This window comes from Bombyx mandarina, chromosome 23 (genome assembly GCF_030267445.1).
Source record: "Bombyx mandarina strain Sakado chromosome 23, ASM3026744v2".
In the NCBI taxonomy this organism is placed as follows: Eukaryota; Metazoa; Arthropoda; class Insecta; order Lepidoptera; family Bombycidae; genus Bombyx; species Bombyx mandarina.
In genome coordinates, this window is record NC_143229.1 from 9,250,157 (window position 1) to 9,322,245 (window position 72,089).

Here is a 72,089-nt window from a genome sequence, read left to right on the forward strand (position 1 = left end):
TTTACAATTTTTGTCTGTCTGTCTGTTTGTTCCGGCTAATCTCTGGAACGGCTGGACCGATTTTGACAAGAGTTTTATTTATAGGTAGCTGGTGATATAAGGAGTAACTTAGGCTACTTTTTTTAGACTAACTTTGCTCAGCGGCGTCACCCACGGTACGATAATAACCGCGGGTAACATCGCGGGACTCAGCTATCAATAATAAAATTTAATGTTTCCGAAACTGAGCGAGGGCGAGTCGCTTGTTTTTGAATAACATTCAACTCAAAACGTTTAAGTAATTTTTGGTCATTAGACAAAACACTTCTCTAATAGTTCATGAATACGTGGTAAGCCGGTAATCAGATATCGAGTTAGTAATTAGTGAACGAAGGTTCCCGAGGTATTTCACTTCTGACCCGCAAGGTTTTAATTAAAACCGTACGGGGTCAATTAAAATTTAAGGATTAAGTACATGGACCTTTGCTATGTCAGAATTGTACGGAAAAAGTTCGCAATTTCATTTTAATAATTTTGGTACATCGTAAGTGTAAAATAAAGTCGATGGCTTTAGAAAAAAGAAACAGTGTGTAACATACAAAAAAACCTTATAGCGTTTGAAATAACGTATAGTCGATGCTGTATTGTTTAGTATTATATTTATTTATTTACATATTTCAAGTCCTTGGGTGTGTAGACCGCGGCTATTAAGTAAAAACGAGACTCCTTTTCTTTGAGTAAAGTCAAAGAATATATCTAATAGGCTTATTACACTTGGCTGAATTCAGACGACTGAATTCAGTCAAGTGTAATAGCATTAAGTAACTTAGTCTACTGAATTCAGTAGCAAGGATGGTTTCTGACTTACTGAATCATTTAGAAGCCTAATTAGAAACGCATTTAGGAAGGTGTAATCGCATTTAGTTACTGAATAGTTTCATTCAGTCGTCCTATAGCTCTCCGTGTGTAAGGACATTTTAGTTTGTTTTTTGCTTCCGAATAAAAAGTATTAATTTCGGTCGCCTTTATTTAATGTGCCAGACATTTATAAATAGCCCGACATGTTTCAGGGATAGTTTTTGTCATCAGGGGTTGGGATATTGAAGAACTAAATTTTTAATCTTGATACGAATTTCCTGTTGCAAGAAATCTTAATATTACAACCAATCTTTCTTTTGGAATTATACTATCGTAGGATTAGATAAGTAATAGTTATTTAATAGATATATAATAGATTATCGTAGGATGGTATCCTGCTTTTGAATAAATGGTGTCACAAGGTTTAATATTAGGTCAAACGAGATCGAATCCATTTATAGGTAAATTTTGAAGTCTGTTGGTTCTAAATCCCTCATATATACATAATGTTCATATTTGCTAGCATTCCGCACAGCAATTTCTTCACAGCAATTTCTTCACCGATATTCTTGTTTTTTTTATTTTTTATTTTGAGAATTTGAGACAAAAAACAAAAACAAAATATGTAAAACAAAACAAAAAAACAATTTTGATGTTGTCTAGACAATACTGGGGCTATCCTCTTACGCACACGACACGTCTTACTTCGTCGCATTTAAACTGACAATTGATTCAGTAACTGAATTTAGAACAGTGTAATCAGAAGCTTCTAAATTTGCTTCTGAATTCAGTCGACTAAATTTAGCCAAATGTAATAAGCCTTTAACACGACACGCATTCAACTGGTTCATAGCAATAAGGCTTACAAATTACATAAACATTACGGAGCGTTACATGATAATTAACTTTAAAGTGACTAATTACCTCAAGGTAGCAGGTGCATTTGAAACCTTGATGCAATGAGTCATATAGGAACACAATATATTATAGACAGGAAGAAGAACAAGATTAATGATGGCAGGTAATCAAATTCACGGACGTGACCTTTGTGAGAACGATGTCTGTAATGTTTAATATTTATGTTATTATTGCTTAATTTTTTTTTATTGCTTATATGGGTGGACGATCTCACAGCCCACCTGTTGCTGCGTGGTTACTGGAGCCCATAGACATCTACCACGTAAATGCGCCACCCACCTTGAGATATAAGTTCGACGGTCTCAGTATAGTTACAACGGCTGCCCCACCCTTCAAACCGAAACGCATTACTGCTTCACGGCAGAAATAGGCGGGGTAGTGGTACCTACCCGTGCGGACCCACAAGAGGTCCTACTACCAGTAATAAAATTTAAAAATTAATATTTACCTAAAGTAAGCTACGTGAACACAACGTTCCTCTGACATTTTATCGTTTTTCGGTTCAGTTAATCTAATTAATGAAGCAGTGGTAAAAGGGGTCAGAACATAACAATATAACTTAGGGACACATTACCGTCCAAAGTGAATTATGTATGAAAAGTATAATTTATCATAACCGTAGCTAGCTCCTAACGGAAGTTTGGTAGCAAGTATGTTAGTTAAAATCTGTTTAAAATCATTTTATTCTTCAGTGGATTATGAATTAAAAAAAAGCAGCTCAAAAATATCTGTTTATTATAATGTACAAAATTAAATAGATTCTACTTATAAATATTTTATTCGGGCATTAATTCGTCAAACGATACTTGTTCGAGTAAAATTCCTAAGTTTTCTACAACAGCCTTCATGAGTGATCCGCAGATTGTTGGTCCAACTTCGTCTACGATTTGTTGTGATAAACCGTTGAGTATTTTGTTTATTTGTTCACCTGTAGAGGAAAAACTGCAGTTTTATCAGTTAATCGGAAATAAAATTACTTACTAAGCCTTTTCTTACATTTAGAGATCTTTGGCTGGGCTTAAACTATTATAAAAATTAAAGATATCATAACTTGAGTGCTAACTTCTACTCTGAAACATTAAGTCGATGACTCTGTTTTCATAATCGGGATATCTGAACTTTGGCATAACGCTATATATATTTACTCGCGACTTCATTTACGTAAAAAGTGAAAATATTATTGAATAATAGAATGCTAAGGAGCTATTTATGGTACCAAACCGCGCTTTTTAATCGACTTCAAAAGAGGAGGCTATCAATTATTCCACCACATGTTTTTATCTATGTATGTTCACCGATTTCTCGAGAATGCTTAAACCGATTCTGATAATTCACTTTTCTATTTTTTGTTCAAAGGGGTAGACTTCCCGAATCGTCCTGTAATCATCAAGACCTGATGATGGGATCCTGGAGAAATCCACAAAAATCTATAATTTTCAAAGCCTATCTTGAAGTGATTTGGGTGTTTCTTGTTATTGTTCGTAATCTGTTCCGCCGCGCACCGGCCGGCCGGCGCCTTGTACATCAATATTACGCGCTTAATCATTATTTGGCTGCATTATTTTAAAACTGCGATATCTTCTCATACTCGTTAAAATACTCATAGCGAAATACTCATTAAAATCAAGTGTGGGTAAATTTATTTAAAATTAAATACTTGTAATGAATAATGTATTTATTTGGATAGGGATTAATATCATCTTTATAAAAACAGCTTCACAAATATGCTTTATTTTAGGACAAATTTGGTTAGCATAAAAAACGTTATAGTGAGCCAAACTTTAAATATAGACATATGCAGTCGCGGTTTTTTTTTTAACTTTTAAAGGGGAGCAATACATTATTTTAGCGAAACCTTAACTGTTTCTGCAGCGCACGCAGTGGAATCTTTCACAAGGGAAAAAAACCCCGATTTTGAAACATTCATTACTGGTGCTCTTATCGTGATGTTATATAACCTATAGTCTTCCTCAATAAATGGGCTATCTAACACTGACAAATTTTTTCAAATCGACCAGTAGTTCCTAGATTAGCGCATTCAAACAAACTCTTCAGCTTTATAATATTAGTATAGATTTCGTTATACCCTGTGGTACTTACTAATATTATTATAGTCATAGTCAAAGTCACGAATGAGACGAACAATGAAGTTATATATAAATCCTTGACTAATTCTCAATTGTAAAATAGTATTCGGTAGTATTATAACGATTAATTTTTAATTTCCTTGAACTTTGGATTTATTATAATAGTTATACTTACTAGTTTGGTGACATAAGACAAAGATTTATCATATCCGCACATTCACAGCTTACTTTCCAAAATGAAATCCTAATGTTCTTTCAAACAGAAATCAGTTTTGAACGGCAATTTTATGTCGCTTAAGCTCATTTCGGAATACGATAGAATCGCAATATGGAAGACAATTAACATTGTGAAATGCTCGTTGTTTGTTCGACTAAAGAGCAATAATAGATGAACAGCAACGAACATTCCACCGAAACTCGCAGCCAACAAACACGTCATTTATCGAGAACCGGCGACTTCGCTGTCATAAATTGTTCTATTTTACTGTTATCGGTTCTCGAAACGCTCCAGGCGGCACAATCAATCATAGAATGTAGGCTTTTTATTTAGAAAATAGAGCCAACACTAAATTCATATAGTATTAGGCCATTTCAATTTCGCGCTATCATAGATAATTTTACAACGAAACTTTCTCGGTAAAACTATCCGGCAGGTTATTTGAAAAATAAAATAAAGCTACATCGATTATAGCCGACTGAGCAAATAAACGAATGAAATAATTAATAAATAATCGGTAACAAATCACACGGTCATCTAACCTCGAAATAGGTGCTTAAATGTATAAATTAAAAATAAATATGACAGAAAAAAAAAAAAAAACTCAGACGCAAACCAAACCAAGCAAATCTATTAACCCAGAATGGAAACCGAGCCCACGACTCTTGGCCTAGCGTTTGCAAGCGACTACTAAGCCACGAGGCTATTCACAACATAAATAATATGGAAATATGTAATTTTATTCATGTAATGGCTTTGATTTGTTGATCAAAAGATTAAATTCGTGTACACTTACGTCAATGTTCTTACAAACCTTACTAATTATCTTTACTAATTAAATTACTGAAAAAAAAAACCGAAAAAAACAATGTTATTAGTTAGAATATAATATCATTTCGTGAAATACTAAATAGTGTGCCTTCAGAGCTTGATAAAACAGCTACATTAAGACCAAAATTTTTTAACAAAATTGAATGTTTTTTGCTTCAAAATAAGATGATTTCGTTTCTTTTTAGTCGGTATTAAACCACAACTTACCTAAGTTTTTGTCATTCAGTAAGTTTTCCAAGCGAAACACAGCCTTTTCTACCTCATATTCAACGTCGTGGTTGAAAATTTTCCAGTGAACTTTACCGTCTGCATCTTCAATATCCTCGTAATAAAAGTTAATGTTAAGCAAAGTGTTTTCTGAAAAATAAAAAGGATTGAAGTACTAATAAACTTGCCAATATAAATACAAATAATATCCTGGACTATACTTATTAACTAAATCACCAAATCTACCGTGTAGTTAATATTATAACTTTTAATAGACACAAAACAGTATTTAAACATCCAACTAAAAAACTTTTGAATTTAACGAAATGAAGTTCCATGAGGAAATGAAAAGTTAGTACATGATCGAATACCTACGTATTTTAATACATAATCGAATACCTACTCATGATGTAGAATATATACAGAAATACAGAGTAAGTCGAGGCAGCACGCTTCGTTTACATAATAATCTATGGTATGCCTTCCTGCCTCGAGTCGGGACGGTTTCCTTCATCGTGGAGGACGGGCGGACTCGTGCTGTTGAGAAAGGAGGGGCGCCCGGCGGATACTGCCGCTGGGTACCGTCCCATCGTGTTGCTGGATGAGGTGGGCAAGCTGCTGGAACGTATTCTGGCAGCCCGCATCATCCAGCATCTGGTCATGGTGGGACCCGATCTGTCGGCGGAGCAGTATGGCTTCCGAGAGGGCCGCTCAACGGTAGACGCGATCCTTCGCGTGCGGTCCCTCTCGGATGAGGCCGTCTCCGGGGGTGGGGTGGCTTTGGCGGTGTCACTCGATATCGCCAATGCGTTCAACACCCTGCCCTGGTCCGTGATAGGGGGGGCGCTGGAACGACACGGAGTGCCCCCCTACCTTCGCCGGCTGGTGGGTTCCTACTTGGAAGACAGATCGGTCACGTGTACCGGACACGGTGGGATCGTGCACCGGTTCCCGGTCGTGCGTGGTGTTCCACAGGGGTCGGTGCTCGGCCCTCTTTTGTGGAATATCGGGTATGACTGGGTGCTGAGGGGTGCCCTCCTCCCGGGCCTGAGTGTAATCTGTTACGCAGACGACACGTTGGTCGTGGCCCGGGGGGGGAGTTTTGCTGAGTCTGCCCGTCTTGCTACGGCTGGGGTGGCGCATGTCGTCGGCAAAATCAGAAGATTGGGCCTCGACGTGGCGCTCAGTAAATCCGAGGCCATGTGGTTCCACAGGCCCCGGAGAGTGCCACCTGTCGATGCCCATATCGTGGTTGGAGGCGTCCGTATCGGGGTCGGGGTGCAGTTGAAGTACCTCGGCCTCATTCTGGACAGTCGTTGGACCTTCCGTGCTCACTTTCAGAATCTGGTCCCTCGTTTGTTGGGGGTGGCCGGCGCGTTAAGCCGGCTCCTTCCCAATGTCGGGGGGCCTGACCAGGTGACGCGCCGTCTCTATACAGGGGTGGTGCGATCAATGGCCCTATACGGGGCGCCCGTGTGGGGCCAGTCCCTGGCCGTGGGGGTAGCGAAGCTGCTGCAACGGCCGCAACGCACCATCGCGGTCAGGGTCATCCGTGGTTATCGCACCATCTATTTCGAGGCGGCGTGTGTACTGGCTGGGACGCCGCCTTGGGTCCTGGAGGCGGAGGCGCTCGCTGCTGACTATCAGTGGCGGGCTGACCTTCGTATCCGGGGCGTGGCACGTCCCAGCCCCAGTGTGGTCAGAGCGCGGAGGGCCCAATCTCGGCGGTCCGTGCTGGAGGCATGGTCCAGACGGCTGGCCGATCCTTCGGCTGGTCGTAGGACCGTCGAGGCGATTAGCCCGGTTCTTGTGAATTGGGTGAATCGTGACAGAGGACGCCTCACTTTCCGGCTCACGCAGGTGCTCACTGGGCATGGTTGCTTCGGTGAGTTCCTGCACCGGATCCGACGGCAGAGTGCCACCATTGTGGTTGCGGCTTGGACACGGCGGAGCACACGCTCGTCGCCTGCCCCACATGGGAGGGGTGGCGCCGTGTCCTCGTCGCAAAAATAGGAAACGACTTGTCGTTGCCGAGTGTTGTGGCATCGATGCTCGGCGACGACGAGTCGTGGAAGGCGATGCTCGACTTCTGCGAGTGCACCATCTCGCAGAAGGAGGCGGCGGGGCGCGTGAGAGACACGCAAGCCCGCCGCCGTCGAGCGGGGGCCAGGGAGGCGGATCTCGCCCAAGCCCTGGCCCTCTAAGTGTTTCGGGTCCCCTTCATATGTCGGTCTGGGGACAGGCGAAGGGGGCCTAAGAAGACGACGTGCAAGCTGCTCTGCACGCGTTTTACGCAAGAGCATCCGGGTGATGGAAGGCCGGCTATCCTCGACCCACGCTGGTTCTGACCCAGCGGGGTATTCCGTAGGATAGACCATTCTAACCGGCGCCATCTAGGCGGGCTCCGGATAGCCTGCCGACCGAGAGGGCTGGTGGTCGTGGCGCCGACGACCGCCGGTCCGGCGTCCCGAGGGGGAGGTGATGGGAGAGATGTGCTCTGCACTAAACGCTTCACTTTCCCCCCTTTGCCTTTTCATGGGTTCTGTCTCATGCGAGGTTCGGACGCGGGTTGTTGAGCGACAGGAGGTTTTAGTCAGTTCGACTCCGACATGCCCCGCCTTCCATCCCCAGGGGAGGGCGGAAGTCCGGCGATTTCCTCCTGACCAAAAAAAAAAAAAAATGGTATGCCTAAGAACTGTAGTCACTACGTAGCTCTTTTTAAGCCACTAATACTCTGCTATTCAATTTGTGAAATCAATCGCGGTATTACTTTAAAGGATATCATTGGGATGCTTCTAATACATATTCACTCTAATATTAACTATGGTGCGACGCACATGCTAAATTATATCTTAATTTATTTAAAAGCGCATAATTGGCACGCGTTCGTGACTAATTGGCGTGATGGAGAGATAGCAATCTGCATAATTGAAATTAGAAAAAAAATGCACGATTAGTGGCGGTAGAACACTTGTTAACGTAAGCCTGGGTATATATCACAATTCTGCTCTCATTCTGCCGTGAAGAAGACCTGCGTTCTATTTTTAAAAGTAAAACTGCGTATTGAAAACACATCTAAAACTTGAAAATGATTTCTCAACATAGACAGCATTGACATTGCGATATCTATGGAGTTTAGTAGCCACTTTTTACCATCAGTTATGCCACTACTATAGAGCAAAAACATTAAAGGTCAAAGATCTGAGTAGCAACATATTTGCAGTCTCACATCAAATGCATCAAAATTTTACACCTTAAGACTGTAATTAAAATAATTAGTTGCGAGACCGAAGAGCATCATTTTAGCAGCTACCGCACAGTTAATATGTCTATGGCTTAGCCTATGAGTTAATTTGTTTTTTCTACCTATGCTGATAGCGTTGAGAGGCTATATATGCGTTATAAAACGAGTAGGTGAGCTCACGGGGCTCAAACCTAGCGAAGTTGCTAATACTGACCCCTAGCAAGAGCAATACTTTGCGGAATCTACCACAAGATCGGAAACGTGACCCACTGAGAAGTTCCGGCGAGAAACTCAGTGGACTGTGTTTGTGGGTTAGTTTACTTGCCGATCCCTTCGTCGCAAGCGACAGGTTCAACAAGAACGATGACCGGTGCTTGAGGTACTTAAAAGCACCGTTAGTGGATCGGGAGGGTCCGAAATGACGTGTTTTGGGCCGATGAGCTAATATTTTATACTAATAACAAACATCATCATTGCTACTTACTCAGCTTAATGAACGAATCCCCACTCGATTTAATGGGAATGATTAATATTCGCCCGCTTAAGTCGTACGTGTTATTTACATCCAAATTGACAAGGGCTTGGGCAGCTATAATTTTCTTGTCCATGTCGAATCTAAAAAAGTTATTACGAAAATGTGATGATCGAAAAATTACGAATTATTATTTAAAAAAAAAATTGATTGATAGGAATAAGTAGCTTCGGAGGCCAAACCGAAAAGAAGCTACTTTCGGAACGTAGGTGGAAAACAGTATTGATTTACTAAGCTGGATAACTCCTCAATGATATGGGTGTATTAAAGGATGCGACTATGTCGGTGTGTAAATCCTAAAAAAAATTATTAATATTACCAAATGTCTAAAGAAATATCTATTTAATATGCGTTGATCTAATACGCTTAAATAGATCACGCTTACGATTCAGAAATTACATAAGAATAATAATCATCTTGCTTGTTTTCGCCACGGGTAGTCCTACGTTTCATTTGGAAGGATGGAACGGCCGTCAAACAATTCAACTGAAACTTCATGTCTCAAAGTGGCTAGCATTCACATGGTTATATTAAGGTTTCCAATAACACTTAATATCTTATTAATCGTGAGCTCATTCACCCACATTTCCAATAAAATAAAGGAAAACAGATTTTGTGAAACTTCGATATATTTATATTTTTTATTGCCCTTGTAGGCAGACGAGCATACAGCCCACCTGATGGTGATTGGTTACCGTCGCCCATGGACTTCCGCAATGCCAGGGGCAGAGCCAAGCCGCTGCCTACCGTTTAATACTCTCCACAAGCCTCGTTTGAAGAAGGACATGTCATAGCGCTCGGGAAACACCGTGGAGGGGAGCTCATTCCATAGCCGGATGGTACGTGGCAAAAAAGACCTCTGGAAACGCACTGTGGATGACCGCAGTGGCTCCAGGTATCCAGGTTAAGCAAATACTGGTGGTGGCGGACATAAAGGAGAATAACCTGACCAAAAAAGATGCCGAAGACCAGGCAAAGTGGAGGAGTTTAAGTAGGAAAGCAGACCCTAGCCCTAGACCGGGAAATATTAGGAAGAAGAAAAAGAAGGCTGGTGGCGGCGGTATCTTTTGCTCACTCATAACCCCGAATCCCACACGCTTGCTCAATTATAATTGTAATGGGGTGCAATCCGTAAATTCATGCGATTATATTTTTCATAAGGGCTTCAATTCACTCTGTTCAAATATATTAAGTACGGGCTTGTCAGGATTTATTCAAAGCGAATAGTGCTTTCGACATCTTCACTAAACGTAGTTTTGTTGAAACGCTCGCCGATCAAAGCAAATCGTGTGAAAATTGTATTGACCGATCATGCGTAACCATCAGCTCCATACAATTCTGATGTTTTCAATGAAAACATCGACTGGACAAAGCGAAGGTTTTTCACACCATTAATCCCTTTGTTCTCGAGGAAACACCCGCCGTACCCAATTATTTTGGCCCAAGTTAAGGCTCCTTTATAAAATTAAGCGTAATTAAAAGGCCAGAGCTAATTGTCTGTAACGTGACATCATTAGTCGGAATATTATTGTTATAATTCATTAAATTAATCTGGACTGTCAAATAGACTTTTATTTTCAGTTATCAATTTTTATTTTTTATTTTTTATAATTTTTTTTTTTTTATTAAATTTAGTGTAAGTTTTAAACTATACTAGTGGTCCCCAGTATCGAAATTCGACAATAATTAATTAAAATTATAAGTTTGAACATTATAATGGTTCTATTCTCTAAGACTAATAAACTTCTACCAGTGAATTCTGTGCACCGTATGCACACCGGTCGCGGTAGGGAGCCATATAATATGGTTCTAGTCGCTCTCCAGCCTACCCCCGAGGGTAAGAAAATCTTTAACACACAGACCGTCTGTAGGCTCTCTGGTATCGCTGTCGAAGCCCCCCATAAAAAAGGCACTCCTAGCCAGTGCCATAACTGTCAATTGTACGGGCACTCTTCCCGTAACTGTCACGCGCGCCCCCGATGTGTTAAGTGTTTGGGCGATCACGCCACGGCCCTCTGCGCTCGCGACCAAAAAACCGCGACGGAACCGCCTAGCTGCGTCCTGTGTCGAACACAGGGTCACCCCGCGAATTACCGTGGTTGCCCCCGAGCCCCTAAAATAAATCGCCGCGTCGCCCGCCAAAACCGCCTCTGAGCTTCCGGCCCAGACATCAAAGCCTCGGCACCCTCTGCGTCGCAGGCTAAGCCAGCGTTCGTTCCGGCGGCGGTGCCCAGTGTCTCGGCCTGGGCAAAACCGCTGCCGTACACGAACACGGCTACAACTCCCTCCTCCGCGATTCGTCCCGCCCCCGCGACTCGTCCCTCTCCCGCGACTTGCCCTCCGACCGCGTCCGACAATCTCGCTTTAGCGATCGACTTCTTTCAGTCGATCAACTTTGAGCGCGTTAACGCTTTGGGCGACGCCATTCGCGCTGCCTCCACTGCACAACACTTTATCGCCGTTGTGCAGGAATACGCCGACGTATACGCGTCATTAAATACGTACGTCCTCCCCTCACTCCGCCGGTAATCAATGGCGTATATAAGTAGAATAAAGCCCCTATCCGTAACGATAGGATTTTTTAACGCTTACGGTCTCGCAAATCAACGTGATCAGGTTTCTGACTTTTTGCGTGACCACCAAATTGATATCTTTTTAGTGCAGGAGACCCTACTTAAGCCCGCGCGCCGTGACCCTAAAATCGCGAACTATAACATGGTCAGGAACGACAGGCTCTCTGCCCGTGGTGGTGGTACCGTCATTTACTATAGAAGAGCCCTGCATTGCGTCCCGCTCGATCCTCCCGCGCTCGCTAATATCGAAGCATCAGTGTGCCGAATCTCACTGACGGGACACGCGCCGATCGTTATCGCGTCCGTTTATCTTCCACCGGATAAGATCGTTCTAAGCAGTGATATCGAGGCGCTGCTCGGTATGGGGAGCTCTGTCATTCTGGCGGGCGACCTAAATTGTAAACACATCAGGTGGAACTCACACACCACAACCCCGAATGGCAGGCGGCTTGACGCGTTAGTCGATGATCTCGCCTTCGATATCGTCGCTCCGCTAACCCCGACTCACTACCCGCTAAATATCGCGCATCGCCCGGATATACTCGACATAGCGTTATTAAAAAACGTAACTCTGCGCTTACACTCGATCGAAGTAGTTTCAGAGTTAGATTCAGACCACCGTCCCGTCGTTATGAAGCTCGGTCGCGCTCCCGATTCCGTTCCCGTCACGAGGACTGTGGTGGATTGGCACACGCTGGGCATCAGCCTGGCTGAATCTGATCCACCATCGCTCCCGTTTAACCCGGACTCTATCCCGTCTCCTCAGGATACCGCTGAAGCCATAGACATCTTAACGTCACACATCACCTCGACATTAGATAGGTCATCGAAACAAGTTGTAGCGGAGGACTTCCTTCACCGCTTCAAATTGTCCGACGATATTAGGGAACTCCTTAGAGCTAAGAACGCCTCGATACGCGCCTACGACAGGTATCCTACCGCGGAAAATCGTATTCGAATGCGTGCCCTACAACGCGACGTAAAGTCTCGCATCGCCGAAGTCCGAGATGCCAGATGGTCTGATTTCTTAGAAGGACTCGCGCCCTCCCAAAGGTCTTACTACCGCTTAGCTCGTACTCTCAAATCGGATACGGTAGTAACTATGCCCCCTCTCGTAGGCCCCTCAGGCCGACTCGCGGCGTTCGATGATGACGAAAAAGCAGAGCTGCTGGCCGATACATTGCAAACCCAGTGCACGCCCAGCACTCAATCCGTGGACCCTGTTCATGTAGAATTAGTAGACAGTGAGGTAGAACGCAGAGCCTCTTTGCCACCATCGGATGCGTTACCACCCGTCACCCCGATAGAAGTTAAAGACTTGATCAAAGACCTACGTCCTCGCAAGGCTCCCGGTTCCGACTGTATATCTAACCGCGTTATTAAACTTCTACCCGTCCAACTCATCGTGATGTTGGCATCTATTTTCAATGCCGCTATGGCGAACTGTATCTTTCCCGCGGTGTGGAAAGAAGCGGACGTTATCGGCATACATAAACCCGGTAAACCAAAAAATCATCCGACGAGCTACCGCCCGATTAGCCTCCTCATGTCTCTAGGCAAACTGTATGAGCGTCTGCTCTACAAACGCCTCAGAGACTTCGTCTCATCCAAGGGCATTCTTATCGATGAACAATTCGGATTCCGTACAAATCACTCATGCGTTCAACAGGTGCACCGCCTCACGGAGCACATTCTTGTGGGGCTTAATCGACCAAAACCGTTATACACGGGAGCTCTCTTCTTCGACGTCGCAAAAGCGTTCGACAAAGTCTGGCACAATGGTTTGATTTTCAAACTATTCAACATGGGCGTGCCGGATAGTCTCGTGCTCATCATACGGGACTTCTTGTCGAACCGCTCTTTTCGATATCGAGTCGAGGGAACCCGCTCCTCCCCACGACCTCTCACAGCTGGAGTCCCGCAAGGCTCTGTCCTCTCACCCCTCCTATTTAGCTTATTCGTCAACGATATTCCCCGGTCGCCGCCGACCCATTTAGCTTTATTCGCCGACGACACGACTGTTTACTATTCTAGTAGAAATAAGTCCCTAATCGCGAAGAAGCTTCAGAGCGCAGCCCTAGCCCTAGGACAGTGGTTCCGAAAATGGCGCATAGACATCAACCCAGCGAAAAGTACTGCGGTGCTATTTCAGAGGGGAAGCTCCACACGGATTTCCTCCCGGATTAGGAGGAGGAATCTCACACCCCCGATTACTCTCTTTAGACAACCCATACCCTGGGCCAGGAAGGTCAAGTACCTGGGCGTTACCCTGGATGCATCGATGACATTCCGCCCGCATATAAAATCAGTCCGTGACCGTGCCGCGTTTATTCTCGGTAGACTCTACCCCATGATCTGTAAGCGGAGTAAAATGTCCCTTCGGAACAAGGTGACACTTTACAAAACTTGCATAAGGCCCGTCATGACTTACGCGAGTGTGGTGTTCGCTCACGCGGCCCGCACACACATAGACACCCTCCAATCCCTACAATCCCGCTTTTGCAGGTTAGCTGTCGGGGCTCCGTGGTTCGTGAGGAACGTTGACCTACACGACGACCTGGGCCTCGAATCAATTCGGAAATACATGAAGTCAGCGTCGGAACGATACTTCGATAAGGCTATGCGTCATGATAATCGCCTTATCGTTGCCGCCGCTGACTACTCCCCGAATCCTGATCATGCAGGAGCCAGTCACCGTCGACGCCCTAGACACGTCCTTACGGATCCATCAGATCCAATAACCTTTGCATTAGATGCCTTCAGCTCTAATACTAGGGGCAGGCTTAGGGACCCCGGTAACCGTACTCGTCGAACTCGACAAAGAGGTCGACGTGCAACCTAACTCATGCATCAGCCCGCTGAGTTTCTCGCCGGATCTTCTCAGCGGGTCGCGATTCCGATCCGGTAGTAGATTCATTCGCGAAACAATTGCTCTTGAGTTGTTAGGTCTCCTTCGGAGGCGCTCGGGCAGTTGTTAGCAAATCCCACCCCTCTTGGCTGAGCCTTTGCTCGCCCACCTGTCCTGGTGAAACTGGAAAGGCCTTCGGGCCACCAGTAAACTTTCAATCATAAAAAAAAAAAAAAAAAAAAAACTAATAAACTTCTATAATCACAGATTTCACCAAGACTACCCTATAGACAAATAATATTAAAGACAAACAACATTAATTTATTTTCAATTTGACCACAGACTTTAAACAATAACAAAAGTTTGACAATAAACACAGATAGTAAGTATTAAGTACATGGTAGTTTATGTAATGTTTTTTAATTAATAAATAAATATATTAACATTTTGCACTCCATCTCTATATTCTCTATAAGTGTGGGAAATTTCATAATCCTCCGTCCGCAATTTTTGTAAAAAGGGGTACAAAGTTTTTGCTTCATGTATTAACATATAGATAATTGTATTTGTTTAAGTAATTTAAAATTTAATATAAATGATTGTTTGAAAATACAACTAATTCATGTGATAGTAAATAATTAATTGTATATTCGATTTTTCATAACGATTTTACATTTATAGCGCCAATATTGGCATTAACTTTATTTTTTTATACATCAAAATTTTAAATTATTCCGTATTATCATTGCGAGAGCACATTCTACATTTTCAGAGTAACGTATAACGAGGAATAATAATCTTGTTTGAATAATTTGAATCGGGTATATTCAAGAGGAATCGTATCCTCATTTAACTTGGAAACAAATTTTGTGTCTTTATACAGTATATTGTTTAGTCGCATTGTGGTCGAATAATTTAACTCGTATCAACGCAGTTAGCTCGCCGCAAACTTTGTAATTAGTTTTACCCATTTGAATAGATACCTGGTCGAAGTCTGTTAAAATATTACATTGATATCACTAGATATTCATGTAAAGCAAAAAGCTATTCAGATGCCAATAAATTTCTAGCACGTGAAACTTTTGTTTAATACCTTTTATCTAAAATGTTTAAGTATCCCAATGTTTATTTAATATCTATTAATTCCATTAAATATTATACTTTACGTTCTCCCAATGATTGAAATTCGGCCATAATCTTGACGAATATACGTGATAAGTTAGATTCATTATAATTATCTTTAAAATTTGTCTCTTCTGTATTTGTTATTGATATTTTGGAGAAATCCATACTCTTTAAAAAATAAATTGATAGTAAAGTTCATCTAATGGTCCTTACATTTTTTTGTCTTTACCTATTTATATAAAAATGTTATACTTACTTTAAGTTCTGTAGTGTTAAAGACGATAATCCCGTAAAATAATTGTCCTTGAACACAACTTTAAAACCGTTTCGATTAGGGACATAAACCACCATCTTCTCCACGTACAGAGGGTCCAGGGGTGGTAAACCTCTTTCAGGATCGCCTAGTGAAAACTGGCGAACTGAGTTCCGTGCTGATTTTAACGCACATTCGTTTAAATTTGGATCTTTTCTCGAACACGAATTTATATAGGAGGCTGAAATTTAACGCAATATATATTTTAAATGAATGTCACGATGAAAATAAATCATTGAAGTAAATTATAAAATTATAAAAGAGGTGAATAAACTGTGCTATTAAGAAAAACAATTAAACAGTTTTAAAAAGTAATTATTCATATTTTAAACTGTTCAAATATTCTTATAAAATTAGAGTTATAAAATCGAATGTTCATATGTGCAACTTCAGAAATATAATACTTCAATTAATATATTATAATAAATGTTTTTAATATTTACTATAGTATGTTAAATATGGCTAGATCGAATGATTTTTTTTTTACTCTATTATATCAGACTACTATTATATCAATCTACTTCTTCGAACAGAACCGAACCTTAGAAATATCACTCCGAAAACTCCCGCATATCAAACTATATTTAACAAACTAGTTATACGGGATGCATTTTTGGGGGAATTATAATCTAACTACAAAAACTATTTTTGCATGAAATTAATCCAGCCTTTGATGTCGAGACATTAAATATTGAGTTAGTTTATAATTAAAGTAAAGCACCATAATAATCAGACGGTAAGCAGCCTACGAGGTAGACCGACGAACGTCTAAAGGTCTTGGGAGTCTGCTGGATACGGACTGCGTAGGACCGGTCATTGTGGCGAACCTTGGAGGACCCCTGTGTCTACCAGTGGACGTCTGTGGGCTGATGAAGAATTAAACTTTAGATATTAAATATTTTACTCACGTAGTCCCAAACCGACGACAGACTCGTATAGCCCAAGAACTAAAAACAGACCGGTCCACATTTCTGTTTGATCTCGTGAAATACGCGTTACTGCATCTCAAGATGTCGTTCAGCGCCTTATAAACAAACTATAAAAAAATTACATATCCTAAGCCCGTTCATTAGGGAATTGTACAACCGATAATTTTCTTTCAGCACGTTAATTTACACACGTGAGTAAACATCGTTAGTAGTTGCATTCTTTTTATTGCTTTGTTCTGTGATCATTGCTGTTTATTTAAATATTTCACTAACAATAAAAGTAATGGATGTTGTAATTCATGAAAAAGTAGTCTGGATTTAATATTTGATTTCAAAATTATGACTTACAGAGCAGCGTTTTAATACTAAATGATTTAGTTGAATGCAATAATGAGCATGTGAATTTATAAACGAGTTTTATGACGTCACTTCGTCCAATAAAATAACAAGCTATTGTTGCGCTAATATGCTACAAATATAATATAGGTATGAGACAAAGTTAATTTTTCACTTCTACTGACGTTACATATTTAATGTTTAAATTAAACCAGAAAATCTCTGTGAGTACCTAAGAAACTTTTTTTTGCCAGCTTGTTCAATTTTAAATTATTATTTAAATACACCAGTAAATCTCTTACAAGCTGCAAGTCTCAAGTTGTATTTTAAAATACGCGAATTGGTTCTACGTGCTTTATTCATTTCCTTAAATAAAATCTTTTCCATTTAGTCAATATTTTTTTGAATCCTTTCCTTCACTACTGTTAATCGCCTTTTGATTCGAATTAATTTGAAGTCGTCGTGGCCTAACGGATTAGACGTCTGATGCATTTGTGTTGAGTGATGCACCGGTGCTCGAATCCCAGGCAGGTACCAATTTATTTTATTGCTTAGATGGGTGGACGAGCTCACCCACCTGCTGTTAAGTGGTTACCGGAGCCCATAGATATCTACAACGTAAATGCGCCACCCACCTTGAGATATAAGTTCTAAGGTCTTCGTATAGTTACAATGGCTGTCCCACCCTTCAAACCGAAAGGCATTACTGCTTCACGACAGAAATAGGCAGGACGGTGGTACCTACCCGTGCGGACTCACAAGAGGTCCTACCACCAGTATAGTTTAACTGCATATCTTTACTTTGTGATATCGCAGTAATTGATTTTCCTTTTTAACCCTACGTGATTTTAATATCATCAGAATACTTTACAAATACTTTTCTTTAGAATACTTACAAATTTAACAAAATAATAATATGTATTATTAAAGATAAAAACTATTGGTCAGATCTTGATAAATGGGACCACATGTAAAGCATCAGATTTCGAATATATATTTATATACTATGAAATTTTAATGAATTATAATGAAATTAAATTATTTATACCTATAGTCAAGTCTATACTTTAATTATGGTCAAGCTGTATGTATTTTATGTAGTCGATATAATCTAAAGGTTAGGACGACGAACGTTCTCATATTGACCTTGTCGATTGACTCAGATTGTCCAAATTCCGCAAGCAGGTACCAATTTATAAGGTTCGCGAATGACCTCTTATTATTACCTCAATAGGTACACGACCTCACAGCCTGCCTGGTTTTTATCACAACATGAATATTACCACTCACATTGGACGAGAGGTCTGTGTATGAATTTTATTGTTTAAGGGTTGTCTCATCCTTAAAACCGACAGTCAGACTCACTTAATATCATGTTACTCGTGATCTTGTTCACCCAATCAGCACAAAAAATAAAAACTTTGTAAGCTTTTAGGTGTTTCGTGGGTTTTTATTTTGTATAGTTTCAAATTAAGGAAAAGCTTAAAAATAATATACCTTTTGCTATTATATAAATAAAGCAATAATGTCACTTTTTCTGTTTTAACAATCCTTGTAAATTTAACCTATTCTATAAAATAAAAAAAAGTTGTAACTGAATTTACCCATAGCTAAAGGTTGCAATATTTCAGATTTTTTTAATGTATGACGTAGTTTTCACTTGAAAATTATTTTATTTTTGGTTATGTTTCGTATTTTTTCTCATTGATGTAAATCTTCTGATAAACTGTCATAGATTGCCTTAAATTTTCGGATACTGTGCCTTCAGATTCAAAGACAGGATGCTTCTTGGTGAAAATGCATAGAATAGTGATACCCACCTGATGATTTTCACACGAATAAATTGACGAAGGGGCGTACTTCTAAAAGTAGAGAGACAAAATATGTCTGCAATATAAGATACAAAAAAATGTACGCCTCGTGAATACTATGAAATGACTCTTACATTGAGAGGATTTTCTCAGATAGCATATTCAACATTTCTCACCAGACAAAGGTTAGGTTACAAAGACATTTTTCAGGAAAATCTTCCCACATTGTATTCAGAGTCCACTTGACATAGGACGTATACATGAAAAGCGACGCAAATCAAAAATGTTCGCGACAATATATCACGACGAAATGTAAATAAAAACATTAATACAAATAGTGTAATGCATTTTTGATATATTATAACTAATGAAATCAAATCTTATTAGCATTAAATTATGACTCACTTTTGTTTGATTGATGTAACAAGCACATGATTGTGGACTTTATAGCTAGGAATCTTAGGCGGATTCAAGCCAGTGAAAAATATTAATAATTTGATATTCGCGAACACTATTTTATTGCATAGCTTTGTGAAGGATTTCACGCCCCATATGGCCAGGTGGTTAACTGAGTTCATAATCGCCATAAATTGACGTAAACACATCGCGAACAGGTACAAGTCTCAAACGAATTGTTAAAATTCTTTGTGTTCTCCCCCGTTCAGATCAAATCAGTATATTTGTAACATTTGGTATTCGATTTCTCGATGTTGGCACATGTTCTTGTTACGTACATCCACTAGTGGATCTGGGATAAAAGTTCTAGTTATCCAAAATTTTGTAAATTTCACATGTCGTGTCTCCTAATATTTAGCTTATATTCTTCATATTACTCGGATTCAGAATTTTTACTGCGTATTAATTAATAGAACAGTTTCCGGTAGATTGAAAAAACACAGATTGATGCAATACATACAATAAAGATGTTGAAATGAATGTCATTTTTTCCGGATAAAAAAGGACGAATGCCGATCTACCTGTTCTTTAGCGGTTAGCCAGGCTCCCGCTGCTATAGAACTCATACTTGAGACATAAGATAGAATTCTCTATCATACTGTGTACAGTTATCTTTTAATTGTTTCATGTTATAAATGGCGGGTGAAAACAGCTTTTTTATTGCCCTTGTAGGCAGACGAGCATACGGCCCACTTGATGGTGAATGGTTACCGTCGTCGATGGACTTCAGCAATGCCAGGGGCAGAGCCAAGCCGCTGCTTCTCAAGTTGTTGTATTTGTTGATAACTTTCAGTTCCCGGCAATATGACTAAAACTAAACAAAGCACATGCGAAACAAAACAAAAATGATATTTATTAACATTTATTTACAATACATTATTTAACAGCACACAATCAAATTAGGTATCTAATGTTCGTTTCTATTTAAATATAAATGGTGAATACTTTTTTTTTGATCTGCAACTCTATTGGTTATATTGCTCTGATAAGAAGTTCTGTAGTTTCAACTACTGACATAATTTTCCAAATCATCCACGATATAATTCTTAGTGGGAACATTGCTGAAGAATTTCTGAGTAAAGTTGAAAACAAAATTCATAGCTTTCTCTACGAATTGCTTTCCGACCATATCCATTAAAATACGCCAGTTTTCGTTCATAAGCTTGACGATGGAAGCACCTAGAACAAAAAAATTATGCAAATTAGCTTAGAAGGAAAATATGCAGGTGTTTAAGAGTAGTAATGTGACGTAAGTAACTCGACAAGTAGTGATTACTCACTGTCAAAAATCTGTTTTACAGATTATTATAATTTACCTAACAACATATATCTAAAATCACAAAACTGGGCTCAGCAAAACAGCTCTGTCTTAATCCGTAAAAATAAACTTGTCTTCTTATAACACACACAAATTAGTGACTTGGCTGCGTTACGAATATTCTAACCATAAAACAATTATTTTAATTGTTATTGTATTATAATTTAAAAATTAAAATCAATAGTACTCACTTTGTTCTTTATTTCCGACGTAAAGGTTATCAGCTGCAAATACCATTTTACCTAAAACATCGTACGTGTATTTCATCTTGTCAATGCTGCTTTTAATGAATAAATCATCTCCTCGTTTTTCTACGGTGAAATCGAAATCAAATGCAACTTTGAACTTTTCTGAAAAAAAAAAAAAAAAGATTCATTCAATTATAATTATTTCAAAGTTTGAAATTGGCTCATGTATAAAATTTCATGTTTTATATCCAGGTACTTAGAGTAAGCTTTATCAATATATTTCATAATAGAGAATAATTTGTTTTGTACTCTCCGTTTATGCCGACTGAATGAGTATGTAACGTCAAAGATTAATTTAACGTATGGTTAAACACAAAAACCACAAGTATACAATATGCATAGTATATCGGCACTGCACTTTGGACCTTCATTTTTTTATTCGTATTTTAAGTATTCGTGTTAGCAATAATTACCGGAGAAGTACTTTATGAACGGTTGGTTCAGTTAGTTGATCTTTAAAAAGATAAATGTTTGAGTTTTTGCGAATCTTTGTGATGTGAAGTTAGATATCAAAAAACAACTAACTAGTTTGTATAAAAACTGTCATATTGACATTGCTTTGTAAATATATTCTTCAATAGAAACACAGTTTTTCATTTCACTCGTGGAGCGCATTTTATTTATAAATGCTTACAAACCTATTTTCGCTTTTCCATTTCCATCACCATGGATATTATCTCCTCCTAAAAAGTTTTTAATAAGGGGACTCCCTGAGTACACTGAGTAATGTCCTTTGATAGTTATATCACAGACTAGCTCGATACTTGCATGTAGATCGTCGAAATTGGCTCTAAAAGAAAATAAAACAACAATAAAATCAAGAATTGTTTAAACTCTAGATCTGAAGAGTGCAACACTATGTCTTACTAAAATGTCAATTAGGATCAAAATTATATTTTTCAACCATACATTCATTAGCAACAGATGATGTTTGCATATTTTGTACATTTAATTTAGGACAGAATTCCATAGATATTTTAGTTGATTTAGTTGATAATATTTCATTACTAGGAATCAAAAAAAATTAAAAAAGGTTGACATGGAGTAAGTAGGGTACGACTTAAATTCCGCAGTAACAATGAAATACATTTTTATTGTACTTATTCTGACAATTTAGATTACAAACTAAATTTATTATAACAATTTTTTTTGGCATTTTTATGTTGTAATCAATAGATTTTTTATTATAATACATAGATTGGCAGCCTTACGTATGGATTGTTTGGTATAACGATTACTGAAACTATAGATACCATAGGCTCTCTAGGTGATTCAATTCTTTTATTTATAATTGCATGATTCTTTCGACCAGACGTAAATATAATGAGCAATAATTAAACTAGTTGTAATAGTGTAGAAAATAAATTAAATCATAATTTATAATCATTGACGGCTCAAAATTTTAATCCCTTTCGTGTAATGTTTAACAAAAAAAACAATACTATAGGTCATCAATACCTAATTGTTAATATTAGCCTAATGATTGGAATTAAAGGATATGTTCAATATTTTTAATTGATAACATGGACGTTTGTTAATAGATATAAAAAAATGTTATAAGAAAACCGACAGCATAAACGGAAAATGTTACTTAACGGTCTAGTCTACCTATTTATTTAGGTAATACAGGTCACATGTCACATAAAATATTAGATTGATATTTAATATTTTGAAAATACTTACTCAAATTTATTGACTGTGCAGTCTTTAACTCCCTTAGCTACTCCATCAACGAGGGTTATGTTCACTAGATCGAGTATAGCTACATTGAAGTCTTTAAGTTGTATCGGATCTATTTGTGGTATATCAAGTTCAGGTATACCGGTTTTAGAGATCGACTTTAATACTGATTGGAGCAACTTTTTTTGGCAAACTGCATCGCTTTTGCCGCATTTTTGTAAGGTGTCAACTAAAAATTAAAGAGTCGTTAATAATTTATTGTAACTACTGTATGGAGTAAGGTTTTGCAATATTCCATTATAAGTAGGTCATAGACTTTGCAGAAATAAAATGACGATGACAAGGCTGAGCTGCTGGCCGATGCACTGCAAGAGCAGTGCACCACCAGCACTCAACACGCGGACCCCGAACACACCGAGTTAGTCGACAGGGAGGTCGAGCGCAGAGCTTCCCTGCCGCCCTCGGACGCGTTACCCCCCATTACCACTGACGAAGTTAGAGACGCGATCCACAACCTCCAACCTAGGAAGGCACCCGGCTCCGACGGCATCCACAACCGCGCGCTAAAATTTTTGCCAGTCCAACTGATAGCAATGTTGGCTACAATTTTAAATGCCGCTATGACGCACTGCATCTTTCCCGCGGTGTGGAAAGAAGCGGACGTTATCGGTATACATAAGCCGGGCAAACCGACAAACGAAACTTCTAGTTACCGTCCGATTAGTCTCCTCTCGACGATAGGAAAAATTTACGAACGGCTCCTTAGGAAACGCCTCTGGGATTTTGTTACCGCGAACAAAATTCTCATTGACGAACAGTTCGGATTCCGCTCAAAACACTCGTGCGTACAACAAGTGCACCGCCTCACGGAGCACATTCTGATAGGACTAAATAGGCGTAAACAAATCCCGACCGGCGCCCTCTTCTTCGACATCGCGTAGGCGTTCGACAAAGTCTGGCACAACGGTTTAATTTATAAACTGTACAACATGGGAGTGCCAGACAGACTCGTGCTCATCATACGAGACTTCTTGTCGAACCGTTCGTTTCGATATCGAGTAGAGGGAACTCGTTCTCGTCCCCGTCAACTGACCGCCGGAGTCCCGCAAGGCTCCGCGCTCTCCCCGTTATTATTTAGTTTGTATATCAATGATATACCCCGGTCTCCGGAGACCCATCTAGCGCTCTTCGCCGATGACACGGCTATCTACTACTCGTGTAGGAAGATGTCGCTGCTTCATCGGCGACTCCAGATCGCAGTAGCCACCCTGGGACAGTGGTTCCGGAAGTGGCGAATAGACATCAACCCCACGAAAAGCGCAGCGGTGCTCTTCAAAAGGGGTCGCCCTCCGAACATCACTTCGAGCATCCCACTCCGTAGTAGGCGCGCAAACACCTCCGCCGTTAGTCCCATCACTCTCTTTGGCCAGCCCATTCCGTGGGTCTCGAAGGTCAAATATCTAGGCGTCACCCTCGACAGAGGGATGACATTCCGTCCCCATATAAAAACGGTACGCGACCGCGCCGCGTTTATTCTAGGACGACTCTATCCAATGCTTTGTAGTCGAAGCAAACTGTCCCTCCGTAATAAGGTAACTCTCTACAAAACTTGTATACGCCCCGTCATGACGTATGCAAGCGTAGTGTTCGCTCACGCAGCCCGCACCAACTTGAAATCCCTTCAGGTTATTCAATCACGATTCTGCAGGATAGCCGTCGGAGCGCCTTGGTTCCTTAGGAATGTGGATCTCCACGACGACCTGGAGCTCGACTCCCTTAGTAAGTATCTACAGTCGGCATCGCTGCGCCATTTTGAGAAGGCGGCACGACATGAGAACCCTCTCATCGTAGCCACTGGAAATTACATACCCGACCCAGTAGACCGAATGGTAAACCGTCGACGTCGCCCAAAGCACGTCATTACGGATCCTCCTGATCCATTAACGGTGCTTTTAGGCACCACAAGCACCGGTCACCGTCCTCGTCGAACCCGTCGCTTGCGACGAAGGGTTCGACGAGCGAACTAACCCATAGACACAGCCCACTGAGTTTCTCGCCGGATCTTCTCAGTGGGTCGCGTTTCCGATCCGGTGGTAGATTCTGCGAAGCACTGCTCTTGCTAGGGTCAGTGTTAGCAACTCTCCGGTTGAGCCCCGCGAGCTCACCTACTAACGTTAGGGCGAAGCTGAAATAGCCTCTCAAGGCTATCAGCACAGGTAGGGAAAAAAAAAAAAAAAAAAAAACAGAAATAAAATACCAAACTAAATTACAACCAAGAAATGGTTAAATCCATTTAAATTCTACATTTATCATAAAGGATTACCATGATTTTTAACTTTAAATTATTCATGAAATAATGACACAATTTGAATCCATAAAATATAAGGACATAAAATCAATAAAGTGGAAGTTAACTCTTCCAATGCACAAAAATTTACTATATATGTAATATATTTAAACCACTAAAATTATAATTTAACTAAAATTTTGAATAAAGTTTGATCTTTACTCACCATAAGCCGAAGCACAAAAACAAATGGCAAACGCGCATAAAGTAAACAATATTTTGAAACCAACCATTTTCCCTGCTAATATGAACGGAAATTGGCACCAATGTAAAGACGTGAATCAAGAGGCCAGCTTATATATAACTACCACAAAAAAAACCAACACATGCGAAAAATACTACAAAAAAAACTGAAACCGGTTTTGTGATAGACGTCATGGCTATATTATTTTATTGTTGTTGTAAAAAATTAAATTGTGTTATGGTAAAATAAAAGACAAAACCATGTTAGAAGGAAACCTATGGATTTCTAGTAATTATTTCGTTTTATATGTTGCTAAGATGGCACTGTGGTTTCAAACATATTATTTTTGTGGTAGAATGACCTTTTTTTTTACTTAACCTGAACATCTAACTAGTAAACCTAAACAATAATCATGTAAACCTTTTTCATTGCTAGATTTCGGGATGATGAGGCGTTACTACACGAATGCAACTATTATCGATGAGACGTGTCTTGAGACATGTCTAAATCACGGTTGAATAGTGCAACAGCTTTTCCACCCTTTAAGCGCGCAGTCGTTGGGTGATTTTCATTACACCATGTTATTCCTTCATCGTTAAAGTTATTGGTGAAGGTATTTTCTCCTCCTCCTTCCTCTTATTGCTTACTTGGTGTTCCAGACTTTTATTCTTCAGGTGTTTTCTCAGAATCTCGTGTGATCATGACATACTAGGATATTTTCCTGGATAACACTAACAAATAGCACTAACAAATTTAGTACTAATCTTGATGTTGTATTACAAAATAGCTTGGGCGACTTCCAAATTTTGGGCAGCTTTTAATTGTTTTACACTATATTGCACCAGGGCTCACTTCACTAGTAATGGGCTACTTTGACCTTTACTACTACTACTATTACTTCTACTAAGAGTCTAGTATTTAACTTCTTAATTGAAAAACAACCGGACATATCCGCAGTAGTGAGCTAGTGAATGAACTATGCGCAAACACAAATATCTACAAGGATATTATTGAACTGTGCCATTTGATTTATTTCAATAAACTTTATTGCAATTCAGTATAATGCTAAGGAAATCAGTTATTCAATAGTCCGAAATAATATCCGGAACTTTATATGAAGTTCCGTATCTCTTTAATTTAAAACGTTCATCATAGAAATGTTTAGACAACAATAGATATAGATAGCGCTCGCTCCTAGCCTTTTCATTATTCTTTTTTTTTTGTATTTTTTGACTTGTTTTATTCCTTTATAGTTTGTTTCGCCGGTTCTTCTCAGGACTATGGCTTTTTTTGGAACCGGTGGTAGAGTTAACATTGTTATTTGTATTTTGACATACAACAAGTGTGTCATACTAACATCTAAGTTGAAATAAATGATTTTGAATTTGAATTTGAATTTGATATGTTCATTAATTCATTCATTAATTATTTAATTTAGTGCTTTAACTACTGTTTCAAGAAACAAAGGCAACCACTATTTATTAATTTTAAAATGTATAATACTATTAAAGAGTTAATAGGACTGTGAAATTGCTCCTTTACGATATCGTATATACATATATGTATATAAATTTAAGGACATAAATGCTGGTAATAAAAATTTACATCTGGATGAGCAATTTGTATTTTTTTTGGGTTCTCAGGCCTTTTTTTTGGGTTCTCAGGCCTTTTTTTGGGTTCTCAGACCTTTTTTTGGGTCTGAGGATGGCGGGCGGGGCATGTCGGAGTCTAACCGACTAAAAACCTCTTGTGAGGCTCAAACACCAACGTCCGAACCTCGCATGAGACAGAACTCATAATATAACAAACTAGAAACCTCACGATTTGGATCAGTGTTTGCGCTTATGTTGTTACAGGTATTTACTGCAGAGACGCCTGATAGAAAATAAGTGCATTTAGCAAGATTTTAGTTTTCGATGAAAAATAAACAAAGTTGTAGAGGATTTACACTTTTCATCATATTCGGGATTTACAAACAGACTGAACTTTAGCTACATCATCGTATTTATTGATGGAAACATAGAAATATAGATTTAATTTCCTCTTTTAATTTCAATTATTTTCATTTAAATCCTGGATTTTTATTGCAGCTACGGAACTCTTCACTATTTTTGGACACTGTCAGTTTTGATTTCTAAAGAAAAAATTCAAAGCGTAGTCATGTATCTAAAAACTGTAATCGGTCAATTATTACCAACATACCCTAGCCGGCAAAAACTGTTCTAATCACATTTTTTTCAAGGTCGTTGTTCTGGTCTTATGCTAATAATAACGACATCATACAATTCTAATCTGTAGCAAAATCTACACAAACAATTTAATATATCATAAATATAAAATTTAATTCATTACATTTTCTAAATGTACTTTAAATATATAAAATAAAGTGAATATATAAATTTATAAAATAAAAAATATTATAATAATACAAAAATAAAATCAACTTTATTTGATACGTCAAAAGCAATGAATTAATTGAATATTACTTTTTATTATTATTATTTAGTATGAAGTATCCAAATATGTATAATGGCAAGAATTATTTAGACTCATTAGAGTTAATAATAATCAATTAATAATAGGAAATTAGGATTTAAGCAAATGAACGTAAATAACATGCTAGATGTTGAGTCATGAGCGAATCGGTCTAGCAATTAAATTTTTTCCGTCTTGTCTTGTATTCCTGATAATGCGCAATGAAGCTGGGGCCTTTGTGTCGTGAAAGACAGCGTCTGATGGCTATTCCGTTGCTGTGGTTTGGACTTCGACCCTGTTTCTCATTGTGGCCATATATGTGGGCTTTGGCAACTGCTATCGAGAAATAAGCCGTCCATCATTTAATCAGAAAAAAAAAACTTTTTCAAAGATAAAATTAAAGTGAAGTAAGGGTTCGCCAATCGAGGTGAATTTTTTGTCGTATAACGAAACTGACTTCTTAACTGTATCGTCGTCGTGGCCTCAAGGATAAGACGTCCAGTGCATTCGTATCTAGAGATGCAACGGTGTTCGAATCCTGCCGGCGGGCTTCAATTTTTCTAATGAAATACGTACTTGACAAATGTTCACGATTGACTTCCACGGTGAAAGAGTAACATCGTGTAATAAAAACCAAACCTCCAAAATTATAACTTACGTAATTACTGGTGGTAGGACCTCTTGTGAGTCCGCACGGGTAGGTATCACCGCCCAGCCTATTTCAGCCGTGAAGCAATAATGCATTTCGGTTTGAAGGGTGGGGCAGCCCATGTAACTATACTGAGACCTTAGAACTCTTATCTCAAGGTGGGTGGCGGCATTTACGTTGTAGAGGTCTATGGGCTCCGGGAACCATTTAACACCAGGTGGGCCCTCAGCTCGTCCACCAATCTAAGCAATAAAAAAATAAAATCGTTCAGTAGCTCTAAAAATGCAACGGATAGCCTAAATTCATTTTCCTGTCATTGAATATTTTTCAGTAAGAGGTCAAAACAATCTAAAATATGCCTTGTCATTATAGCAATGAGCTTTCGAATTTTCAGCTTTAAGGTCCCCGAAAGTTCAGATTTTGATTTGAAGAATCCGTCAGTCAAGAATTTTGCATAGCCTGCGTAGCGAATGTCTGCGTTAAATCGTTATTTTAGATTTATGTATACAGGAACAATAGGCTACAAAAGTTAAGACAAATTGAAAATGGAAATGAATACAAATTCTGTCTCTTGTATCTTCATAATTACATTAAATTTATATCGCTAAAAAACATGCTTTAATGTATTTACTTCTTTCTAAAAATTAAGCGTTCATCTGGTTCTATGTATATGTCAAAAAAAAAACAAATATCAAGGCATACAGTGAATATTAATATATTATAAAGCTATCCGGTTTATTTTTTCAGACAATGAACGTCGTTAGTTTTTATTATAAAGTTAAAAATAGTGGCACATGATAAATAATAATTAAAATTTCGACAACGTTTTTTTGGACAGTCTTATGATATAGAACAAAATAAAAATCATAATAATATGTTTGTGTTCGCAAAAATTGAATATTATATTCTTTGTGCAAATAAATTGATTGTGACTTTTAAATTTCGCATCTATTACTATTTTTATTACTTTTATCTTTATTTTGTACGCCTTCACAAGCAGTGAACATGATAGAACGACTCGACAAAATATTGGAAAGGTTTGAGGACAGAGAATAACTTACTCGAAGCAATGAGAAGACTGAATTCTTCTTGGCTTAACCATTATCAAACTTTTATCCTACTAAAACTCGAGGGGTTATTATAGATTCACCGAATTAGTAGGTGAGCTCGCGGGGCTCAAACCTAACGACGTTGCTAACACTAATCCTAGCAAGAGCAGTGCTTCGCAGAATCTACCACCGGATCGGAAACGCGACCCATCGGTGGTTTCTGCGAAAAAGGGTCAACCTCTATACAATACAATTAAGACTTCAACCTCATGTTTCGTTGAAATGTTTACGAGCTCCGATATCCACTATATAGTAGAAATTTCACACTAGATTAGCTTAGAGCTTGGATTACTGCATTAACACAGGATACTTTTTAACGTGGTTAATGACATGATCAGATTAGAAGTAGTCGTGGCCTAAAGAATAAGACGTCCGGTGTATTGGTACGAGTATGTAGCGATGCATCGGTGTTCGAATCCCGCCGGCAGATACCAATTTTTAGGTGAAGCAAACACATCGTGTAATAAAAATCAAACCTGCAAAATTATAATTTGCGTAATTACTGGTGGTAGGACGTCTTGTGAGTCCACACGGGTAGGTACCACCACCCTGCCTATTTCTGCCGTGAAGCAGTAATACGTTTCGGTTTGAAGGGCTGGGCAGCCGTTATACCTACTGTTAAAATTGAGACCTTACAAATCATGTCTCAACGTGGGTGGCGGTATTTACGTTGTAGATGTCTATGGGCCCTAGTAACCCCTTAACACCAGGTGGGCCGTGAGCTCATCCTCCCACCTACGCAATAAAATAAAAAACCATTAAGTTCAGATCGTATCTTCTTCACCGGAATTAAATAATAAGCAATTAGGTCCGTTTGATGATTCAACACATTGACAATCATAAAATAGTTAAAAAAGAAAAAAGACCTATGAAGAAAGATGAAGAAAGTAGAAAAAAGACCTATGAAGTTGATTAGACTCTGGTTCAGCACCTACGCAATGTCCCAAATGAAAACTTACCCTTAAAAAAGTCATGGTCACTGATATAATTCACATGGTCACATGGTATTATAATTCATCGAGCTGGCTGTGTTTATGGGGTAATTTACTCGTCGAGCTCTTTGTCGCAAGCGATGGGTTCAGCGGCGGACCGCGCCGGTGCTTGAGGTACCTAAAAGCACCGTTAATGGTGGTTAGGATAGTGGTAGGTCGGTAGGATCCGTAATGACGTCTTTAGGGTGACGTCGACTGCTTACCATTCGGTCCACAGGGTCGGGTATGTAATTTCCGGCGGCCACGACATAGGGTTTTCGTGTCTTGCCACCTTCTCAAAGTGGCGCAAAGATACCGACTGAGTCAAGCTCCAGGTCATCATGGATTGTTCAATAAAAAGTGATAGTGAGTATGACGGAATTATCTTTTATTAAATACTACTTTATTTTTCGACGTAATCACCTTTCAGGTTTATTTACTTTTTATATCATTTTTCCAAAGCTAAAATTCCCTTTTTAAAAAAATCTTCCTGATGAAGGCTGGTTCATCAATTCGAAGCTAGCCTCTTAAATGGCAACCACCGCAGCTCTGGACTTGTGCGCGGGGCGTTATCTTGGTGAAACAAAACAACTTTAGCGAATTTCCACGCCGTTGCTTGCGTATTTCCTCATGCATGAAATCGCCTTAAATTTCTTCTGAGTTGGACATGACGGTCTCTTCCAACTCAAGGTATGTTTTTTCGTTTCCGGGTTATAATAGTAAAGCTATGTTTCGTCCAAGTTAGGAATCGAGCCAAAATTCGGTCAAAATCCTTTCGCTTTGTTGGTCAAACAGCTTTTTGAAATTCTCAGTCTCGTTTGTTTCTGCGCGTCAGAAAGCATTCTGGGCACCAAGCGTACACTTATTTCATACCCAAGTGGTTATGTATAATATTATGGACACTTCCTATAGAAACGCTAAGACAATGTTTTTTTTTTTTTGTCAGTCATTACTGATGTAAGGCGTCCCGTGCGGGGGTCGTTTTTAATGAAAGTTCTTCTTCGCTTGAACTCAGCACACCAATTCGCAACCGTAGAAAATGATGAAGCATGAATCACTAATGTTGCTCTCAAGACTTGATTTACCAGCTCCGTGGTAAAAAATTTCAAACACATATATTTTATTTACGCGCGAACTTAAATTTTATCCATTTTTAAGAACACGTTCCGACACGACGCAAAAATATGAAAAACAAAAAAAAAACATTGCTGTTTTTAATATTATATCTAACGTAATTTATTATACTTCTGAGTTATTATATCTAATCTTATATCTAACGCTTAGGCAATGCCTGCCATTTTTTTTTTCTTTCCAAGAAGAATGTATGGCATTATCACTATTTATTAAACACTCCTCGTATTTATTTATAGCAAACGTTTATTGTGACTATTATTATTTACTTCTATGATTGCATAGCAAAGTACAGAAGTAAAAAATTGCGCATACTATTTTAGAGTCTGTGATGACCTCTGTGAGAATTGTCGTTGGAGTCGGAGGCCGACTGGGTCCGGGGCAAGATGCGTCGCATCTGCGATGCTGCGATGCCCCGGGTCAGCGCTCGCACTCCGCGTGGAGGTACGTGCTGGTGGACGCCCGAGATACACTCCTCAAAGAGGAGTGAGTGCGGGCGCGACACTTGGAGTACCCGTAACCGCTATGGCCCCTTTGCAATGACGGATTTCGCAAAGACAGCAGCTGGACAGCAACTCGACTGCCCTCAGTAGCAAGAAGCACTGGGGCCGACCATCGGCGAAGCCAATTCTCAGTGCACAAAAAATGCTACTGGATAATATGTTCGACCAAGATAGGGACACTCTTATCAAAACGTCCGCAAGAAATTGTGGCTATGGGCACTCCTGGTGACTGAGGGTCTCCAGTCTCGGCAGTTGGGGTAGATTGTCTCCGGTCTGCTCCCGCGGATGGAGAGGGATTCTGAAGCTCATCAGGGGCCCTGAGCCCTCTCCGGTGGAACATTGGTCACGACTGAGTCCTGCGGGTCGCCCTTCGCACTTCTTTCCCGGACCTGAGCCGGTTGCGGTAGCTCGATCTTGTGCTGGATGGTCAACGTTGAGTCCCCGATTAATGGCGGCCACTGGTTCGCTGAGTAGGCCGTTACCTGTAACGTCGGGAGCTCGATGCAGTACACAGAACGCTACGCTATGTACCTCTACACGGGGATGGTGCAGTCGACGGAGCTCTACGGAGATCCCGTGTGCTACCACGCCCTGATCCGACAACACGCGATCGCAGTCAGGGCGGTTCGCGCGTATCGCACCGCCTCGTTTGAGGTGACGTGCCTATTCGTCGGAATGTCTCCCTGGGGCCTGGAAGCAGAGCTTGCTACGTGTGGCGATGCGATCTCCGCTCCAGGGAGAGCCACGTCTCAGTGCAGCCTAAGTTCGAGCGCGGTGCGACGGACTGTCAAGGCGATCCGTCCAGTCCTCTTGGACTGGGTGATTCGCGACCGAGGACGTCTTACCTTCCAGGCGACGCATTTGCTCACATGACACGGCTGCTTCAGCTACTACCTATACCTCGTTTCGCGGAGGAAGCCACTACTGCAGTGGTTGAAACGAGGACACTGCTCTACTTTTACGGAGCAGCACCGTTTTCTCGTTGCAAAGATAGCCCCTGTTGCTGCCGATCCGATCCCACGAGCCTTGACAGGTGATGCTCGACTTATACGAGTCCACTATCTCGCGGAAGGAGGCGACGGAACAAGATGTGCAGCGATTTTCTTCCCTCTCGGCAACGTGACGCCGCCGCCGATTCCAGCCCCGGTCCCTGTGAGCTGGCAGTCTCCTTCCGGTGAAAGTCACGGAGCGACTTGACGGGGTCGCGGCTGCACTGCACTCTACCGTCGCTTTTTCATAGCCTCACCAGAGACATCTTGAAATTATAAAAGGCGGGTAGGGCTAACTAACGTAAATTTCGCATGCTTGAGATTAGGAAGACTTCAGTACTCAGTAAAACTAAGTAACCGGTGTAAAGATAAATGCCACTATAAGTCCCACTGAATTATCTCTGCGCTGAAAGCGGATTGGATAGACTTTATTAAAAAAAATTATTGCTTAGTTGTGTGGACGAGCTTACAGCCTACCTAGGTGTTAAGTGGCTACTGGAGCCCATAGAAATCTACTACGTAAATGCGCCCCCCACCTTGAGATAGATATAAGTTCTAAGGTCTCAAGTATAGTTATAACGGCTGCCCCACTCTTCAAACCGAAACACATTACTGCTTCACGGCAGAAATAGGCAGGGTGGTGGAACCCAACCGCGCGGACTCACAAGAGGTCCTACCACCAGTAATTGCGCAAATTATATTTTGCAGGTTTGATTTTTATTACACGATGCTATTCTTTCACCGTGGAAGTCAATCGTGAACATTTGTTGAGTACGTATTTCATTAGGAAAATTGGTACCCGCCTGGGATTCGAACACCGGTGCATCGCTCAACACGAATTCACCGAACGTCTTATCGCTTAGACCACGGCGATTTCCGTAATGATGACAGATCATGACAGTAAACTATATTTATTGTATCCTCCGAAGTATTATAGAGTGCATTCTTTTATAAGTATTTTGCTGCCGGTTTCTTAGTGTGGATCGTGCGAAACTCTTTTGTGATCTACGGGTCAGGCTGGAGTTTTTTTTAGGGTGTATAATAGCTCCCCCTAAGACTTTCTAAGACTCGAACAGAGAGCCAAAAACAGGTCCAGGGTTAGATAAAAACATATTCGCGCCCTTTGTTGTCGATTCGTTTATAAGGTAATTTTTAAGCTACGATTTTCCGACATGTTACAGAGGATTCCTTAGTTTACTGAAGTTTGAGCTTTAAAAACTGTGGGCTTTTCCATTAGAACCATCAGAAAACATCTCATTACTTTGATTAATGAATGGCTAACGTTTTCAAATGATTTATCCAAAATGGGGTTTGTATTAGTATTTTAACCTCGAAAACATTGTCTTGTGTTAACGCTTTAGTTGTTTTTCGTGTTGATCTAGCCTAAAAAGATTTTGGAAATAACAGAACAGATCATAATAATGTTAAAATACTTATAAAAATACTTTTTAATTCCTTTTGAGAACTAAAATTATTCACATCAAGGTGAATGAAATCGTTTAATGTTAAATGTGAAACAAACAAATTGATTAAATTAATTCTGATCTTATAACAAGACCTTGAAGTCTGTTGCGGATTTACGTAAACAGCGATTCTCCTTAGGTAGTATTTAAATCATAATTTAAATTCTAATGTAAGTTTTTGTTGTGTTTTTTATCATAAAAATAATCTTAAAGTCAAATAGAAACCACTTTTTTAATAAAAAAATTAAACCAAAAGTTTAAATATGTACCTAACAACTGTGGATTTGTTAGGTAAGCTTTTTCCCTACCTAATCACTTTTAGCTTAATGGGCTATTCCAGCTACTCATGCACTGGTAGGTATGGTCATGGGCTCAAAATGGGAGAATTGCCAACACTAGTCCTGGCAAGAGCAGTGCTTCGCTGAATCTACCAATAGACCGGAATCGCGACCCACTCAGAAGATCCGACGAGAATCTCAGTGGGTTGAGTCTATTGGCTTAGTTAATCTATTAGGTGGGTAGCTAAGGCCGCGGGGTGCCCGCCTGCCGGTTCAAAGGCCAATGGAGATAGAGTTACTACTCTATCTCTGAGATAGAGTAGTAACTGTCTACTGAGATATAAGCATCACGCTGCTTCAACTGGCTCAGATGCGGGTTGTTATGCGACAGGAGTTTTGTCGGTTCAAATCTAAAATGCCCCCTTTTTTACCACCCAAGCGTAAACGGAAAGCTGACGACATCCTACATACGTCAATTTCAACCAAATATACCGAAAATGACTATCAAATACCCTTGAGCATCTTCATCAACATGGAAGCCGTTTTCGTATTTTTGTCTGGATAAGCATACGAAGTTCAAGGCTCATCTTGTGCTACGCACACCTAGTTATCAGAGTCCATTGACATCACATTGTGAATACCGGCACCAGCCTTGAGACCTGAGTTCGTCTCAATTCTATTACACAATGGCTTTGTTCCATTTGGTCCAGTTTTGAGAGTGACACCACTCTGAAAACTGGAGCGGAAACAGCTTAAAGTATGTAGAAGCAGGTAGGATTCTTGTACGTACTCGTACGGGCTCACAATAATAGTAAGTTCTTCAATTAACAAATATTTTAGATACATATACTTATAAGCGACAACCAGCTTAGCTAGTAGGAAATAGTAGTTAACCTAAGCGGAGTGAACTAACTTACTAAATAGGTAAGAGGCCGACTAAATAAAAATAGCATTCTGTTGTAACTACATTATTTTTAAATGGTTTCACCTATTGCTACCAAATTTTATGTTAAAAATAATAGAGTAATCAAGGATAACAATATTTTATTTCTTAAACGTAATAAGCTATTTAATTTTGATCTGAAAGTTTTCAAACTGTTTGTTAAGGTTTGGCAATCGAAGTAAAGTCATCCGTAAGATAATGCTTAGCGGGTACCGTGCCGAAAAATTTCGAGGTGTAGCTGTAGAAAATATCCATGGCTTTATCAAAGAAACTTCTTCCAAAAGTATCCATGACGAACTTCCAATTTTCGTTTAAGAATGTCGTTACGAGTTTACCTGCGAATGATAATAATAAATAAAAAACCATGATTTCTCAATAATTATGAAGAAGAATAATTTGGCTAATACTTAAAAAACTAAAAGTGTGTATCTGTACATTTTTAGATTTCTCAAAAGTCGTACATTTGCCTTTTGTTCGCGAATGTTGGCTGTCAATAATTATTTTATGTATTATGTTTTATAATTCCCTTTAGGTATATACTAAAGGGTATACCTCTATAGGTGTACCCTTTAGTGCTAACAAACATTTTATCGATAAAATGTTAGTGGCCTTATCGTTGTAGCGATTTCTTATACGCTTTATAGGAGTCGAACAATATTATTTGAAAAATTAAATAATTAAATCTCACTCAAGCAAGCAAGCACTCGCTTCGTGATATTTATGGACTCCAGCTACTGAATTGGCTGTGAATTTGTTTGTTAATCCAGTCTCTATTTAAACGAGTGTCAATAGGTAAACGAAAATGGATACTGCAGTGCTTTGACGAGTATCGTTTGAAAGTTTACAATTTCCAAATTAGCCTATGAAATCTAGTATCAATTCGTGGAACATAAAATAAACTACATGATTATGTATGTTTTAATTTAGAATGCGTTTCGTATGTGGGATGTTTTAGTCTTATTTAGGCAAAAATACGTGTACAAGAGCGCTTGTAGCAAATCGACCTTTTCTGCCCAAATTCATGAACTTTAAAACCGTCAAGCTAGTTCGTCATTGATTCAACCGGTTTGAAATTAGGTCGTAGCCAACCTTACCTCACGGGCTCACGAGTTAGTCTATTATACGAGGCGCGATACAAACTACAATAATTAATAATTTCTTAATAAATAAAAATATTTTTGACTGATTAGCAAACATCATGTTAACGATTTAGCACATATTGAATGTAATTTCAGGGACTGCAAAGCACACCCCACCAATAACATGCGCCTTGTGAAATCAAAAAGTCTATTTTAACTAATCTATCTTTCAGCCCACAGATTTCCACTGCTGGACGTAGGCCTCACCCAAACCTTGCCACAATGACCGTGCCATCTACATCTAACGGATTTCGGCACCTTCAACAGATCGTCGGTCCATCTTTAAAGAGGTAGTTGAGGGAGTTCAAAAAGTAACGAAAATTAATCTCTACAAAAGTGTATTAACTATCTTAATCGACCGTTAATTATAACCGATCGCAAAGAACATGTCCTGTGACATTATGTGTTTTTCTGACGTGTATATTCACCGATTTCTATGTTATATATGTTTTTTTTTTTTTATATTTAATTTGTTGGAAATGTTGGAATTAATATTCTCTCCAGGTAGTTACGTTTTTAAGTTTAATTGATATATTTCACTTTTCAAGTGGGATTGCATTGTTATATTTAAATTATAAAAATATACTTACTGGCTTCTTGTTCACCCAGGAAGAGATTGTCAGCATAAAACTTCGTCTTTCCCAAAATTTTATAATCATACTTAATTTTACTATAGTCACATTTCATGTAGATTTCTCCATCATCACGTTTTTGCGCATACACGGGAAATTTCATACTGATTTGTAGTTTTTCTGGAAATGAAAAGATTTGTTGAAAAATACCTATTTAGTGTAACTAAACATGCTTACATAAAAAATTGTTTTAAGGACACAAGAAAGAAAAGTGCTAAGACGAGCTTAACTCAGCCATAAGTTAGATAGACAGTTGTTTTTCCTAAATATTACAAGTAAATAAATGGTAATAAGCGTCGCGGTAACATCAAAAATGATAAATACGTATTTGCCAAAACATATTATTATTATGTTATTAGTCGAAGTACTTACCTAATTGAACTTTTCCATTTCCTTCGCCATGGACGGTCGTGCCTCCCAACAAGTTCTTTATAAGAGGGCTTTCGGAAAACACTTTATACTTCCCTTCAATATCTATGTCGCAAGTGAATTCATACCCACCAATTTCTTTCTCCAAATCAATTCTGAAATAATTAATGGTTTTGCAGTAAGTTTTGGTTGAGCGTCGCGATTGTTTCACGTTACTTTATGGCCCATATATTCTTAGAATATTTATTTTTTAATGCACTGTGTTTTTTACTGCGTTCTTTATGGTTTGTAAATTTTGTTAAGCTTTCATCGTCTTTCATGATGTTGTGATCCACATTTTTTCTTTGCTACTCTCGTGTTAACCGGCTTATGTAATGGAAAATAATCATAGCCGTCTCCGGATACCGAATAATGGCAAGAGCGTAGCCAGCGTGCTGGAGGGTAGAAGACATGTTATGGTGCTGACAGGTCAAATTCATTCCAGAGTTCGGAGTTCACGGTAGTAGGGAAGAACTCTGTAATTACGACGCGGTGCATTGGTTAATTTATCTAATGGAATCGTACTTACTTTAATGAACTAAATTTACAAGTCTTTACACCTTTTGCTTGACCTTCAAGCAATGTTATGTCCACCAGTCCAAGAACAGTCACGGAAACATTTTTCAAAGCAATGGGATCCACGGGTGGAATATCTAATTCAGGTATACCCGTAGACGATATTTCATTTAGGGCATTATTGATCAGACTCTTCGTGCATTCTTCGTCTTTAAGAGAACACTTCCCAAGGGTATCGACTAAAAACAGTATTAAATGATAGATTAAATTTCCATCTACATCTACCCGTGCGACAACATTCGTAAATCATTAAAAAATCCTATTTCTATTTTCTGAAACTAAATTGTGCTCACCGTAGTATTGTTATGTTCAATCAAGTATTTGTTTATTTAAATTTAATTTAATTTTAAGAAAATAAATATTTAATAATAATTGTGCATTAGACAATTATAATACATTATATTGCCCCAAGAATATAAATTAACGTGATTTTTTATAATCTAAGTCTTACCGAACGCAGCATCGCCGAAAACAATTAAACCGAAGAGAAAAATATACATAAGAGCCATCTTTGTAGCTATGAATCTACAGCTGTAATGTGGAAGACTTATAAAGTTCGTCAAATATATATTAGAAGCACAATGTTGCAGGAACTAAATAAACGGAAGATATAAAAGGCCGTCAGTTTTTGAGGTTATGTTAAAGTTTTGACACGGACGTATAATGAATGTATTTAATATTAGCGGACTTAATATTACACTAAAATGCTGGTATCTACTGAGGCGTAGTAAGTACTGACAGCTGATTTCTTGGTAGGCAGCTGCTTGGCTCTGATCCAGGCATTGCTGAAGTCCATGGGCGACGGTAACCACTCACCATCAGGCCGGTCATATGTTCGTCTTTCTACAAGCGCAATAAAAAAATTGCTCTGCAATCGTCCATACACGTACCATGATAATATTTTAGATTGTCACCGAAGGCCAAGCGACGGTCCACCTGGTAGTAGGCAAATAACGAACCTCGCACACAGGATAATGTGCCACTGCCTTCTTGCGATTCAAGGCTAATGTCTCAATTGCGTTTAATAGCAGGTGACAATTTTTTTCATAAGGAGAACATTAACAATTCATCACATCTTATTGCTAATAAAATTAAGTTAGGCACATAAGATTCAAGTAAACTTAAATAATTTAAATATTTATTATTCAACAGCGTATCCAAAAAATAACTTGAGCTTAAAAGCATCAGCGCCATTTGAAATAATGTTATAAAAAAATTATAAACATGGAATTTGCGTAAATTCATGTTGTTCTTCAAATTTATTATACGTCTGTGTACTTAGAGTGACGTACAGAGTACTCTTTGTACAAAATTAATGTTAAATTACAATGGCATATCATCTGCACATCTATGTAACCTTTGTTTGGTTTATAATTGTAGTCTCTCATTAGTATTCATTGAGTTATTGTTTTATTAGGTACATTACAATAGCAAATATGCCTGCAGGCGGGTACCAATTTTTCTAATGAAATACGTACTCAACAAATGTTCACGATTGACTTCCACGGTGAAGGAATAACATCGTGTAATAAAAATGAAACCCGCAAAATTATAATTTGCGTAATTACTGGTGGTAGGACCTCTTGTGAGTCCGCACGGGTAGGTACCACCGCCCCGCCTATTTCTGCCGTGAAGCAGTAATGCGTTTCGGTTTGAAGGGTGGGGCAGCCGTTGTGACTATACTGAGACCTTAGAATTATATCTCAAGGTGTGTGGCGCATTTACGTTGTAAATGTCTATGGGCTCCAGTAACCACTTAACATCAGGTGGGCTGTGAGCTCGTCCACACAGCTAAGCAATAAAAAAAAAATAAAAAAAAATAGCTAAATTTCTCACCTACAGGTCATTAATTGGTCAAATTCGTCCAGTTGAAGACCGACAGGTTTTACAAATACTAACTAATTAGTTCATGGTATTTAATTGTTTTCTTTATTACCCAACTCTATAAGGATGAGCATGCTTACCGCAGACCTGGTATTCGATGAGTCCACTGACATCAATCACAACGCGAATGCCGCCACACGTCTTGAGACATCAGGTGGAAGTCAGAATTATATTTATATACGTAGCGGACCTTCAAATCGGAATACATTAGTGTTTCGAGCTAGGAATAATCAGGATACTATACCTATCCGTGCGTGCTCATAATAGCCCATACCACTAGTGATTAAACAATTTAAAATTTTTGCGAGTTTAATTAACATTGTACTATGCTATTCCATCGTCTTCGTAGTTGGTGATAATTAATCTTTAGGTACGTATTTCGTGAGAACATTGTACCTGTCTGCATTTCTGCAGACCATTCTGATTTGACACGGCCATTACTATTGCTACTGCAACGCTTGATACGAGTACTTTGTGCATCTTATCCTAAAGGATATCCTGACAACTCAAAATGACAGTATCTGAAGAGGCAGCGTGGCAGCGTGGCAGCGTGGCGGCGTGGCAGCGTGGCAGGTAGGTGCATAGTAGTCATAGATATACATAGATCATACAGCGTAACATATATCGAGGGGTGAAAGGCTATTTGGTTTAAGCCACATTTCGCTTAATACGCGATTTTTATCTTCGTAATTAATGGTGCGTTTTATTTAGTACTAGCTGACCCGGCAGACTTCGTAGTGCCTCAAGCGATAAATAAAAGACCTAAACTTTTGTATAAAATAAACTTAAAACAAACAAAAGGAATCCGTCCGACGGGGGACACATCAAAGGAATAACAAAATTGTTATTTTTATTTATATTCTGAGCATTTTCATATTTATCTACCTTTTAAACCTTCTCTGGACTTCCACCAATAATTCAAGACCAAAATTAACCAAATCGGTCTAGCCGTTCTCCAGTTTTAGCGAGACTAACGAACAGAAATTCATTTTTATACATATATAGATTAGCAACAGGTTGATAATTTTAATTGAACTTCAAATAAGTTTACCCAATTGAAACAGCTGATATTTTTTTTTAAATTTTAAACTTTAAAATATGGCTCTCCTGTAAAATTGCAAAAATGTCGCTTATACCAAATAGCCTTTCCCCTTGATATATTGATTTAGTGCCAATACGCAAGAGAGACTATATTTGTTTGGCTAAAACGCACCTCTTAAGGGTGACCTTTTAATTTTACCACAGTATTATAGAAAACCCATTATACGCAATATCAATTACGTTAAAGTAATACAATTATGTTTGCTGTACTGAATGTGTCTTGATTGTAGTTTACTAGGTATGCTTTATATTTTAATCTTATTTTTCCGGCACATAATTAATACGGGTATAATCAAAGGTTATGAATGCCCCATTATTCTGCATATTTTGACCGCGTTGCAATCATGTATTTCAGTTTGAGACTTTGAAATAATGATTTTTTGATGATAACATTGACGTCACGTCTGCGGCTTCGGTGAAGTGATGTCTCTATCTCAAGTGGTTAATACATCAATATGGTTTTGGTGACTGCGTTACATCAAAGCGGATCTAATTCAACTGCCTCAACGTTAATTAATATTAAAACAATTTAGAGAAACAGTAAATTCTCAACAAAATATTGAGTTTCAACAGTTAACAGTCCAGAATGGTCGCCTACACGAATATCACACGTCCCGTCCGCGAGAAGCTAAAATAGCCTCTTACTACTCGGGGTCGTCGTGCTCCCTTACGGAGGCACGGAACGGGCCTCGGGGTAGACCCCACTGCCCGGAACGAAGCTCCCTGCCACACAGGGCAGGGGTGGAATGAATGCAAGACTGGATTGGGGGGGGGGGGCTGTTCGCAGCGTGCTCGGCACACTCACATCGACAAAAATATATACACATATATAATACGACGGGCTTGATGTTGCAGGAGGAGCGATGCCCGTGGACGACGCACCCCGGCGCCAGCTGCTGCCCTCTGCTGCCTAATGCAATTTTTTCTTTTTTTTGGAACGAAGTTCCTTATCGAGCGTTGTGAAAGGGGGCTAGACGGAAAAAATTCTTACGAAAAGTTGTCACGACACTTTTTGCTATAAATTCTTACGAAAAGCTGTCACGACACTTTTTATTATTTATGTATAGTCTTAGTCTAATTAATGGCTATAGTGTCTAATGTATAGTCTACATGCTGACGGTCATTATTATTATTCACATAAATAGCTGTTTCTTTGTATAATATTTATATTTATTTTTGATAAATCATTGTGAATAAAATGAATTTGATAATGTAGTTTTTTTATTGTTATCAATAAAAATGTATACCCGAATAATTATTTTCTTTATACCTCGAATATAACTTAAAATTAATATTTTTATAATAAGGATTTTGGAATATAATAAGGAATTTTTTGGAATATAATAAGGAATTTTTTTTCTACTGTGGGTAGTTGAAGTGTATACACTAGTTTGTTGAGCTCTCAGTGTTTTTAATTGTTAAAAATATATATTTTTACCTATTCATATCTAAATGCTATAATTTGGGTTCCAAAACTTGCTTCACAACAGCTCATAACAAGTTCTCTCTATTAATATCACTTTACATCATCACTACTGCCACATCATCAATAGCGCCGCATCATGGATCTGTACACTAAGTTACAAGAGGTGGAATCAAGCGTTGTGCAGAGGATGACTGAGTTTGAAGCAATACTGAGCAGTCACCAGTCACCACACACGGACCTAGGCAAGTTGTCACAAGATTTCATCGCATTCCGGAATCTCACACTACAAACACTCAACATGCTGAGGTCACAGATGGAGCTTGTTCTCTTGGGGTTGGACAGGCATGAGATGGCGTCGCGTCGTAAGGTCCTTCTGTTTCATGGAATCCCGGAGTCAGATGCCACAGACCCAGCAACAGCAATTGTGGGTATATTAACCAACCAAATGAAGGTGGCTGGTTGCACAGAAGAGGACTTAACTGCTTGCTATCGATTAGGCTCCAACACCAATAAGCCTAGGCCTATATTAGTCAGGTTCCAGAGTTTGAGGCGATGCAATGAAGTGTGGAAGAACAAGACACTCCTGAAGGGGTCTAGGGTCATCATTTCAGAATTTCTGACCAAATCACGTCATGATGTCTTTTTGGAGGCCCGCTCTCATTTCGGCGTTAAGCGCTGCTGGACAACAGATGGGAAAATAATCGTCCTTCTCCCGGATAATAAACGCAGTAAGATTGAACAGATGTTTGAACTTCAGCATTTGAAAACCAAGTTTCCCTCGGCTCAAAAAGCGCAAGGAGCTCCTCAGTCATCTGGGAAATCTCATGACGAACCTAAGACGGCACCAAAATCAGCGGCAGAGCGAGAAATCGGCAAGAGGACGACTCGTCGAAAGTAGTATGGCGGTATCTTGAACTTATTCATAGATGTAACACTAAAAACTTAGTTATCTATTCGAGGTAGTTATAATGTGTCTTTGAACATTATTTCGATCAACTTTCAAAATTACCAACATATAAAAATTTTGATTGTAATAGAACTGACAGATAAGTGATAATCATAGATTATGCACTTAGTAGTAGCAGCAGTAGGGTTTTTCTCGAAGAGAAAAGCAATGGAACTATGCCATACAGCCAACTCTTAAGTTTTATATTGTCAATATAGATTATACATTTACTTAATATATTTGTGACAATGACAATAGGATTTACGTTTTGTTTTTAGTATGTACATTTTCTGACTTAGATTAAAGTGCTTTGCCAATCTCGAAAGGAGCGTTTGTGAAGTAAGTTACAGTTGTAAATCTTTAGATTTTAGTTTTACGTTAGCTTTATTTATTTTTTAGTGTTTTCTATTATTTTACTGTATTTTTGTTTAGTATATATTTATATTATATTATCTTAGTATGTCAAATTTAGATATTAATGATGCCTTCTTCTCATGCTCTTCCTCAAGCTCGTCTGACATAAGCTATAGTAGTGCATTTAGTGAGGATGATGACTCAACTCATTTGCGAGACTTGATTCAAGCAAAATTTTCGCCGTTTCCTAAGTTCCTCAACATCGTTCACATAAACGCACAGAGTGTCCCAGCCCACTATCCCGATCTCTTGTCCTCTTTCGATTCCAGTGTCGTCCATGCAGTACTCATCTCTGAATCCTTTCTTAAACCTGCTCTTCCCTCTACTCAGTACTCTCTACCTGGGTATCGCTTACTACGCAACGACAGAACAGGGAAAGGAGGAGGTGGCGTTGCGATTTATCTTCGTTCTGATATTCCTTCTAAAGTTATTGATGCGTCCCCAGGTGAATATGCGCAGTCCGCAGAAAACCTATTTATTGAAATCTCCTTTCACCATACTAAGCTTCTTCTAGGCGTTCTTTATAGCCCCTCTTCTCATGTTGACTATTTCTCCTCTTTCGAATCTAAACTTGAATCTCTTTCCCCCCTTTATGATCATACAATAATTCTTGGTGATTTTAACACCTGCCTTCTGAAATCTGACAGCCGTGCTGAGAAACTTCGTGCGGTAGTTACTTCTCTCAACTTAAATATCCTCCCTCTTGCAGCTACACACTGTGCACCTCAATATCAAGACCACTCCCTTCTGGATTTAATTATTGTTTCTGAATCCAACATGGTTGCTACACACGGACAACTATCGGCTCCTTTTTCCTATCATGATTTAATTTATCTCTCCTACAAGATTCGTCCTCCTAAACCAAAACCCAAATATCTTTTCCTTCGTAGCTTCAAGGGTATAGGCGTGGAGCGATTGCGGGCTGACGCGAGGAATGTTGACTGGTCGACTGTTTTCGGCTCTGACACGATCGATGACATGGTTTTTTCTTTCAATAAAAATATCTAGCTTCTTTATGATAATCATGCTCCCATCAGACGTGTCAGAGTTAAACAGTTACCCTCACCTTGGTTATCCGACTCAATTAGGCAGATGATGGCCAGGAGAGATAAGGCTAAACGCAGATACAGAAAGCTCCCAACGGAAGACAATCTTACAACTTACAAGAAACTTCGTAATCGTTGCAATCGGATGTGTAGAGATGCCAAAAGACGCCATATTCATAGCTCCCTAGAGGGTCTGAACACATGCCAAATCTGGAAATTCCTTAATTCACTAGGCATTGGCAAACAGTTAAGCGAAACTTCCTTTACTATTAACCTCGACGCTTTAAATAAGCATTTCTCTCAAGCTCCCATTATTCTTAATGACAGTACAAAGTCATCTACACTATTACAACTTTCCAAAAGGCCTTTACCCATGTGCACTCCTTTTACTTTCACTCCGGTTACAGAGTGTGACGTTAAGAGATCCATCCTTTCTATTTCCACTAGGGCTGTGGGTGAGGATGGGATTCACCTTCAGATGATCCTTCTGCTTGTGGATGAGCTTGTCCCTATCATTACATATATTCTTAACTTCTCTCTCTCAAAAGGCTCATTCCCAAGTAGCTGGAGAAGGGCTCATGTTCTCCCACTTCCTAAGGTCCCTAATCCTTCCTCTTTTTCTCAGTTTCGTCCAATCTCAATACTTCCCATTCTCTCTAAAGTCTTGGAGGGTTTAGTCCAAAGACAGCTCACTATCTACCTTAATAAAAACAATCTCCTCAACTCTTTTCAGTCTGGTTTCCGCCAAGGCCACAGCACGGTCACTGCATTGCTCAAGGTCACTGACGACATTCGCCACGCGATTGATGTGGGGCAGCTAACCGTGTTGACCTTATTGGACTTCAGCAGTGCTTTTAACTCAGTAGACTTTGACATCCTTCTAAGTATCCTTGGATCTCTTAATGTATCTCCACTTGCTCTAACCTGGTTTGAATCTTATCTCCGGGGACGCTCGCAGTGTGTCCGTTCTGATGATTCTACTTCAAAATGGTGTGATTTAACTGCGGGTGTACCTCAAGGTGGCGTACTATCTCCTCTTCTCTTCTCTATTTTCATTAATGAAATTACTCAGGTGCTGACTTCTCACTACCATCTCTACGCTGACGATTTGCAGATTTATAGACATTTTAAAGCTGATGACGTTGCTTTAGCTATTGCTGAAATCAATGGAGATCTTGGTAGAATTAGTGCTTGGGCTAAATCTTTTGGACTTCTTGTGAATCCATCAAAATCACAGGTCATAGTAATTGGCAGTTCCTATAGGTACAACACGATTGACCACATTAATTTGCCCCCTGTGACGCTAGATGGAATTCCAATCGCTTATTCTAAAACAGCAAAAAACCTAGGTATCGTTCTTGATTGTCATCTCTCTTGGTCCAGTCAGATAAATTTAGTTAGCAGGAAAGTGCATTGCACGTTTCAGTCTCTCAAGCGTCTTCAGCGTTTCTTGCCCTTTGAAGCTAAAGTCACCCTGGCCCAATCCCTTATGCTTCCTCTCCTTGACTATGCAGATGTCTGTTTCCTGGACGCCGCGGAGGGGCTATGGGACAAACTGGAAAGGTTACAAAATTTATGCATACGCTTTATTTTTGGTTTACGTAAATATGATCATGTCTCGCAGTATAGATCACAACTTAATTGGTTACCTATCCGACTTCGCCGTGATGTTCATGTTTTATGTATGCTGTTCAACATCCTCAATAACCCAGCTGTTCCCCTGTACCTCTCGAGTACCAGATGCCCCGAGGTGTACCCTGTCGTACAAGTAGATCCCTTCTCCTTAATTTTCCCCCTCACTCCTCCAGCCGCTACGGCGGTTCGTTCACTGTGCACTCTGTGCGTCTGTGGAACTCAGTTCCACACTCAATCCGTGCAAGTCCCTCACTTGAGGTATTCAGGAAGGCATTAAAGAAGCACTATCTATCAATTTAGTATTACTTATATATATTTATTTTATGTATTTCATTATATATGTACGTGTATGTATATGTTTACGTTATTTATGTGTGTATGTATATATATGTAGTCTAATATATTATGTATTAGTGTTTTATTTTTATTTTTATTAAGTTCTTGTCTAGATTGTAAATTGTAAATTGTTTAGATTGTATTCTTCTACCCACTCATTTAAAGCTTTCCTTCGTTAAGAACGGTTAGCTGGTAGAAAACTCAATTGTTGAGTTAAGCTCGCCATTTTTTTATATCTTACGCAATTATTGTAATATTAACTGTGTGTACAATAAAGAATAAAGAAGAAGGAAATTCGTTCCTGTCCGGTGTCCCATGACACCACACATCTTTTTTTTTTTCCCTTATATCTAACTACAACTAACTAAACTAACTTACCTAATTACAACTACTATGTACAATACAGGGACAACAGTCAGCACCGTGGGGCCCGCCACCGGCCCCATGGCGCGGCCCCACCTCTACAAACCAAGGGGGGGCCGCGGCACTAGTTAGGCGCTCACCCGCTCGGGGCTCCCCAGAAGGGGAAGACCGTTGCGGGGAGGGAACGACGTCGTAGCACTCCCCAGACGGGGGAGTGGTCCACCCGCCCGGTTGTAGCAATGGGTCCCCATAGGGGGCCACCCCAACAATATGGGGGGGGAAACGGCGAGTGTGGAGAGCTCAGTCCCATGGGGGCACTCATTATGAGCACTCCCATATCACTCCGGTTAGGCCGACTATCTTGCCATAGCAGGGGGTTCCAGTAGCTCCCTTGGTAGCGCCCGACCATCAGGTGGTCTGGCGTGCAAGGGAGCTAAATTGCGGAGGTGCTCGTGGGGTCCACCGTCAGCCCGCTCGTAAAGATTACGAGCTAGCCTCCGGATGAACTCCTCGAGCGACTCCACATCTAGATCTCGGGCTATTACGTCATTTCTGACGTAAGGGCCTGCTCCTAGTATCGCGCGAAGAGCCAGATTTTGCTGGGCCTGCAACCTCTCCCGCATACTCTGCGGGATAAGGTGATACCAGGCCGCAGTTGCGTACGTGATACGGGAACGGACATACGTCTTGTAAATGCCGAGCTTGGTCCTGACCGGAAGTCTGGAGGACAACACCGGCCGGAGGAGATGCCTCGCATTGCGAGCGGCCGCCAACGCCGACATGGCGTGGGCGGTCATCCTCAAACTTCGGTCGATATTGACCCCCAGATACCGGACGCTGGATCCAAACTCGACATTGACGCCACGGAGACTGAGCTGTCCCGGGACGACTCTTGTACGGACCGGACCGAAAAGAATTGCCGCGGTCTTCCCCACGTTGACCGCGACCCTCCATCGGTCCAGCCACTGGGGCAGCAAGTCCAACAACCTCTGCATCCTCGAGATGGCCGCAGAGGGGAAGTTCGATGACGCGAAGTAGGCGCTGTCGTCGGCAAACAGCGCCAACTTCACGTCGGCTTCCCACGCTTGGAGGTTGCCCTCGAGCGTGGGAATGTCATTGGTAAAGAGAGCGTAGAGGACTGGAGCCAGGACGCTTCCCTGGGGAACGCCGGCCGTGACTGGGCGCACCGACGATTTGGCGCCCTCGACCGCGACAAGAAAGGATCTTCCCTCCAGGTACGACCCCAGCAGCCGCACGTAGGCGTGCTGGAGGTCCGTGTTCTGCAGCAGCTTGTAGATCAGTCCCGCATGCCAGACACGGTCGAAGGCCTTCTCGATATCGAGAAAGACTGCGGCCGTGTACTGGCGCGCGTTGGACCGATCCGCCAAGTGGTGCATAACTTGGACCAATTGCAGCGTTGTCGAGTGACCGCTACGAAACCCGAATTGCTCGGGTCTGAGAAGGATGTGCGGCGACACCCTTCTCAGCAGCAGCCGCTTGAACAACTTGCCCACATGCGACAGCAAGGTGATCGGACGATAACTGGAGGGATTTCTCCTGTCCTTGCCGGGCTTGGGCAAGGCAATAACCTTGCCCAATTTCCAAATTCCCGGAAAGTGTCCTGTGGACAGAATGGAGTTGAACAGTCGTGTCATACACGACACGATTGTTTCAGGGAAGTGGAAAAATGCGAGGGAGGGAATACCGTCCTCACCCGGCGACTTGCGCCTCTTCACCCGCTTGATGGAGAGGCGCAACTCGGAGGGAGTGATGAACTCATCACCTCCCAACGGTGGCACCGGGGAGGAGAGTAGGCTTGCTACGCTCTCTTCCACCAATTGGTGGAATGCGGCCTCTGAGGGTACATAGTTATTTGGAGCGAACTACCGCTCCAGCATTTCGGCCAGGATATCGGCACGGGCCTGAGCCGAGAAGCATCGGTTGCCCCTCTCGTCCACGAGTGGACAAGTCGGGGCAGGCTGATTTGAGAGCTGACGACAAAGCCGGTGGAGGGACACAGAGAAAGGATCCTCTCGGGCCTCCTCTATCCTCTCCTCCCAGGTATAGCCCCTAAAGGTGCTAATCTTCGTCGCCAGCTCCACTTCCAGCTCATTAAGCTCGCGCTTTATCCTGGGACAACGAGTTGTCGCCCAGAGCCTCCTCAAGCCCCTCTTCCGGCGAATAATCGCCTTCAGATGGGCCGGGAGTCTACCTCTGGGCCCGCTGCTGGGCACAATAGCCTCTTAAGCTACCAGAGAATAGATCGAGAAAAAATCACACGCACTCATACAAAAACGTTTAGAGAGAGAGAGAGAGGGAGACAGTGAGAGGGGGAGAGAGAGAGGGTAGGGAGAGGGGGGGGGGTAGAGAGAAAAAACTGCATGGAGAAACATAGCGCTTTTTTTTTACCTGACGATTTCTACGATTGCTATTGAAATATAATCGTAACGGAAAGAAAGGCATTGCTATTGAAGACGGTCCTGAATTTTATATTTGAGTCGTCTATTATCAAAGGTGGCAATCTGTGCATTTGGACAAAAAAAAATATTGATATGTCAATACAGATTGATTTGAATATAATCGTCTCCTTCAAAGAATACGGTTCAAAACCTGCATTAAATAAAGGTTAATACTTAACCTGTTATTTATCTAAGATGTCGTTCAGAAGAGTTTTGTGACTGCCAATGGAATACAAATTCAATAATTCGTTTTTCTGATTTACCAATAATTGTCCAAAAGTCAAATTGCCGGCTTTGATAATAGTCGACTCATTTATATAAATTGTAGTTATGCTTCGAAATAATTTTAAAGTAAATTCTAGAATTTATTTCCTTAAATTATTTTTGTTTATTAAAAACAATAACTCTAGGGAATCTTCACGATTTTAGCTAGTCTAAGCCAAAGTGATGTAATTCACGCACTTCATGATCCAGAGTTGCAACAATGTGTTCGCTGTTTCACTAACAATATAGCATATTATAATGAATATGATTGCACGGATGAAACGGTTTACTGATTAAATTTAAAATACTAGTTACCTACTTTACCTTAAAAAATACCGATATCACACATTTTTTAATGGATCTATGAGACTCTGTCTGATTTGTAGAAAATACAAGACATGGCAACAAATAATCGAAACCAAGGTAATTTCAATTTAAATATTTCCTATTTAATATGCAACATAAATCATAGGCAGGGTCAGTGGTGTAACCTACTTACTAACTTATATCTACTTGGTGCATAAGAAGCTAATAATAGTTTTATTTTAATAATATGTATTTACATATTATTATTATATTTTTTTTTTATGATTGAAAGATTACTGGTGGCCCGGAGGCCTTTCCAGTTTCACCAGGACACGTGGGCGAGCAAAGGCTCAGCCAGGAGGGGTGGGATTTGCTAACAGCTACCCGAGCGCCTCCGAAGGAGACCTAACAGCTCAAGAGTAGCTGCTTCGCGAATGAATCTACTACCGGATCGGAATCGCGACCCGCTGAGAAGATCCGGCGAGAAACTCAGCGAGCTGATTCATGGGTTAGGTTGCACGGCGAACTTTTTGTTGAGTTCGACGAGTACGGTTACCGAGGTCCCTAAGCCTGCTCCTAGTGTTAGAGCTGAAGGCGTCTAATGCAAAGGTTATTGGATCTAATGGATCCGTAAGGACGTGTCTAGGGCGTCGACGGTGACTGGCTCCTGCGTGATCAGGATTCGGGGAGAAGTCAGCGGCGGCAACGATAAGGCGATTATCATGACGCATAGCCTTATCGAAGTACCGTTCCGACGCTGTATTTCTGGATAGATTCGAGGCCCAGGTCGTCGTGTAGGTCAACGTTCCTCACGAACCACGGAGCTCCGACGGCTAACCTGCAAAAGCGGGATTGTAAAGAATGGAGGGTGCCTATGTGTGTGCGGGCCGCGTGAGCGAACACCACACTCGCGTAAGTCATGACGGGCCTAATGCAAGTTTTGTAAAGTGTCACCTTGTTCCGAAGGGACATTTTACTCCGCTTACAGATCATGGGGTAGAGTCAACCGAGAATAACCGCGGCACGGTCACGGACTGATTTTATATGCGGGCGGATTGTCATCGATGCATCCAGGGTAACGCCCAGGTACTTGACCTTCCTGGCCCAGGGTATGGGTTGTCTAAAGAGAGTAATCGGGGGTGTGAGATTCCTCCTCCTAATCCGGGAGGAAATCCGTGTGGAGCTTCCCCTCTGAAATAGCACCGCAGTACTTTTCGCTGGGTTGATGTCTATGCGCCATTTTCGGAACCACTGTCCTAGGGCTAGGGCTGCGCTCTGAAGCTTCTTCGCGATTAGAGACTTGTTTCTACTGGAATAGTAAACAGTCGTGTCGTCGGCGAATAAAGCTAAATGGGTCGGCGGCGACCGGGGAATATCGTTAACGAATAAGTTAAATAGGAGGGGTGAGAGGACAGAGCCTTGCGGGACTCCAGCTGTGAGAGATCGTGGGGAGGAGCGGGTTCCCTCGACTCGATATCGAAAAGAGCGGTTCGACAAGAAGTCCCGTATGATGAGCACGAGACTATCCGGCACGCCCATGTTGAATAGTTTGAAAATCAAACCGTTGTGCCAGACTTTGTCGAACGCTTTTGCGACGTCGAAGAAGAGAGCTCCCGTGTATAACGGTTTTGGTCGATTAAGCCCCACAATAATGTGCTCCGTGAGGCGGTGCACCTGTTGAACGCATGAGTGATTTGTACGGAATCCGAATTGTTCATCGATGAGAACGATTTACATATTATTAAATTATGATATTGTATAATAGTTAATACTAGCTTTTGCCCGCGACTCCGTCCGCGTGGAATAGTTACTCTTGCATAGCGCTCAATTTTACCCCCCACTCCATTTACGGAGAAAGTGAAAATATTTTGAAACATTCATTATTGTTACTCCACTTCTATTGGTCTTACCGTAATGTTATATAGCCTATAGCCTTCCTCAATAAATGGGCTATCTAACACTGCAATAATTTTTCAAATCGAACTTGTAGTTCCTGAGATTAGCGCGTTCAAACAAACAAACTCTTCAGCTTTATAATATTAGTATAGATAAACACCACACTCATTTGTGTGTCTTTTGTCTGATCTAATTTCAAAGTATGTACGAGTAGAACACATATGCTACAACACCAGAGACTTCTTTTCACCTTATTCCCTAATGTAGACTCTGGAATTTATTTAATCATATCTCTGGCCACCACTGAGTCGTGCGATTATATCCCCCTATAGTGTAATAAAAAAACTGGTATTTTGTAAATTTTTACATTCAGACATGCGTACATTTTCAAGTTGATCATATTATATTCAAAAACAACCTCAGATTTAAGGTATTTACTATATTTAATTGAAAACTGTGACACAAAATCGAGTAACATCTAGATTTCAATCATATAATTTCAACAGTTTTTCTCAAATAACATTATGATAAATAAAATATAAATCAACAGTGAACTCTGCATGACGCATGTCTGTTATTTAAATGTCTAAATGAATATTATGTGGCAAGCTAACAATTATTATGAAGGATAACTCGCTTGGTAATTAAGTACTTATGCTATGGTTTTTTTTAAATATACATTTAACTTGACCTAGCTACAAAACAAGAAAAATAAAATAGTCGTAGCACAATTAAGAATTATTTTTAATTGCGATCTACACATTAGTAAGCAGTAACTAGTAGGTAGCCGGCAATTTTTTTTTTATCAGAGTCGAGGTCGCAATATGTATAACAATATAAAAAATATATATATTGTTTGACTTTGCTTATTTCTACTGCTTATTTAGATTATTGATTTCAAGAACTTATTAATTTTTTTGAATTTTCATTTTTTTAGCCATAAGTTTCAAAATAGTATAATACTTGTAATAACTCATTTACTTGCCCTCCATAAGAGTCTCCTTAGAAAATTCGTATGTATGATATAATGACAGTAATTAAACGCGTCAAAATAATAAACAATATTGTAACTCAACAAACATAACTGTATAATGAATGACATTTCATTGGATTTTATACAAAAATATTGTCATACATATTAATTTCGTATGTTAGCCGAACCCGAACTTCACAACTCAAACGTTTTAGATATTATATAAAAAATCGGATTGCAAAAATGACTATGCTAAGTCATATTTTATATAACAGATTATCAAACAACGACTAGTTTAGTACACAAGGTTAGGTGCAGCTTTCTATAACTGTAGACCTACACTACGCCTAACCATGAGTAAAATATCTCCACCACCCATCAGCATCTCGAATGGCATCAACTCGAATGGTTGCTGCGCCGACGTACGGAATGGTAGAACAAGCTACGCATCGAGATAGAGCTCTGATCCTGGCGTTGCTCAGACACGGGTTGTTAAATTTTTATTGGTGGTAGGACCTCTTGTGAGTCCGCACGGGTAGGTACCACCACCCTGCCTATTTCTGCCGTGAAGCAGTAATGTGTTTCGGTTTGAAGGGTGGGGCAGCAGTTGTAACCATACTGAGACCTTAGAACTTATATCTCAAGGTGGGTGGCGCATTTACGTTGTAAATATCTATGGGCTCAGTAACCACTTAACATCAGGTGGGCTGTGAGCTCGTCCACCCATCTATGCCAAAAAAAGAAGGTTTTAGTTCTTTGAATAGGATACCTCGTCTGCCGCTCCCATCGCATGAGTGACAAGTCAACGATTCGCACCTGCCCTAAAAAAAACACTGACGGACGAGAAAAAAGTAGTAGCCGAGGCCGAAATGAAATACACGTATCTTCTAATTAATTTCCAGACACACTTTTGACCAGACATAATTAAACTTAGTTTAGTTAATAAATATAAACCTAATATAAACGTATTATCATTAAAACCCTTTCGCAGTTTATGCTAGCGTTTGTTTTACTCATTCTACAAATTTCGTTGAATTCAAAACGGGTTCTTCAAAATTACAAGTGAAAAAACGACAGAAACGTTGTTGAAATTACCCTTTTCTGCTTAAATTGTTTTTCTACGCTCACTTTATCGCAACTTCCCCTAAAAAAATGCTACGCGTGCAACTTGGTACACGTGAAAGAAGTTAAACTTCATTTGCGGTGCCTAGTATTGTTGTTTTCTTCATATTTCATCTTAAGTCAAATTTCTCTTGTAATAGGGAATGCTGTGTATAAGAGAAACGACCTCTTCATCATTTATATGTATATATTTTAAATTATATATAGAAAATTTTTTTTTTTTAATCCGTCATTAAACATTTGTTATTGAGATAGTTAATATGTTACTGCTATCTACAGGAGCAATGAGAAACTAATAATAAGCCATCTAGTGGCCGACGCCCGTAAACAGAATGTGTTTAAGAGAAATGACCTAGCTCGCTTTCTCCCTCTTTCCATGGTCAAGTGGTTCGCGAGACGCTGTCTCTTTTCTCAGTCTCGCTCATCCTAAATTTTATATTTTCTCTCTAGCCGTAACGAATCTGTCACGAGTTAAATTTTACTCTCAACGCGCCTAAAGAAGTTTCACTTCAAAAATATGCAAGTTTGCGCGATAGTGACCTTTTTCCATCATATAGTATTTTTGTAAAGCAAGAAAGCTAATAACGTTATGCGCTGAAACATAAGGAGCCGAAAGAATCAGCTAACTTCCTCCTTGAATAAAATTGGTTAGATGAAGTTACAATAAAATATCTGAAATAGGTTTTTACGTTTCCATGTGGAGTGTTTTGTACGCGAGGGTTGAAAGGTAATTTAGAGTTTGTTGTGAAAATAGTATTTTATGTATTTCCTATTGGAGTTCATTTCTGCTCAAAAACAACGGTACCATTGTAGTGAAAAATATTGTTACGTAAAATGGCGTGTTGAAAATAAACTGAAGCTTCTATGAGATTATATTCTTTTTGTGGTTCGTTGCTTTTTATTGTTGATAGAGCAGCCCACCTGGTGTTAAGTGGTTACGGTAGACACCACATGGCTTTCTTAATAAGATATCGTGGCCTAACGGATAAGACGTCCGGTGCATTCGTGTTGAGCGATGCACCGGTGTTCGAATCTCAGGCGGGTACCAATTTTTCTAATGAAATACGTACTCAACAAATGTCCACGATTGAATTCCACGGTGAAGAAACAACATCGTGTAGTAAAAATGAAACCCGCAAAATTATAATTTGCGTAATTACTGGTAGTAGGACCTCTTGTGAGTCCGCGCGGGTAATTACCGCCGCCCTGCCTATTTCTGACCGTGAAGCAGTAATGCGTTTCGGTTTGAAGGGTGGGGCAGCTGTTGTAACTATACTGAGACCTTAGAACTTATATCTCAAGGTGGTTGGCGCATTTACGTTGTAGATGTCTATGGGCTCCAGTAACCACTTAACATCAGGTGGGCTGTGAGCTCGTCCATCCACCTAAGCAATAAATAAAATAAAAAAAGATATCTTCGATATATATTCGTCCCTTTCCTACACTAGCTCAAATTTAAGTTAGTCTCCGCACGATGGATATATCTAAGAATTTCATAACATACAACAAGAGAGATACAAACGAGACGTATCAGGCCACATAACGCGGAATTAGTAGATCTCAATTTGATTTTGGAGTAAAATAAAAAGCCCCAAAAAAAAACGTAATCACTATACCATCAACACAATGTAATACACCACAAGTCTCAATGTCAAGGTGGCATCCATGTTAAGGTTTGAGGTTCAGTTTGTTCAGTTCATACTACTACGCAAAAAAAAAGAAACTGGTCTTTTAGTATTCAGTAAGGCTATTAACGGATCTGTGTTTCACTTTCCGCTTATATCCAATCAATGATTTTACAAGACTGTAATCCTTGTTAGACTTTACTAAATAAATACACAGCTTACTATCATATACCTCTGAATAAAATAATGTACCAAATAAATATGGCGATGGATGGCACTGGACTAAGGTTAGATAGAATTACCGTAATCATAAAAATTAGCCTCTGATTGCTAGTTGATATCCTAGACAGTTCAAGGTATTATAACAAACTTTATTACATTTACAAAGTTAATTATGTTATCGATACTTAATATTATAAAGAGGAAAGATTTGTTTGTTTGTTTGTATTGAATAGGCTCCGAAACTACTGAACCGACTTGAAAAATTCTTTCACTGTTTGGAAGCTACACTATTCCCAAGTGACATAGGCTGAAATCTTTTTTGAAAAAAATTAGGGATCCTTACTAAAACTCTAAATATAACCCAAGGTGTAAAAAATTACCTAAAATATTCTTTACATCGCGTGCCCTGCGAAAACTATTGATGATAGAATAAAATAATGTACTACGACTTTGTAGAACACATTATTATTTACAAAAAGTGTCGCAACAGCATTTGTCTAACTATTGTAGTTATGCAGCAATAAGTGTTATTTTATTTAAAAAAAAAAATCGACGTTGAAATTTTTGTTAAAGACCCGAGCGGAGCCGGAGCGGGCCGCTGGTTGTAAAATAAAAGAATCAATGACTCTGTTGCATGACGACTGCTGTATATCCCTGGAACTGCGGATCGAACTCACATTTCGACATTAAAGAGCTAAACTCCAGTATCGAACTACCAATCCTTAAATGTTCGGGTAAAGTTCTACGGTGAGAATTGACCGGTCGTTACCCTCGGGATTTTTATTAAATAAAATATTACAGTTGAGCACTCTACCTTTTTTTTTCCTACCTATGCTGATAGCCTTGAGAGGCTATTTCAGCTTCACCCTAACGTAGGTGAGCTCACGGAGCTCAAACCAGAGTGTTGCCAACACTGGCCCTAGCAAGAGCAGTGCTTCACAGAATCTACCACCGGAAACGCGATCACTGAGAAGATCCGGCGAGAAACTCAGTGGGCTGTGTCTGTGGGTTCCACTCTATCAAGGAAACGACTGATAACGTAAAACAAATGTATATGATACCGTTATTTAGTGGTGGTTTACTGGTGGTAGGACCTCTTGTGAGTCCGCATAGGTAGGTACCACCATCCTTCCTATTTCTGCCGTGAAGCAGTAATGCGTTTCGATTTGAAGGATGGGGCAGCCGTTGTAACTATACTTGAGACCTTAGAACTTGTATCTCAAGGTGGGTGGCGCATTTACGTTGTAAATGTCTATGGGCTCCAGTAACCAATTAACACCAGGTGGCCTGTGAGCTCGTCCACCCATCTAAGGTAATAAAAAAAATTAATTTTATGTAATATTTATTAGATTGTTAGATGGAATAATTGTACTAGATAGTCTATTTTACCGCTCATCTAGAAGTAAGAAGAAGAAAGACATGGAGTCAAAGACTCAATTTTATTGAGTAACGACTGTTTCACTCTTTAAGTCGGAATGCATGACTGCTTCGTAGCAGAAATGGGCAGGACTGTTACACCTCACTATGCAGGCCAACAATACATTATACAATCAGTAGATGCTGATCAAACATCAAAGTACCCGTATACCTAGTCAGGTCATAAATTTTGTCACATGTTTAATGTAAAATAATTGAAACAAGTTTATTCATTATGTAACCATTCATATACCAAAATGAACTTAACAAAACATAGATTCTTATGACACTAAAGTTTATTTAAAATGACCTCCGTGATTTTGAATACAGGCCTTCAATCTGCGCGGCCAGTCGTCTATCGCAGCACGAACGAGGTCCATGTCAAGATCGGCGGCTCCCTTAATCAAGGATGTCTTGAGCGACTCCAAATTGGGATGAGGCTTTGAGCACACCTTTTCCTCCAAGTGTTGCCATATCTTGTAATCTAACGGATTCAAATCTGGACTGGAGGAGGGCCAGTCTTCGTGCCGGATGAAGTCGATTTCACGCGCCGCCAGCCAGTCTTGTGTGCTCTTCGCTCTATGAGCTGGCGCCGAATCTTGTTGGAATACCCAGTGCCTGTTATTGAACATGGTATGAGAAACAGGTTCCACAAGGTTCATCAGGACTGTATTTTGATACACAACTGCATTCGTTTTTACACCTTTCTCACAAAAATATACCTCTGTTAAGCCCCAATAAAAAACTCCCAACCATACCATGAGCGAGGATGGAAAATGACCTCGTTGGACACGCGGAATACGGTTGCTCGCTTCTTCACTACTGTGTGCGTACACCTTATCATTTTGTTTGTTGTAGTTCTCTTCTACGGTAAAAATTTTTTCATCCGAAAAAATAATTTCCCGATATTTTTTTCCCGCGTACCGCTTCAACAAAGCGCGGCATCTCTTCAGTCTCAGGTCCATTAGACGAGCATTCAAACGATGTCCTGTTTTTCTTCGATATGCCCGAAGCCCTAAGTATTCATTTAACACCCTTTTCAACGTGGTTCTGCTTAACCCCATCTGAAGGGCCAACAGTTTCTGCTTACGTTTGGGATTTCTTTGAATTCGCGCCTTCACAGCTTTTATCACTGCTGGGGTCCTAACAGACCGAGGGAGACCACTTCTTGACCTGTCATCTACACTAGAGTCTTCATTGTATCGTTTGATGGTACGATAAACGAATCTTTTGGTTATATTCAAAATTTTCAGTATGTTAAAAATTTTAATTGGCGCGTAACCGCAACGATGCAACGCAATAACTGCAACACGGTCTTCTATAAGCGTCCACTCCATATTTAAAAATGAGTAAAATTCTAAAAGTATACATTTTTATTTTCATGAACAATTCGAAATTCGAATTCAATAAACATTTTTGTGGCCAGCATTCTAAAAGAAAAGTTTTTACTGTGTGACAATACTTATGACCTGACTAGTTAGTACTTAAGATCGCTGCCACTCGTTATTCAGTGCCTTCATTATCACCTTCAAGGATATGCATTGGAATAGTTGGGATAGTCTTATTTAAGGTTGACACAATTTTTTATAATTGTATATCAGTATTTAAAATGAGTAGTCTGATTGAAAATATATACTTGCTATTTACACTTACTTCCGATATATTACCGATAGCATAAATCATTCCCATTAAGCTATAAGGTGATGTAGTAAACGAAGTGATATTCACATTAAAAAATTTAGCTTCAAAAAAAAATTCGTTCATTGTATTAATCGCCTTCAGAATTTAATAACTCGTTCCTCGACTAGAGCATCATTTGTTCCAGGGAGATCCCTAAGGATGTTTTGGGTATGCCTAAACTTGAACAGTTATTAAATTTATATTATACGTACACACGCCTTCAAGCGAAGGTATATTTTATAATAGTAAGCAGTCAACGGCAGTGTGTGTTATTAAACCGCGTGGGTTTGAAGTAATGCTCCACACCGCAACAGGTAAAGGGTTTTTCATTAAGAGCGCTCGATCTTAAAAATTAAATAAAAAAACCTGTTTAAATGATATCGCCACATTTTTTTATTTATTTTAAAGGGTATTTAATGACGCTATGTATGGAATATAATTTCAGCCAAATGGCCGCCGCGATTCCGCTGTAGATGGTGTATCCTGGTGGACCAATGCTGTATGACATTTCGCATTCGCATAAATAGGGCTCAATTTCACGAAGGATGCGAGCTATGTTGACCTTCAGGGCGGCAATAGACTGTGGATTGTCTGCATAGACTAGAGATTTCAGGTATCCCCACAGAAAGTAATCGAGCGGTGTTAAGTCACATGATCTCACACGTCTTTAATTTTCTCATCCAACACTACATGACGATCACGACCTTTTACTCTTGACAGGGGTAAAAGAAGAAGAAGAAATTTAATGTTTCCCGTGCTGTATGGCAAGTGGTGCCGCCCTGTTGGAACCACATGCTTGTGAGATCCATACTATCTATCCTAGGGTATAAAAAGCTTGTTATCATCGTCCGATATCGGTCTCCAATGACAGTGAGTGCGGCTTCTTGCGCATCTTCGAAGAAATAAGAGCCGATGATACCGCCGGACAAGCGTGTAGCGTTCTGTGATGAAATGTTACGACTAAATAAGTGTTCATGCCAAATTTGACTGCTATCGCTTTACCTAGATGGCAGCAATGAGCTGTCAAAGTTCGAACGGCCCTATTGAAAAACCCTATACTTACAGAATGTTGCTAAGTTAGGCAGAATTTTAATCATAGGCATAATACGGTCTCGAAGCTATCAACTGCTTTAATTTTATTATTAAAAAACAAATTGATACCTCTAAAGTGGCTAGACATGTCCTACTCAATCTTGTCTTACTGGACCCAACAAAGGATTATCTCCATTCTAACTAATTTAACCGTAAAACACCATCTGTTTAGAAAATTCAAACAGCCATTGAACTAATACGCAAATGATAGTATCTTCGTTTCAATTATTTGGCGTAGAATGTCATCACTCTATACTTTCTTGTATACTATAGATGATTAAGGGATTCAATGACCATAAGTGCTTTCTGACTATCATAGCAGCAAAGTGTGATCGCCAATCGGCATTATATTTGTACATATTATATCTGAAAAGAAAACATAATCCTTTCCGCTATGTAGATTGGGGCATCATTATCTCAAACACAGCCGACAAAGGTCCACTGCTGATTAAAGGTAGATGCCAATTTTAACAGGTCGTTAGTCCAATTTAGTCCAAAGATAGGACAGCACTTAAGAAACATGAGACTTCGAGTTCACATGCGAAAATAGGTGCGAAATTCACGCGGTCAATGGGCTTGGATAAATAAAACCAGGTGAACAGTGAGTCTGCATACATGTTCCAATAAAAAAGAAAGATCGAGACTACGAGATCACTGTGTCAAGGTAAAATCGTTTGAACCGCACCAGATCTACCAATAGAACCACGATAATTATTCGAATTTACCTAAATACATCACGACTCGGCCAGGCTTTTAACCACAATGCGTACAATCAACGAATCCTGATAATGTCGTAACTTTGAAAATAAACATTCCATAATATGTACTATTATGTATTAGATGCAAGGCTTTGGCCTTCGTGTGGTCAGTGACTTTGGAGAGGCTCGGCGTTATGTGAGCGAGTTTGGGTTATATAATAAACGAGTTAAATGTAAATACGTATGTATACGTACGAATATATAAAAAAATATAATTTTATTTTAAAACGGTGTCCGTGAACCAGCCACTTACAGCCACTTGGCAGATTTACCCAGAGCTTGGCGCATTAGAAATAAAGAGCAATAGATTAAAGTGGAAAAATCTACCCAAATGCTTTGAACGGAAGAGCCTGTTCTCTTCTTATAGCTAGTGTAGACTCAAATCGACTTGACAACGTTCAAATATTAGAATGGCTTATCCACGATTTCACCAGCTAAACTTTGACGCTGCTCATTTGCACTTTGTCACTTGCAAATTATAATAAACTAGCGGCCCGCCCCGGCTTCGCTTGTGTAGTAGAGCACGCGATGTAAAAAATTTTAGGTAATTTTTTTACACATTGGGTTACATTATTGGAGTTTCAGTAAGGATCCCATTTTTTTTTTGAAAATATAATAATTATAGCCTATGTCACCCGGGAATAGCGTAACTTTCCGACAGTGAAAGAATTTTTTAAATCGGTTCGGTAGTTTCGGAGCCAATTCAATACAAAGAAACAAACAAACAAATCTTTCCTCTTTATAATAATACTAGCGACCCGCCCTCGCTTCGCTTCGGAAACATTAAAACACACATGAAACAAACAAAAAAAATCAGGGACAATGTCGGCTTCTAATGGAAAAAGAATTTTTCAAATCGGTCCAGTAGTTTCGGAGCCTATTCGAAACAAACAAACAAACAAACAAACAAATCTTTCCTCTTTATAATATTAGTATAGATATAGATATTAGTATTAGTATAGAAGTATAATAGACTAATAATAAATTAGAAAATTATAATTAACAGTATTGTCTTTGCCTATTGTAGATGCACACATAACGGTGCCCTTAGCAGCAAACGTAGTGTAGTTGTTCCAACACAATAAAAAATGTGAGTTAACTTTTACGCGTTCGAGAAGTTAAAAACTCGCGGTAAGCGCATTTTTAGGGTTTGTTTGTATGACACATTCTCTCATTCACTCATTCTCTCATTCACTCATTCTTTCATTCACTCATTGAGTTTTCACAAATATTTATTTTAAAATATATTTGGAAGACGTGAAAATACTCAGATATCCACTTATTATCTTATATACTTGTGTTTTATGTAATTTCTTCCTACTCAATTAAGAATTTATGCGCATTTAGTTACAGATTTATCTGAATGTCCAAGGATCTTGATGATAGTCTGTCCCTATTAATGAAAAAGTACATGTCGTTATAATTCGTGTTTTAAAAATCGAAAGAGGAAAAATATCAAACCATATTGTCACTTTTAAAATTCCAACTGTGCAATTTTTCTTACATTTAGATATATTTATATTTGGTTCTAAATTTACTACATCCACAAGTAGTGGTAGGACCTCTTGTGAGTCCGCGCGGGTAGGTACCACCGCTCTGCTTGTTTCTGCCGTGAAGCAGTAATGCGTTTCGGTTTGAAGGGTGGGGCAGCCGTTGTAATTATACTTGAGACTTTAGAACTTATATCTCAAGGTGGGTGGCGCATTTACGTTGTAGACGTCTATGGGCTCCAGTAACCACTTAACACCAGGTGGGCTGTGAGCTCGTCCACCCATCTAAGCAATAAAAAAAAAGTTTTATTACACTTTAGTGGCCAATTTTTTAGAATCCTTAAAACCTTGAAAAGCTTGCATCAGACGCGTAATGCAATATCAATGCAATTCTGACTAGGTTACTAGCACTGCTAACCGCCTTGAATGCATTCTGGTTATGTCTCAATTTTAGTCTAATTACAAATACGTGGCTTACAAAATAATTTTTCTAATTCCTATATTCTGTGAAGTAAATGCTCGAAATATTTTTAAAGATATTTTATTTTTTATTTTTATTTTACTAATTATAAGGTATATATAGTTTTAGTTTGATTAACTGAAAACGTATTGATTTTGTTTAGTTCCATATAGTAATACATTAATTGTATCTCAAGTCTTAAAGAACTTGCTTGTACAAATTGTACATATTGCATAACTTCGTAAAAGATGAACTACGACCGTAATATACGAACTTAAAAACATTGCTCAAAACGTTTACTCTTACGAGATTATAAATGCAGACAAATTTAACGTCTCGATGTGTCCTTGAATAATAATAATAATAAAAAAAATGTAATGGACGTAACTCGACCTTGTCACATGACCCACTTTCCCATGTAACGCACGATCCCACCAACTAGCAATAACGCAACCCGATGACAGGGCTAGCCAGCACTTGTGGAACGGATTAGAAGGCAACGTTGCGTGAAAAGCAGGCTTCTTGGTAAAGCGCCGAATTTATGCAACCGAAATACAAAAATAATACAATACTGTTTTTCGGTCGTGCCGTTCAGTGCATACTCGTGACCCGATATTGTCGCACTATCGGATCGGTTCGTGCGGTTAACGGGATGTGTGACAGATTAGTTTTAGTTTTCGCCACGGCGATTGCAGCAAGCTTGGTCGGCGGTTCTGCAGCTAAATTAGCACGTAAGTTATTTTCCGCATGCATAAATCGAGTCGGCAACCTTGGATAATATATTCCTACATTGTATGAAATGTTGCACTATTTTTTGTCGTTTGACATACTGTATTTTCATTCTATGCTAAACAAGTATAGTCACAAGAATGGTGATACCTATGAACGACGACAACCATTCACCATTAAGTCTCCCATATGCTAGTTACTCTCTACCTTCGAAATCAATAAAAAAAGTATTGAATAAAATTGTTTGAATTACGAACTTGATTGATTTAATGTTACTGAAAGAGACAATACGGTTAAATCAAATACGTATTGGGCAATCAAGTACTTAAACATGTTGTTTTTTTTGGGATAAAAAATATTCAGACCGTGCAAAACAATAAGTCAATCCTTTTAAAAGTTTCTGCTTAAAAAAGGACAAAGTACAAGCTTACTTCCCCATACATTCAGTCGTATTAATATTTTAGCATTAAAAATCACATTTATGACAAATTACTGAATTTCATGACATTTTAGCTTTTCATGTTAAATACCTATACCGAAACAAATTATCTTTGACTAAATTCACGTAAAGCCTATACAATATTGATGCTGATATCACTATCGTAAAAATAGTGAGTAAATACTTATAGCAGGGCTTGCACATATGGGTAACGTAAATACTGTCATGGGAGCAAGGTCGATTTCCGCAAAACCTGTATTGGCTTAATAACGACAATGACACACATAAGAAATATTGTAAATATTGTGTTTTTTTTAATAATTACAAACGAGTTTTGACAATATCTATCCACTACTCTGACTCTAGTTTTTGGAATGCATCATTTCTCACTTTTTGTCGTAGCGCCATTTTAGTTTTCGTCTCCTCCCTCTTTGTGGGGAAGAAGAGAGAGAGAGAGAGAGAATACACTTTATTGCACACCAAAACACAATTTACATTCAAAAAACAATAAAAAAAAACAGATACATTTGTGCAATAGGCGGTCTTATCATTAAAAGCGATCTCTTCCAGACAACCGTTTAATTTATAGAAATTCTGGAAAATATGTATAAAAAATGTAGCAGGTATGTTGCGGTGTACTATAAATAATACATTATCATAGAAAATATATACATACAAAAACAAAATATATACCGTTTACATAATATAATATGAAATATATACCAATATTTATATATAGAAGCGGGGATATAAATGTTCTCTACTTCGTACTGTCTTCTGATTACTTCCATTGTGGGATCTTCAATACTTATTTACTTTAGGAATAACACCACATTAACCGTGATTAAGTAATATCCAGCTGAATAAATTAGTCTATGTTTATTTGTCAATAGCTAAATTTAATTATAGCCCAAATGAAGATGGTGATGTTGTCTTTACTCTAGCTATTTGAGTTACGATTTCATCTTCAATATCAGTGGATCCAAGCCACAGTTCAGATATTATTTAACGCTACACCTTGACTTTATTCGAATTAGTCATACAAGCAGTTCACTTGTTTTTGTGGCAAATCAATAGGTACTCGGATTTTGCCAAACTGCCAATTCCTATAAACCTTTGGGATTTCTGGGAAGAGTACATTGACAAACTATAGATTTGTTTACACAGTTATTCTTTGTGTCCGTTTCTTAACTCATATAGATATGACGTGTCTTTTAACTTATTCTACGTGGACATTTTCTTGTCTAAGTTCCTAAATTGAGGTACCGTGAACATCGTTTCTCTTTTTTTCGTCCATCTAACCATTTTCAATTGATTAGCTACGAGCAAAAATCATTTGCTTAAAACAATAACTTTTATTTGCCATATATGGGACTATTAGGCCTTATTCAAGTGGTTAGGAATGTTTAATTTTTGCATAAAGACTACCCAACAAGTTATTAATTAGAATTAAATGAATTGACGAGGCCGACCTCTTTGAAATACGATTATTTCTCCTCAACTGTCCGTAGTGACAGTGCTGTTTTTATTTATTTCGTTCACCACTACTTCTTTGGATTGATCAATTTTCAACCTATCATTTCCAAGATCAATACGCCTGTCATTTTATAATCTGACATCTCCTGGTTGAATGAATACAAGAAGAATTACAAAAATATTGAACCCATTAAAACCACTTAGTTTCGTGTAATTTGGTTGCAATTGTTACTGTTACAGCAATTATTTATCTATCTTATCTACAAACACGAGATGTAAACAATAAGTGGGACACTGACCCACAATTACTGAAGTTTTTCATTTGTTTTAGGATTTTCAATTTATGATCCATTCAAATAAAACACTTTCTATTACAGACATTAAACTGTGTTGGGATTGCGAATAATTTTTGAGTAAGTTTTATATTACAAAATTGTTTTCACAAATTATTTATCCTTTATGGACTTTTAATATTCAACAACTTCTATATAAAGTTTTACTTAATTATACGAACCACAACAAACCAACAGAAAAGAACAAGTATATAAAGATCCTATCCAAACACTTTAAAACATCATTGGTCCACCACATTATTTAAAATGTCACATTAAAGTCGTCAAAATATTGTTGTAAACAAACAATACCGACCTTATAAAAAGAATGACGTTCATTTTTGTAATATTTACACGTATATTATTGAGGTCACCGCCAAAGAACTTGTCATTAAATACATCGTCATTAAATACATGTCATTTAATACATAAATCGTTATTCCAGAGAATTACCTCATCTGTGTTCGTGTTTGTTCTCTATACTTGTAATTTAAAGCCTTTTTGAGTTTCAACAGCATGGACTACTTAAAGTTTCATATTATCGCAAAATATCGACTAAATTACGATTCAATATTCTAGTTTAAAACTTCACTGCCTTTAGAAATGGCCTTAGCAATAGAAGATTACGCATTTAAAAATGTGTTTTAACCTTCTTTCCCTGACTTTGTCCGCTTCAGAATTTTTCTTTCTTTCAGCTGATTTCATCCATCCGTGCAACGATACCACACCAGCATGTCTAATACAAGCCACAAAAGACGCTATACCGGAGTTCTCGAAAGGTCTACCTCATCTTGGGGTGCCATCACTTGATCCGTTTATCATTGAGGAGCTGCCTATTCAATTACCAGGAATCAAAGTCACTTTCTATGGTGGAAAAGCGACGGGTTTGAGGAATTGCGAAGTTTTGAATGTCGAGTAAGTAAGCATTTTGATAAGATAAATGTACACTGAATTTTCGCCAAGGTGAAAGACTATATTGCGGCCTATCTTATAAAAAGGCTGCTACAAGATAGATACAATTTTTTTTTTTTTAACGTATGGTAACGGGAATACCGAGCCGAACCGAAGACATCTCCTTAGCAGTATGGGAATCCTCAGTGATAGGCTGTGCCTCTGGCATCGCTGTCATCCACGAGTGACGGTGTTTATTAACCATCAAATGAGCCGTGTGCTCTTCTGCCAACAAACGCAATATCAACAAAACATGTTATAGTACTGTGGGGCTTCTGAAGGTAAAACTTCATCAGTCTTTACAATTGAGACTTAGAACAAATAAATGAAAGTAGTGGCGTTTACGTTGTCTATGGACCCCGGTGACCATGTAGCACCAGGTCAGCCGTGAGCTCTTTTACTCGGCTGGTAAATAAATAAGTAAAAGTTGACGGTTCATGGACGGAACAATTTCTGAATTCAACGACATGTAAATGGCTTAAAGTAAACAGTACGAACTTTTCTCTAGTGTCAGTATACCGTTGTCGGAGAATGCAGACAATGGTCTTTCTTCTTTAGTCCATTGAAGTAATTCCCGTGGAATAACTAACTTCTTTTTTTTTTTTATTGCTTAGATGGATGGACGAGCTCACAGCCCACCTGGTGTTAAGTGGTTACTGGAGCCCATAGACATCTACAACGTAAATGCCCCACTCACCTCGAGATACAAGTTCTAGGGTCTCAGTATAGTTACAACGGCTACCCCACCCTTCGAACCGAAACGCATTACGGTTTCACGGCGGAAATAGGCGGGGTGGTGGTACCTACCCGTGCGGACTCCCAAGGGATCCTACCACCAGTGATTACGCAAATTATAATTTTGCGGGTTTGGTTTTTATTACACGATGTTATTCCTTCACCGTGGAAGTCAATGGTGAACATTTGTTGAGTACGTATTTCATTAGAAAAATTGGTACCCGCCTGCGGGATTCAAACACCGGTGCATCGCTACATACGAATACACCGGACGTCTTATCCTTTAGGCCACGACGACCTCAGTCATGATAGCCAGGAGAAATCAAAACTCCTTCTCTGCATTAGCATTATTATTTATTCATCAATTTATAATTGATGTAACTAAACGCACAAATGAACGAAATAGCAATTATATTCAGAGTCATCGCGTTAGAATTTCATGCAATCAATTCTCCGGAAGTATTGCCCTCTGGACTGGAACATATCGGGTTTTTTTTTCGCAAATCGATCGTAGCGATACAACATTTCTAGGTTAGCAATTAATTTAAACGGTGTTTCAAGTTTTCTTTTCGTTTTCCATTAATCAACAAAACACCTTAGTGAAATAATATGCTACATTGAACTGATTAATAATACTCGTAAATACCACTAAAAACAATGTTTTTTTTTGTATTCAATTGATTTGTAATATTCATGAATAAGACGTGTAAAAACAATCTCTTGATCTCTTTTTAAAGTATTGATTACAATACAATAGATAATACATAAATTTAAAAGGCAGAGACCTCATCAGTTTTAAAGAGTTTCAGTCTTTTGAAACCGGATTGGAATTCTCCAATCGCACAAATTTCAAAACAATGACTGTATGTAAATTTACATGACAACTTGGTCTACCCTTTCACTTATTTCGCAATGGAATCCTAAATACAGCAATTAAGGAAACCTTGGAAAACAACGCTGCAGTGGCGTTCCCACGGTTCTATCCTATGTGGACTGCGTTGACGAAATCTTTTGTTTCGCTGTCGTACGACAAATTAGTTTTATTATTGCACGTTTACAAAATTTCCAAATAGGTAATTCTCTTTTGCGTTTTATCTTTGAGAGATATAGGGTTTTTAAAAGAAATGCACAAGCCTTTTTTAAAAAAAAAGGTTTTTTATTATTCGTTATTATTCATTTTCAACGAGTATATTTTCGCCATCGTAAAGGAAAATCATTTATGCCATTTAGACAGAACTCTAGAAATTTTAACGCCACTAGTGCTAAGTACGTGAAGACATTCAACTTACATTTTTATTACATTTACATATATATATATATTCCTAATTATAAAAAGCGGTCAGCTAGGCCTGGATATGGCGAGTACGCAGGCTTTTACCTATAGCTGTCGACTGCCGATTTTGTAGCAATGCAGCCGAATAGCACATCGAGCAATGTGGAGTCTCGCAGCGTCTTCTTCTTGCCCCTAACGCACATATGAGTTCGGCGCGACATGTCCTCTTTTTTCCATTTCTATCAATATTAAGCTACTTAGGGAATTAACATGAGCTTTACGACCACCTACCTGACGTTACCCCTCCTTGGAAATGCTGTCCTTAGCAGATGATGGTTAATAGAAGAAGATTCTTGGTCGCCTTTTGTGACACCCACGGGACGATATGGGTCGGTCTATTTTATGTCGGGAATCGCATGCCATTTTGCGATATCATAAAACAATAATGGCGAAGATTGACGAGTAAGGGTTGTTGTTCATTCTGAGTTTCGTCATCGATGTCTTTTCTATGACTGAGGTTGGCTTAACGACGCCATTCTAGTATATGATCTGGGCTTAGTCACTGTATAATATTTGTCCTGTATATATTCATAAAAAGGGCCAAGTTCAACTTTATAAAAGTAAAACAAACTATTAAGAACGTTCTCTGAATTACAGTTAGTTTATTTTCTTTCCTTTCTTTTATTTTCATTAAAGACAACGTTAGCTTTACGTTTAGTGGTTCACTCATCTATGCCAAAAAAAGAAGTTCAAGTCTCAACTGTATTTAAACAAAGCATTTTCTACAATAAAAGAATTAAAGCCCGATTCTGCGGTATCATCTACCGTTTTTTACAAAGCCAGAAAAGAAAATAAATATTTGATGTTTTTTTTCCAGAGCTTACCTCGAGAAGAACGTTTTCAAAATAGAAGTTCGCTGCAATATTACCATCAAGGGGAAATATACAGCGGTAGGAAGATTGTTGTTATTCCCTATTAACGGCGAGGGTGACTCTAAGATTAAAATAGGTACATAAAGTTTTTATTTAATCAATTGAAGTAAATAAACAAATCCTTTTGCATAGCTGATGTGTATTTTTAGTTGTACAACGTTAATTTTTTTACCAGCACCATGGAAGTAGCTATCCAACGTACAATGTAAATGTCGCATGCATTCTAGTTCATAATTGAAGTGGAACTCTCAATTGTATTATTTCACTTTTTAAACACGGACGCAGACTGCTTCGTGGCAGAAATAGACCAGATAATGGCCGTACCTATCATTCATACTTGTCCATAGGCTTCCATAGCTGATTAGTATCAACAGGACCACGGGCAGCAATAAACATATTTATTAGTAAAAATACTATAATAAGAAATTTATTTCACTTTTTTTCAGTGAACTCTGTAATCAAGCTGAACATTCACACCAAATATTACAAAGATTCAAATGGCCGTGATCATTTCGGCATCAAAAACTATAAATTCAACTTTGATTATGGCGAAAGGATACATTACACCATTACGAATCTTTTCAAAGGAAACCCAGAATTGAGTAAGTGTGATTTTAGAAAAACAATAACCAAAAAGTCTTCGATCTTAAAACAAATGATGTTGTAGATCAAACTTAAACTATGTTTTTTTCTTAAATTACCAAATTTTAGCAAGTAAATTTTTTTTTTTATTGCTTAGATGGGTGAACAAGCTCACAGCCCACCTGGTGTTAAGTGGTTACTGGAGCCCATAGACCTCTACAACGCAAATGCTGCCACCACCTTGAGATATGAGTTCTAAGGTCTCAGTATAGCTACAAAGGCTGCCCCACTCTTCAAACCGAAACGCATTAATGCTTCACGGCAGATATGGGCAGGATGGTATCTACCCGTGCGGACTCACTATAGGTCCTACCAGCAGTAATTTCGCAATTTCTAATTTTACTGATTTAATTTTTATTACACGATGTTATTCCTTCACCGTGGAAGGCAGGCACACGTGAAGAATTCTTAAGTACGTATTTCATTAGAAAAATTTATCGGTACCCGCCTGCGGGATGCGAACACCGGTGCATCGCTAGATACGAATGCACCGGACGTCTTATCCTTTAGGCCACGACGACTTCGAATAAAGAACTAAACCTTCCTACTTCAACGCATTAGGACTTTCGTTCTACACATTTCTCGTGTGCAGACCAAAAAGTACTAAAAAAGCAAATAAAAATAAATTTTGATTAAGGAAGTTACTGACTCCGACGAGAATCAAGCCCGGAGCCTGTGGCACAATACTGTTTGTTACTGACCAACGAAGCCGTCAATTTCCATGATAACTAGACGTGCCGCATAATTTTGTCCGTAATTACAATGTACAATTCAGAAATAATAAAACACGTTGCATTTGCCGAGGACAAAGAGTCACTTGCGTCAGTCTGTGCCTTAAATAGTACCAGTCAATTTGTAGGTGTGTTAGTACGAGTAAGTTAAATAACGAACCAGAGAAATGTATGTCTTTAATGTCTACTATGAAGCGCAGTTGTAGTACAATTTTTTTGAATATTTTATTTCATTATCTTTTTGTAAATATTAAGTCAATAATTACAGTTATTTTTGTCCACTATCTACTCATGCGTCGTATTTAAGGGTGGAAACTTGCTTGGTTTTTATTTACCTATTCTATGTGGATATTGTGCTATTCGTATCCCAATTATGTAAATAAAAAGTACATGATGTGATAATTCGGGTTGTAAATTTTATTTGTGTAAGCCTACTCTCATTCCAACTCTCTCTCATTTCCAACTCGTCGCCGTATCTCTTACATGCTATTTTTTTATTGCCCTTGTAGGCAGACGAGCATACGGCCCACCTGATGATGAGTGGTTACCGTCGCCCATGGACTCCAGCAATGCCAGGGGCAGAGCCAAGCCGCTGTCTACCGCTTAATACCCTCCACAAGCCCCTTTT

General features: G+C 39.2%; 5 protein-coding genes across 5 annotated transcripts in view; 2 read left to right on the forward strand and 3 right to left on the reverse strand.

Moving 5' to 3' along the window:
* Positions 1-2,473: 2,473 nt before the first annotated feature.
* an-0895 (juvenile hormone binding protein an-0895) lies at positions 2,474-16,772 on the reverse strand. Its single transcript, XM_028177770.2, has 5 exons — positions 16,641-16,772; positions 15,676-15,913; positions 8,826-8,956; positions 5,098-5,247; positions 2,474-2,683 (listed from the first exon to the last, which is right to left on the reverse strand). The coding sequence occupies exons 1-5, from the start codon at positions 16,699-16,701 to the stop codon at positions 2,532-2,534; spliced, it is 732 nt and encodes a 243-aa protein (XP_028033571.2). The 5' UTR covers positions 16,702-16,772; the 3' UTR covers positions 2,474-2,531.
* Positions 16,773-20,110: 3,338 nt separating this feature from the next.
* On the reverse strand, positions 20,111-25,172 carry LOC114245598 (uncharacterized). The gene is made up of 5 exons (XM_028177827.2): positions 25,024-25,172; positions 22,514-22,739; positions 21,469-21,620; positions 20,774-20,932; positions 20,111-20,443 (listed from the first exon to the last, which is right to left on the reverse strand). The coding sequence occupies exons 1-5, from the start codon at positions 25,088-25,090 to the stop codon at positions 20,268-20,270; spliced, it is 780 nt and encodes a 259-aa protein (XP_028033628.2). The 5' UTR covers positions 25,091-25,172; the 3' UTR covers positions 20,111-20,267.
* A 7,208-nt stretch (positions 25,173-32,380) lies between these two features.
* Positions 32,381-32,752, forward strand: LOC149500172 (uncharacterized). The gene has a single exon (XM_089737657.1). The coding sequence runs from the start codon at positions 32,381-32,383 to the stop codon at positions 32,750-32,752; it is 372 nt and encodes a 123-aa protein (XP_089593783.1).
* A 2,884-nt stretch (positions 32,753-35,636) lies between these two features.
* On the reverse strand, positions 35,637-38,917 carry an-0921 (juvenile hormone binding protein an-0921). The gene is made up of 5 exons (XM_028177856.2): positions 38,759-38,917; positions 38,261-38,486; positions 37,696-37,847; positions 37,282-37,443; positions 35,637-35,887 (listed from the first exon to the last, which is right to left on the reverse strand). Exons 1-5 carry the CDS (start codon positions 38,814-38,816, stop codon positions 35,712-35,714), a joined length of 774 nt encoding a protein of 257 aa, XP_028033657.2. The 5' UTR covers positions 38,817-38,917; the 3' UTR covers positions 35,637-35,711.
* Positions 38,918-63,682: 24,765 nt separating this feature from the next.
* Positions 63,683-72,089, forward strand: part of LOC114245604 (protein takeout) — a 10,107-nt gene continuing 1,700 nt past the window's right edge. The window contains exons 1-4 of the mRNA XM_028177836.2: positions 63,683-63,952; positions 66,893-67,112; positions 70,034-70,164; positions 70,535-70,690. Of these exons, the coding sequence (XP_028033637.2) occupies positions 63,763-63,952; positions 66,893-67,112; positions 70,034-70,164; positions 70,535-70,690 (697 nt within the window). The 5' untranslated portion in view covers positions 63,683-63,762. The remainder of the gene's footprint in view (positions 63,953-66,892; positions 67,113-70,033; positions 70,165-70,534; positions 70,691-72,089) is intronic.

Excerpts from the sequence above, each read along its gene's own strand:
- an-0895 (XM_028177770.2), bottom strand. The coding sequence starts at position 16,701 with ATGTGGACCGGTCTGTTTTTAGTTCTTGGGCTATACGAGTCTGTCGTC. Across the intron at positions 15,914-16,640 it reads TGTCGTCGGTTTGGGACTAC|CCTCCTATATAAATTCGTGT; the intron begins GTGAGTAAAATA and ends GTTAAATTTCAG. Across the intron at positions 8,957-15,675 it reads TTAACACTACAGAACTTAAA|ATTCGACATGGACAAGAAAA; the intron begins GTAAGTATAACA and ends TAACTTTTTTAG.
- LOC114245598 (XM_028177827.2), bottom strand. The coding sequence starts at position 25,090 with ATGGTTGGTTTCAAAATATTGTTTACTTTATGCGCGTTTGCCATTTGT. Across the intron at positions 21,621-22,513 it reads TGCACAGTCAATAAATTTGA|AGCCAATTTCGACGATCTAC; the intron begins GTAAGTATTTTC and ends ATTTTCTTTTAG. Across the intron at positions 20,444-20,773 it reads CGTCGGAAATAAAGAACAAA|GTGCTTCCATCGTCAAGCTT; the intron begins GTGAGTACTATT and ends TTTTTGTTCTAG.
- LOC149500172 (XM_089737657.1), top strand. The coding sequence starts at position 32,381 with ATGCAGTACACAGAACGCTACGCTATGTACCTCTACACGGGGATGGTG.
- an-0921 (XM_028177856.2), bottom strand. The coding sequence starts at position 38,816 with ATGGCTCTTATGTATATTTTTCTCTTCGGTTTAATTGTTTTCGGCGAT. Across the intron at positions 38,487-38,758 it reads TTTCGGCGATGCTGCGTTCG|TCGATACCCTTGGGAAGTGT; the intron begins GTAAGACTTAGA and ends TACTGTTTTTAG. Across the intron at positions 37,848-38,260 it reads TGTAAATTTAGTTCATTAAA|AATTGATTTGGAGAAAGAAA; the intron begins GTAAGTACGATT and ends TAATTATTTCAG.